Source organism: Euleptes europaea, chromosome 7 (assembly GCF_029931775.1).
Source record: "Euleptes europaea isolate rEulEur1 chromosome 7, rEulEur1.hap1, whole genome shotgun sequence".
Lineage (NCBI taxonomy): Eukaryota > Metazoa > Chordata > Lepidosauria > Squamata > Sphaerodactylidae > Euleptes > Euleptes europaea.
The window spans coordinates 82,266,206-82,333,866 of NC_079318.1; the positions used below are offsets into that span (position 1 = coordinate 82,266,206).

General features: G+C 46.8%; 8 protein-coding genes across 8 annotated transcripts in view; 3 read left to right on the forward strand and 5 right to left on the reverse strand.

The window, feature by feature from the left end:
- Positions 1 to 2,122: 2,122 nt before the first annotated feature.
- MRPL49 (mitochondrial ribosomal protein L49) lies at positions 2,123 to 5,618 on the reverse strand. The gene is made up of 4 exons (XM_056853439.1): positions 5,472 to 5,618; positions 3,890 to 4,055; positions 3,324 to 3,448; positions 2,123 to 2,288 (listed from the first exon to the last, which is right to left on the reverse strand). The coding sequence occupies exons 1-4, from the start codon at positions 5,616 to 5,618 to the stop codon at positions 2,142 to 2,144; spliced, it is 585 nt and encodes a 194-aa protein (XP_056709417.1). The 3' UTR covers positions 2,123 to 2,141.
- Positions 5,619 to 7,271: 1,653 nt separating this feature from the next.
- FAU (FAU ubiquitin like and ribosomal protein S30 fusion) lies at positions 7,272 to 12,430 on the forward strand. Its single transcript, XM_056852810.1, has 5 exons — positions 7,272 to 7,316; positions 9,673 to 9,755; positions 10,853 to 10,997; positions 11,409 to 11,464; positions 12,265 to 12,430. The coding sequence occupies exons 2-5, from the start codon at positions 9,681 to 9,683 to the stop codon at positions 12,388 to 12,390; spliced, it is 402 nt and encodes a 133-aa protein (XP_056708788.1). The 5' UTR covers positions 7,272 to 7,316; positions 9,673 to 9,680; the 3' UTR covers positions 12,391 to 12,430.
- Positions 12,431 to 16,497: 4,067 nt separating this feature from the next.
- ZNHIT2 (zinc finger HIT-type containing 2) lies at positions 16,498 to 18,392 on the forward strand. The gene is made up of 2 exons (XM_056852573.1): positions 16,498 to 17,040; positions 17,673 to 18,392. The coding sequence occupies exons 1-2, from the start codon at positions 16,498 to 16,500 to the stop codon at positions 18,390 to 18,392; spliced, it is 1,263 nt and encodes a 420-aa protein (XP_056708551.1).
- A 3,957-nt stretch (positions 18,393 to 22,349) lies between these two features.
- TM7SF2 (transmembrane 7 superfamily member 2) lies at positions 22,350 to 33,140 on the reverse strand. The gene is made up of 10 exons (XM_056852572.1): positions 33,041 to 33,140; positions 32,583 to 32,779; positions 31,208 to 31,262; positions 29,163 to 29,357; positions 27,855 to 27,958; positions 27,537 to 27,656; positions 25,867 to 26,035; positions 24,551 to 24,631; positions 24,039 to 24,161; positions 22,350 to 22,563 (listed from the first exon to the last, which is right to left on the reverse strand). Exons 1-10 carry the CDS (start codon positions 33,093 to 33,095, stop codon positions 22,403 to 22,405), a joined length of 1,260 nt encoding a protein of 419 aa, XP_056708550.1. The 5' UTR covers positions 33,096 to 33,140; the 3' UTR covers positions 22,350 to 22,402.
- Positions 33,141 to 35,453: 2,313 nt separating this feature from the next.
- LOC130480816 (toll-like receptor 5) lies at positions 35,454 to 39,979 on the reverse strand. Its single transcript, XM_056853440.1, has 3 exons — positions 39,874 to 39,979; positions 36,784 to 38,716; positions 35,454 to 35,571 (listed from the first exon to the last, which is right to left on the reverse strand). Exons 1-3 carry the CDS (start codon positions 39,977 to 39,979, stop codon positions 35,454 to 35,456), a joined length of 2,157 nt encoding a protein of 718 aa, XP_056709418.1.
- A 7,799-nt stretch (positions 39,980 to 47,778) lies between these two features.
- On the reverse strand, positions 47,779 to 57,503 carry VPS51 (VPS51 subunit of GARP complex). The gene is made up of 10 exons (XM_056852987.1): positions 57,296 to 57,503; positions 56,280 to 56,409; positions 55,471 to 55,617; positions 54,299 to 54,518; positions 53,132 to 53,885; positions 51,894 to 52,109; positions 50,949 to 51,167; positions 49,841 to 49,962; positions 48,969 to 49,056; positions 47,779 to 48,055 (listed from the first exon to the last, which is right to left on the reverse strand). Exons 1-10 carry the CDS (start codon positions 57,485 to 57,487, stop codon positions 47,795 to 47,797), a joined length of 2,349 nt encoding a protein of 782 aa, XP_056708965.1. The 5' UTR covers positions 57,488 to 57,503; the 3' UTR covers positions 47,779 to 47,794.
- Positions 57,504 to 59,302: 1,799 nt separating this feature from the next.
- On the forward strand, positions 59,303 to 63,954 carry TMEM262 (transmembrane protein 262). The gene is made up of 3 exons (XM_056853441.1): positions 59,303 to 59,476; positions 62,490 to 62,589; positions 63,875 to 63,954. Exons 1-3 carry the CDS (start codon positions 59,303 to 59,305, stop codon positions 63,952 to 63,954), a joined length of 354 nt encoding a protein of 117 aa, XP_056709419.1.
- Positions 63,955 to 65,643: 1,689 nt separating this feature from the next.
- The window catches only part of ZFPL1 (zinc finger protein like 1), a 6,305-nt gene continuing 4,287 nt past the window's right edge, over positions 65,644 to 67,661 (reverse strand). Inside the window, exons 6-8 of the mRNA XM_056853223.1 lie at positions 67,399 to 67,575; positions 66,763 to 66,892; positions 65,644 to 65,876 (exon numbers count right to left, since the gene is read on the reverse strand). Coding sequence (XP_056709201.1) covers positions 65,690 to 65,876; positions 66,763 to 66,892; positions 67,399 to 67,575 — 494 coding nt within the window. The 3' untranslated portion in view covers positions 65,644 to 65,689. The remainder of the gene's footprint in view (positions 65,877 to 66,762; positions 66,893 to 67,398; positions 67,576 to 67,661) is intronic.

Sequence of the window (67,661 nt, forward strand, 5' to 3'; positions counted from 1 at the left end):
CCTCAACCAGGACTGGAGCTTTTTCGGCTCTGGCGCCGGCCTGGTGGAACTCTGTCAACTGAGACCGGGGCCCTGTGGGACTTACCTCAGTTCCCACAGGGCTTGTAAAGCAGAGATGTTCCACCAGGCCTATGGTTGAGGGCAGTGATGGTTTCACCATGACTGGCCTCTCAGTGCCACCTGCCTATTTCCTGCATCCTCTGTATTGGTCAATCTCCACCTGGCTATGACGCCACCAGTACCAATATTAAAGGTGTCATTGGACTCTTCAGCTTAGTTCATCGAACTGTTAAGATGTATTATTGATTTTAATACTATTTATGTATTGTGTGATGTTGTATTATAACTGATGTAAGCCGCCCTGAGCCTGACCTTGGTTGGGAAATGGTGGGATAAAAAATAAATGAGAAAAGCACCCAAGTGCCACAGGCAATTCTGGACTGGTGGGATTACGCAATTCAAGATAATCTTATTTTCTTAGTTCGTAACCACTGATTGGTACACCCCAACTTTATAGCAAATACTGTTGACTGTCAAGTCAGCTCAGGCTTGACATTGGCCATGCAGAAGTCAACGCTGTCTAATGGAAGTGGATAACGGGCACAAAAGCGGGACTAGGATTGGCTGGGGGGCTCCAATTCTGACCCTGCATAGTTGCCATTCTGGGGCTATCAAGTCAGGTTATATCAAGTCAGGTTATATCTTTGCTTGAGACAACTGCTCGTTCCTGTAGCCTCTGCTGGCTGGAACTTTAGAAAACTTGCTGTCCTCTGTTGTTTTGTGTAGGGTGCCGGTCCAAACAGTGAGAACTGGGAGAGCACGGAAATGGGAGGCAGCAGAGGCGAACGGCAGCAAGCATCAGCGAGAAGCATTTTCCTACATTGCCGGATAAGGCGGACAAAACCCTGGGAAGAGCTTCGCTTGTTTAATTTCTGTATAGCTGCTCTTTGCAGCACAGTAGCAGGGCCAGCAATGAATGTGCCTGGAACCCTAAAAACAGCAAGGACACAAAATGCGACGAGTGCTGGCTTTCCCCCACCCCCCTCAGAGGATTTATGATTGTCAGACAAGGCAACCACACTTCTTGAATCCTGGTTCGCAGGTCCCTTTTAAATGAAGCGACGGCTGGGTTTCCCCCTCCCGTCAAAAATGAATAAAAAGTCTGGCTTGTGCATAGGAGGCAAAATTGGGGGAAGGAGAGAGAGGAGGATCCCTTGATTTGCTAAAGTTTGAGAACTGCAGGCTCTGTTGTTTGCTGCAGCCAAAACAAAGCTCTTTGTTGACCATGTTTCAGGGTGCTGTAGATTCAGTTAAGTCACATCTAGCTTTTGCCAGCTTTGCTGGGAAGCTGGCGGGCTGCTTCTTTGGTTCTAAGGCGGCAGATTCTTAAGTGGTACAGAAAGTCGGCATATAAAAGCCAACTCTTCTTCATATCTAAACAACCTCAGATCTGCTGTCACCAGATATCACAGGTATAAAGCACAAGTAATTGCCACTACACAAGGGCCCCCAGCATGTCAGATTCAGTATTATCCGGGAAGAGAGGGAAAGTGTCTGCTTGGGAGACGACCACCAGGAAGGCCTTTTTTCCCCTCATGCACTACTCACGTACCCTGACCTGGATGGCCCAGGCTATCTCAGAAGCTAAGCAGGGTCAGCCCTGGTTAGTATCTGGATGGGAGAGCACCAAAGAAGTCCAGGGTTGCTGTGCAGAGGAAGGCACTGGCAAACCACCTCTCAGTCTTCTTGCTATGAAACCCCCAAAAAGGGGTCGCCATAAGTCAGCTGCGATTTGACGGCACTTTACACACACACACACTAACGTAGCTTTAGTAAAGACCTCTAGGGCAGGTATTTCTAGACTATGCCGCTCACTGCAAGAGTGTTAGATTGAGGTGCTACACAAAAAGTAAGGCTACTTCTAATCCTCCCTTCCAAATTGTGACCTTCAATTTTGGTTCTATGTATTTTTATTTATGTTATTTTTTTTATATTGTAAGCTGCCTGGAGCTCCATAAGGAAGAAAGGCAGCTAATAAATGTTTTGAATAAGTGAAATGTTGCCATGTTCCTGTTATGCCATTACCGTTAACAGATCTTCGTAGAAGATAAACAAGAGGCCCTTCCCCAAGTCGGTTTTATTTAGAAACCTTTGTCCATCAGCCACTGCTTCAGTTCCTCGTCAAAATAACCCTTGATGCGAATGAAACAGGCAACTTCATTGACTTGAGTGGCTGGCGTCCTTCCAGAGAGCTCAGTGAGGAATTCCTTCACTTCCTTCTCAAGGGCCTGTGGGAGAGAAGGAAAAGAGGAGGTTAGAAACCCAGTTCACATGCTTTCCATTTAAAGATTCCCATCTCTTCTGAGCTGCAAGTACCAGGCAGGAACGATGCAGCCGTTTAGTAGTTCAAACCCTTTGCGAACACATTTTGCCCTGTCTACCAACTACCTACGTGGACCTGCTAATTTTCAACAATTCCGGATTGATGGGATTTCCACCTCAATTTCCCTCACACTCTGTCCTACTCACTGTTATTCTTTGTCCTGCAGTTCATATACAAAACCCATTTCTGCAATGCTGGACCAGCATGATAAGGAAATGGTTTGGAAACCTCAACTGGTCTAAAATGCAGCCACCAGGCTACTGTCAGGGATAGGTTACAGGAATCATATCACCCTGGTGCTGAAAGATCTGCACTGGTTACCCATCTGTTTCTGGGAACAATTCAAAGTGCTGGTTCTTACCTTTAAGACCCTAAATGGCTTGGGGTCAGCATAACTGAAGGACTGTCTTCCTCTCGTACTATCCAGCCCACCAGTTAAGAACTACCTCTCAAGCCCTGCATTCTGGGCCCCACATTCAGAGCTGAGGCAGGGGGTGACTAGAGACGGGGCATTTTCTGTGGTGGCATGTCATCTTAGGAATGCCCTCACCCTTTGAGGTTAGCCTGGTGCCTACTTTACTTTCTTTTAGGTACCAAGCTAAAACACATATTTTTACCCAGGCTTTTAATTAGGGTTTTATCAGTGTTTTTATGCTGCTTATGTCCAATGGTTGTGTTTTAATATAATAGTTTTTAACTGTAAGTTGCCCTGAGCAAGTGGCACAGAAATATTCTAAATAAAGAAGGAGCCAAGCAGAGGGGGTCCCATATACCAAGACTAGCATCACCTGGCATAGTGATAATACCCAATAAAGGCATCTGTTGCAAGAACTGGGCGAGTCTTGACAGGAGAATCCACTGCCTAGTAGTTAAAAGGCTGGGGGACTAAATACTCACCATCCTCTGACATCACAACACCAAGAGCATGACAAACACCTACCCAAATATCACCTTCAATCTTCCTGATAAGTGTCATCTTTCTGCAGGCGTGGGTCAGTTCTTTGTAGACAGGAATGTTGTGCATGCGAGACCGCCGTACAAAATAAGGAAGGGCAGGAGGGGGATCTGGCAAGAAAGCAGAGGAAACTGAAACATGGACAAAGCATTTCTGGCTCTACGGATTCATTCAAATGTTATAATGGAAGCAACAGGACTTGCGCTGAAAGTGGCAACCGTGCTAAAACCAAGCCGCTCTGGATCTGATCAGTGCCTACAGAGAACACCCGCAGGCTCCATACACTTTAGTTCGGTAAAGAAAAGGCAAGATGCAAACATGCTTAAATAAATCACCAACGTAAGAGCAGGTAGCTCTGCACAGAACAGCTGGCTACTCAGCCCAATTTCCAACTAGCCACTCTACTAACATCTTCAAAGTGTGTAGCTCATTTCAGCAACATCTGATGTTGTATCAAGGATGAGGAAGAAAGGTGGTTTGGATGCAGCCTATACAAGTCCATGTCATGCTTAGATTCTCAAGGTTTCCAACCAGTTTCCCACCATATTTACCTTGTGGAGGCCTCCACCCACATGGGGTGGGGTATGTGTCATGTTTGGGGGGTTCAGGTACTCTGGTGGGAGGTATAAGCCTCTCCACAAATCTGTATTCCTCGGTAGATTCGACAATCCCTGGATAATTTAACTCTGCAGGGTTGGGCTCAGCTGACTCCTGGTTCTGAAACACAAAGAGATGGCAGTCAACACACAATGTCTCCACTGAAAGCTACTTTTTTCCTCCATCTGGCTATTGAGAATGTTTGTTTGGCATGTGCTTCTCACATGTTACTGACAATGACAGAACAGCTGCTATCCATGCAGATGTCCCCAGGTTCAGTCCTTGGCATCTCCAGTTAAAAGGGTCAAATAGTACCTAATGTTAAAGATTTCTACCTGAGACCTTGCATAGCTACCAACAGTCCGAGCAGACAATACTGATATTGACAGTCTGACAATATAAGGAAGCTTCATGTGATTATGTTAACACCTAAGGCTGCCATCACAAAAATCTGTCACTGCCAGGATGGGAGTGTCTCATTTAAGCTACTGAGGACAAGATTTATTTATTATTAATTCAATGTTTAGCCCTCCCTCCCCGGCCAAAACCAGATCCAAGAACCATTGAAACTGTGGCCGTAATCCTGTTCCAAAAAGCCCTACCAATCTCTTTCAGCACAATAGTATACACATTTTCAAGGAATCCACAGAAAAGGGCTGCAAATGATGTCTGGGTAAACAGTTTTGGGACTAGGAGCATTAGAAGCAGTTTTGGAGAAGCAGTCGGGCATGCTCTGAGCTTCAAGGATTTGGTGGCGGCCGTTCATTCTGCCTTGGGAATAACGCTGCCTGTGTTGATTGTTGTGCTCACTCAATATGTACATTCATAAACAGGCAGGTTCTCACAAGGACCCAAGATTTCCTTTTTAAAGGTACTAATCCAGATTCAAATTCCTGCCGGACCAGGAAGCTTACTGGGTGACTTTGGGGCAGCTAGACTTGCCTTCCAGGGCTGTTGTAAGCATAAAACTGAGGGAAGGGGGAAACCAAACCCATTCCACCCCAAATTCATTGGAGGAAGGGGAGGATACAAAGAGAAAACAATATACCAGTAAGATTTAAATAATTCATTTAAAACATTTGTATACATCTTGTAAATGAAGTTCATCTCGTCAGATCTCAGAAGCGAAGCAGGGTCAGCCCTGGTTAGTATTTGGATGGGAGGCCTGACCAAGGAAGTCCAGGGTTGCTGTGCAGAGGAAGGCACTGGCCAAACCACCTCTGTTAGTCTCTTGCCATGAAAACCCCCCAAAGGGGTCGCCATAAGTCGGCTGCGACTTGACGGCACTTTACACACACACACAGTTCCCAATAAGTCTAGTATTCAGGTAGTAGTCAATAACACCCTCTCCATATTTTTTTTTTATTTTGCTGGCAGAATTATTTTAAGAGGCAAGATGGGAGAGGAAAGGGGAAAGACGCTGAAACCTACTGAATTTCTGCCTGCTGTACAGCTTCCATGCAAAGGAATTTCTGGACCTTAAAAAGCCAATGTTTCCCCTTTCTTTCTGAGCATCTGTTAAAACAGCCACGCTACGCCCATTCCCATGTAAGCCTCCGCCTCCATGAACGCCACAGTGACCCCTACCCGATGGGGGACTCCCAGAGACAGCAGCCGTTGCCTACGTCCTCCCAGCAACTGTACCCTCCGCAGCCCAACTCTCGCTAATGCTAGGGCCGCCATCTTCCCCCGGTCCTTCACGCGGTGGCCGCTGGGAATGAAAGGGGGGTGAGAATGAAGAGGCACCATAGAGATAGGAAAAAAACGAGAATAATACATTGTGTACACTTCCGGTAAAAACAGGAAGCTACCTCTGGCCATGATAAAAGTAGAATTGCGTCGCTCTGGGCATTAACATTTCTATGGTGAAAAGCTATAAACTAACTGTTTCTATCTTATGTATCAGAGGGTAGCCATGTTGCAGTAGAACAGTTAGATTCGAGTCCGATAGCACCTTAGAAACCAACAAATGTTCAGGATATAAGGTTTCCAGAACGTGTCTGACGAAGGGAGCTTTAGTAGAAAAGAGCAAGAGTCCAGTAGCGCCTTAAAGACTAACAAAAATATTTTCTGGCAGGGGATGAGCTTTCGTGAGCCACAGCTCACTTCTTCAGATACAGCTAGAAGTGAATCCATCTGTCTTTAAGTAGAGGAGAGTGAATTCAGACAAGCATTAGTATGTAAAGGGAGCTTTGGCTCTCGACAGCTTATACCCTGAAAATCTTGTTGGTCTCTAAGGTGCTATTGGACTCCAATCTAACTTTTCTATCTGCATTTCTGTATGTCTAATATTTATTATTATTATTATTATTATTATTATTATTATTATTATTATTAATTTGAATGACAATATAATTCATTCAAAATACACTTTTAAAGTTTAATTTTTTAAATGCCAATCAGGAGTGAGTTTCTGAGGGTAGCCGTGCTGGTTTTACAGCAGAACAGAACAGAAGAGTCCAGCAGCACCTTAAAGACTAACAAAATTTCTGGCAGGGTATGAGCTTTCGTGAGTCACAGATCGAACTGTCACTTACGAAAGCCCATACGTTGCCAAAAATGTTGTCAGTCTTTAAGGTGCTACTGGATATTCCCATGGTCTAAGGCCACTTCATATTGGGATAATTTGGAAAAAATGGATTTTACAGTACTAATTAATGAGTTATAGAAACTAGTTTTAATAACTTTATATTCTCGTGTTAATAAGTATAATAAATACTGTTTAGACACTTCTTCGGAAGTCGGGTGAAGGGTCACTTTCTAGGTGGGTGGAGGGGGAAGGGGTATCTTTTAGAATTTTATAATTTAGTAATCATGAATGTAATAAGGTATATAGATACCCTTCTGTATTTTGTATTTTTTTTGTATTTTTATGTTAATTTCATTGTATTTGTTTTTGTGTTGTGTTATAAAAAATAATAAAAAATTATATATAAAAAAAGGTGCTACTGGACTCTTGCTCTTTTCTACTGCTACAGACAGACTAATACAGTAGGCCAGTTAGATTCGAGTCCAGCAGCGCCTCAGAGACCAGACTTTTAAACTTTGGAGAGTCAAAGCTCCCTTCGTCAGACAGAGGAAGAACGGCGACCTCCGAGTCTGTAATCCCAGAAGTGACCACCCCTTCTGTCTTTTTCTACCTCTATGGGAAAGTTGGACGCGCGGATTGATGACGACACCAAGCCGACAATTTGTGTTCACGAGGGAGCGGAGGGGAAGGAAGTGTTAGCGTAATCGCCCACGAGGGCGCAGTAATCCCGCAGTGCGCCTGCGCGAACGAGGCCCCGCCCTCCCCCTGCCTTTCCTGCTCTCATCTGCGTGCGCGGAGGGGAGGCGGGTTCCTTTTCTCTCCGGCCTCCATCTTGGGACGGCGCGCGGCTGGTGAGGCTCGAGGGGCTGAGAAGAGGGTGGGTGAAGGGATTGGGACGACCCACTCGCTTGGTGAGAAGGAAGGAGTTTTCTTAGGAAGGGTTTTCTAACACTCGGGGCGGTTCCTCGGTGGAACAGGCTTCCTCAGGAGGTGGTAAGCTAACCTTCAATTAAGGCCTGGAGAGAGAAACTGCGGGTGTATATGCGGATGGCCAAATTTACAGATTCTTTACATGGTAAAGATATGGCAGAGTTCAAAAAAACTTGGCTGAAGGCCATCGCGTTTTGGGATGAACGGGCAAAAAAAGAGTTTCACAAGTAGAGTTAATGATTTATAGATAAAGTGTAATGTTGTTTATATAATAACAGTATAAGGTGATTTTAAATACTGTCAATACTTCTCCGGAAGTCCATTGGTGGTGGGATACACGTTTAAGGTGGGTGGTGGGTATTTGGGCACTGTTTATTCTATAATATTATAATAGATGATGTAAAACTGTAGTATAAGTGCTCCTTTTGTATTTTTTTGGTTTTTTTATGTGACTTATAATTATGTTTTTCTTATAAAAACTAATAAAATTTTTATATATATATATATATATATATATATATATATATATATATATATATATATATATATATATATATATATATATATGGAGGTGGTAAGCTCTTCTTCCCTGGAGGTTTTTAAGCAGAGGTTAGATGGCCATCTGTCAGCAATGCTGATTCTGTGACCTTAGGCAGATCATGAGAGGGAGGGCATCTTGGCCATCTTCTGTTCATGGAGTTGGGGTCACTGGGGGTGTGGGGGGGGAGGCAGTTGTGGATTTCCTGGATTGTGCAGGGGGTTGGACTAGATGACCCTGGTGGTCCCTTCCAACTCTATGATTCTAAGGAGGTCGGTTGGCGGGTTCTATTCCCAAACTTTATGGGGGGGAGGGGCACGGACCGAGAATAAGAGCGCCCCTGAGTTTGCACAGAGAGGGCCTAATGGATGAGGACTCCTGGGTTCTCTTTTGGATGGGGAAGGAGGATGAAGATGGAGGAGCTGGTGAGCCAGGAGGTCCGGAAGGAAAGGCATCGGAGGTTAAAAGCTAGAACTCCTGGCTTCTGGTTATTTTGGGGGAGGGGTTGGGGCGATCTGAGCTGGGCCCAAATGGACAGGGGTCTCTACCAGTTTGTTTATTTGTTTAATTCATGGGAAGGGAAGGACGAGGGCTAGGACTCCCAAGGGCCTATGAATTGGGACCAGGGAACCGCCAAGTCAAGTTTGGCCTGTAAGGTGCTTTGGAACACAGGCAGGACAATGCTGCTGCAGTCGTCTTGCTTGGGGGCTTCCTAGAGGCACCTGGTTGGCCACTGCGTGAACAGACTGCTGGATTTGATGGGCCTTGGTCTGATCCAGCGTGGCTTTTCTTATGTTTTTAAGTGAAACCTTTGGGATGAAAGGAAGAGGTTAGTGATTCAGAACTACTGGACTATGTGTTCTCCCGGGGTTTTGAGGCTTGTAGGGTTTTAAAGGGAAATCCAGTAAGAGTTTAGAAATATGAGTTCTGTTTCCAGGTAGTGGGGAGGACTCCTGTGCTCTTTAGTGGGTCAGTGGGAAAGATGGGAAGACTGAGTTACTTGGAGGGCGGTATTCCTGGTTTGGATTCTGCAAAAGTAATGAAAGAAAGGATTTATTTTTTTTAAGAGAAAGGTTAAGAATCCTTGGTCCTCTTAAGGAGGAGGGTCTGGCAGTGGATCTCTTAGAGTGAAAAACCATCATTTCCCTCCCTCTACACTACCCTAATATGCAGAATGGATCAGGCTGGATGAGGATCGCCCTGGTCCTTTGATGGCAATGAGTAATTGGAGAAAAGTAATCTTTGCATTTGGCAAGAACAGTGTCCAGGACAGACCTTATGGGCTGCACTCTGTTCTGTAGGGGAGGGGCCGTGGCTCAGTGGTAAGAGCATCTGCTTGGCATGCAGAAGGTCCCAGGTTCAATCCCCGGCATCTCTAGTTAAAGGGACAAGGCAAGTAGGTGATGTGAAAGACCTCTACCTGAGACCCTGGAGAGTCACTGCCCGTCTGAGCAGACAATACTGACTTCGATGGACCAAGGGTCTGATTCAGTATAAGGCAGCTTCATGTGTCATTAGGGGTTAAGGATATACAGGTGGTGGCTTTGCCAGATCCTGAACCAAGATAATGGTTCTTCAAATGATATCATTGCCAGCTTGAAGTTAATTGGGTGGGAGAAAGATCTCTCTCAGTTCTGTTTTGGTTGTGGGGGGAGTGCCAAATGCCCATCTTCTTCCCATGCATCAAGAACAAAAACTACCTATCGCATCCTAATCTCGCTGTTCTTTCCTTGGCACAGCTGGAACCATGCAGCTCTTCATTCATGCTCAGAATCTGCACACCCTTGAGGTGTCCGGGCAAGAAAAAGTTGCTCACCTAAAGGTAAGGAATTGCTCACCTGCCCTGTCATTCTCCCATCTGTCTCCCCCCACCATATTCTTTGTGCTTGAAGACTTATATCCTGCTTTTTAATCAAACCGTCATGGCAGCTTACAGCAAATTAAAAAATAAACTGCTCCAGATGCAGTGGTGGTGGTGGAAAAACTAAGAGATGGTGAGGTTAATTATCTCTTGGATTGTTGCTATCCTTAACGAGGCCTATAGTGAGCCCAGGGGAAGCATCTTTTCCAGACTGATGCCATGATGCCACTGGGGAGCCAGAAGCGACCACGGTCATTTTTGTGTGTTCCGCTTTCCACTTGCCTTCTCAGTGAATAAGGTTTTGAAGGTTTACCTTTGGGGACCAGATTTAGAGTTGGGAAATACCCCGCAAATGGAATTTGTGTGAGGCTTTGAAATTCTGTTGTTGTTTTTTCCTTTTGTCACCCCGTTACTAGCAGCTTGAGTCGCTGGGGACCGTAAGTTGTGAATCCCTATTCAGTCATTAAGATTGTTAGGCGATCTTGGACCAGTTGCTGACTCTGCTAACCTCTTCTTGCCTAGAATATCCCTCGTGAGGGTTAAAAGGAGATCTATGCTTGGGGTACAAATGTAATAGCTGAAACAGAGCCTTTCATCTGAGGAAAAACATGCTTGGGAAGAGGCAGTTTGGAACAAAGAAGTGGGCTGTGGGAATGGCTATCCTTTTCCCAGCTTACTGGTTTTCTGCTGCAGCTTTTCTCCGTTCCTGATTCCCCTTTTGTTTCCTAGTGGGAGCTTTAGATGGGTTTTTGCCCTTGTACATGCATCTGAAACCCAGGTGGGAATGCAGCAGAAAACTAGTGGACAAACACATCTCTCAGCTTTTCTTTGCTGCAGATGCTCAGTGTTTATTTGTTTTCTTTCCTGGAAGTGGCTGTTGAGGATTTTGTAGGTAATGTATAGGTCTAGAGGGCTATAAGGCAAGACCTGCTTAAAACTTTGCTAATTATCTTAATGGCCTTGTGGCTTAATGCTGCTACCCTGCTTTTTGCTGCTGCATTAATGAGTAGGCTGGTGCACTTTCTTGACCTTTCATGTTGAACTTCTTTTTGTCTTAGGCTCACATCGAGACCTTGGAGGGCATCGCACCTGAGGATCAGGTAGTTCTCTTGGGCGGGACTCCCTTGGAAGATGATGCCATCATTGGCCAGTGCGGTATCAGTGACCTCACAACTGTGGAGATTGCTGCACGCATGCTGGGTGGTAAGTGTGAAGTCTCAGGGGGATAGGGGAAAATCTTTCCATTGTCCAAATTGGGTGGGGCAGATGAAGAAATTGCAGATCCCCTATGGCTCAGGTGGACAAAGGTTTTCTTAGAGGATCAGAGCTGCAGATTTCCCTGGAGAATCTGGACAGTGTCCCTGTAAAAGGGTATGGTGGGCTTGAAAACAAAGGCTTTCTTTCCTTCCTTCCCTCCCTCCCCTCCCCACGTTCATTGGCATTGCTGGCAATCTGTCTCCTGTGAACCAGTTCAGTGTTTAACATTTGGGCCCAAATGACATTTCAGTGAGGACCAAAGTCTTCTGCTGCCAAATAATTTTGAAGGGGAGTTGCATTCTTGAGCGCATAAATAGTGGCCTTCATTGCCTTGCCTTGCCTTTCTCCTCTTCCCAGGCAAAGTCCACGGCTCCCTGGCTCGTGCTGGCAAAGTGAGAGGCCAGACCCCTAAGGTAAGCGATCAGATACGACTGAAATGAGCATGGTGGATTGGAGAGACGTATTTCTCCACTTCCTTCAGTCTGCTTTTGACAGACTGCTGCAGGTGGCCGACTGCCAAGCCTGATGGATTTCAAGGAACTGCTGCTGGTGGGAAGAGGCCGCCTACTTCTGCTCAGTTTTCCCCTTCCCTCGGCAAATGGAGTGATTGTTGCCTTCTGAGCAGCCAGGCAGTGGTTTTGCCTCCTCCCTACCGAGTAGGGCAAACTCCAGGAGGGTCCTTCCCTTCTGGCCTGGCTTGTCCTTTTGCTGGACATTGTGGAAAAGCACCAAAACTGGCTTCCTTCCTTTCATCTGGCTGGAAGTTGGTTTTCACAACTGGGAGCTTAACCTAGAATAGTCCGTTTCAGTCACCTTTCTTGGCATGATAATAATAAGAGTGCATCCTAGAATAATCATTGTTCACCCTGGCTCTAGATTTCAGAGGGGGTGTGATGACTCTGTGCATAAAGAACACTCAGTCTACACAGTTGGCAGAGCTGAGCCCTCTTGCCAGTTAAGCCCTAGAGATGCCTCACCTGTTTCTGACCAAGCTTCTTTGCTCAGACTGCTGTAGGACAGGCAGAAATCCGGCAATTGTAGCTTTTCCAGTCATGGGAATATGTACTGGCAGGGAAGGAAGCACTGGCGGATGGGTGGGGCAAAATCGTGGTTACTTGAACTGGTAAAATAGTTCTGGGTCAAGGCTTCAGTGAAAACAAGCTGTGGAAGGCACAGATTGTGCTTGATACCCGTTTGGTTTTTCTTCCCTAAGGTTGCCAAGCAAGAGAAGAAGAAAAAGAAGACTGGCCGTGCTAAGAGGCGCATGCAGTACAACCGCCGCTTCGTCAACGTTGTGCCAGGCTTTGGCAAGAAGAAGGGTCCCAATGCCAACTCCTAAATAGTACCCAGTTACTTAATAAATCTGATATTTGCTTGGACCACTCACCTGGTGTGGTTTCTCTTTGGGATGGGTGGGCTGTTGGCTTCCTCTTTGTTTATTGGTCATTGGTCTTCTGCCATCGGAACTCAGTGCTGTAGATAATCACAGCTGAATAGGATAGAGACCTGAGGTCCATTAGTCATGAACAGGAGACTCCTTCTGGATCAGATCAATGGGCTGTCTAATCCAGCCTCCTCTTCAGAGACCAACCAGATGCCCCCAGAAAGCCTAGAAGCAGGCAATGAACAATAGTCCATCCCTTATAGCCTGTCCCAGCATCCAGTATTGAAGGGTATAATCTCTGAACGTGGAGGTTCCCCTTGCACATACATAATTTGTTTGGATTTCTATGCTGTCAAACTCCAATGGGCAGAATCCCATTTTCAAGTCATTTCTTTACTGAATTCATGAGCAGGGAAGCAAGCAAAAAGGTGTTCAGCAGTCTTCATAACTCCTTAGTTATCAACCTTCCTTTTCAAAGGCTAAATTCTGCATGTTTGGATGGGAGGGGTTTACAGTTAGATTGAAGTCTTTAATGGCAGCATGTCTAAATCTTTCCAAACGATGTTAACTGTGTTTATGAAAATGAGCTGTTAAATGAAGTATTTAGAACAGGGAAGTTCTGTTGCCTTCCATCTTGTTACTCCAGAGCACTGTACAACAACTTCAGCATCTGTGGTGCTTCACTGAGTAAGCACAATGCAGGGAACTTGCAAAGAAGGAAGGGAAAGGTCACAAGGGCAAATGGTTATGACCAAAACTGCAATCATACTTGTCTCCCTGTAACATTTTTCCCTGGCATCTGCAATTGGGGGAGGGGGGAGAGGAGGTGAAGCATTGCCTCTAATGTGAAAACCATTGGTCTGGTGTACAGGAGCTAACCATGAACTCACTGGGCGTCCCTAAGCCAGACAAGCATACCAGCCTACCTCATGAGGTAGAGACTTCAACAGGGTAATGCATGCAGAGTCCTTTGAGTGCTGAAAGGCTTAAGTATTTTCTCTAAGCAAAATGGAATTTGTTACCTATATAGCAATGAGCAAAACCACTCTTGTTTCTCCTCAGTGGTTCCGAGGCTTGTGAAACAGCCTGCCAGAGGTGGAGGGAAAGGCCTCCGTACTATAATTTCACAGAATGCAAAACAAATGTGCAGGAGGAACTTTTTAAAGGGGTACATGTTAATATAATTGCTAGATTTGAGTCCAGCACCTTAGAGACCAACAGGATTTTTTGGGTAGAAGTTTTCAAGAGTCAAAGTTCCCTTCAGTTATCTCTAAGGTGGTATCTAAGGTTCTACTGGACTCAAATCTAGTTCTACATCAACACCCTCTGAAACTATGTTAATATAATGGAACAGCTCAGGAGGTCGATTCTGTAAGGAGCAGCATTGTAGCGTTCTATTGTATTGCAGCATTGTAGTGTTCTATGTATTGCTTTCCTTTTTTTATTACAATGTCCCTTACCTTTGTAACCCCCATGCTTCACTATGGTATACCTGTATGTATATGTGGAATTCTGACGCAGCATGGCGGGCGCAACAACAAAATGGCGGCCGCAAGAGGCGGAACAAGCCACGAAAAGATTGCCATTGCTTAACTTCAGTAACACAGTGTAGATTCTTGTGCTAAGGTGGCTGCTGCTGCAGATGCAGCATTTTTAAAAAGTCTGCTGATCAAATCTCCAATAGTCAATCTGAAATCCTGTTGGGCAAAAGCCTCTCTGGCCTCGCCCACTTCCTAAAAACACTTGGCAGGGGCCAGAAAAGGTACTGGTGGGTGCCATGGCACCAATGGGCACTGTGGTATGTCAGGTCAGTTTTCTGTCACATTGTTTCCCAGTTCTTTAATCCTGATCCTACTGCATTATTTATTGGAGGTCTTCATGTTTTGTACTCTTGACTTGCGCCTCAGTGAAAAAGGTGGCCATAAATCAGTGGTTCCTAAACCTTTCGGGACACCGCCCCCTTGGTTTCACAAACTCAACCCCAGCACCCTCTACCCACCTCTAGCGCCCCCCTGCTGCCCCCTTGCCTCTTAGTGCCCCCGTAGGTAATCCCACCGCCCCCCCAGGGGGTGGTACTGCTCACTTTGGGAACCACTGCATAAATGAATGGGAATGAGCATGGGTGGGGGGGAAGCATTGTGGTGTGTTCTGTCTCAAAAGCTTCCCCCACAACAAAGACCATTTATGCATGGGAGGTTTTGCCTTGGGTTTGCCGCTCTCCAGATGCACATTTCCCCCATCCATATTCTCAAAATTCAAAAATAAGCCCCCGTCCAGAGTTTTGAGAATTCGGATAGGGAAAACGTGCATCAAGAGAGCGGCAAATCCACTGCTGCAAGACTGGTTTATGCAGCAAAATGGAAGCTTTCGGAGATACCGGACAAGACGGACTGGATAAACAAAATACTGGAACTAGCAGAAATGGCTAAACTTACAGCATTAGTAAATCTAAAGGAGAACACAGAATTTGTGGGAGAATGGGAGGCATGGACAATATATTGTGAAAATGAATTAAAGTTGGGAAGGCTTAAAGGTTATATTTTGATCTAATTCAAACGAGAGAAGTAGAAATACTATTAAGGATATTGATTATGTTATAGCAGACTTCAGGAGTTAGATTTTCAAACACAAAGACTCAAAGCCAGCTCTAAAAGAATTAGATTTATTATTTCAAATAGCTATTTGAGTCTCCAGTCTCTGCCCTTCAGAGGCTTTTCAAGATGGAGATGGAGCACTGAACATAAGTGTGTTTAGACTTATATAACCTTTGTTTAGCTCATTATACATTATCTAAAATACGTCATGTATACATTATACTAATGGTTGGTTTACAACTTTTCTGCTAACTTATTGGTTGATTAATATGTAATTCATTTGTTCATTGGCTTACTAATAGACATTTCATTGGTAAATCATAAGACAGAATTTGATTGGTCAGATCAACTTGTGTATATAGTCCATTGTTAATGCACCCGGTATTTTATCTGGTAACAATTAAACTTTTACTCCCTTGCCAGAATGGTGCCCTCCTTGTTCATTCTAGCCCTAGTCAACCTTGAGCTTAACAAACAACACTGTCTGGCTTCAACTATAATCTTGTTTTGGCTTCTTCTACTGTCTGTTTCTAACTTCTAAATATATTTCTCCAGAGGCCCTCTGATTTTGGAGTTCAGTAATGCTTTCTTATTTATTTATTTTTATTGTTAGAGGCCTGTTGGTTTTCTAAAAGCCTGCTACTTCAATTAAGATTAAAAGAATTGTAATTCGATTGATATAAGAACTATATTATAATGAATTCGAATTTAAATGCAAAGGGGACAATTAAGTTATCAAATAGATAGAGGAGGGGAGAGGGGAAGTCAATGAAATGCTAGTACTAATTAGTTATTTGGTTAAGAAAAATAATGTTTATATCATATAACAATGTTATTGAATGATGCAAATCATTGTGACATTAAAAAAACAATAAAAAAATTAAAAAAAAGAGAGCGGCACATCATGGTCACACAGCCCAGATAAGGATATTGATTAAGATTAAAAGAATTATAATTAGATTGATATAAGAACTATATTCTAATGAATTCGAATTTAAATGCAAAGGGGCCAATTAAGTTATCAAATAGATAGAGGAGGGGAGAGGGGAAGTCAACGAAATGCTAGTACTAATTAGTTATTTGGTTAAGAAAAATAATGTTTATATCATATAACAATATTATTGAATGATGCAAATCATTGTGATATTAAAAAAACAATAAAAAAGTAAAATAAAAAGAGAGCGGCAAATCCAAGGCAAAACCTCCCGTGCCTAAACGGCCAAAGTGGCCGATAAACGGCCCATGCTTGTACCGCGTGGCGCTTCGCGACTCCACTTCCCTCTTAGGCGCCGACTCCCTCCACTTAGCACGTGATTGGCCGCTCGGCTCGGCAACAGCCGGCATTGGCCGGATGAAAACGAAGGCGAGACGGCGATGACCGCGCGCGCGCTTTCCGAGACGGAACTAGCCGACCATTGACGGAAACCCCCGAAGTCTCTCGGAGTTCGTCGGCCGCCTGTTCGGGACCATGGAAGCCGCCGCCGGTTCGAGCCGCGGTGCCGACCCTTGCTGCGGGCTGTGCCTGGCCCAGAGGGCGCCTTACACCTGCCCGCGCTGCCACCTGCGCTTTTGCTCCGTGCCTTGCTACCGCGGACACGGCTCCTGCGCCCAGGACTTCCAGCGCCGCGAGTGGCAGCTCCGGCTCCGGGGACAGCGGGAGGACCCGGCCTCCCAACGCCGCTTGAGGGAGGCCCTCCTCCGGCTGCGGGAGCTACGCGAGCCCGGGGACGCGGGCCTCCAGCTAGGCCTCGACCCCGCTTTGGAGCAGGCGGCGCTCGAAGAGCTGTGGGGGCAGCTGAGCCCGCAGCAAAGGAAGCGTTTCCAGCGGTTGCTGAGCAGCGGGGAGATCTCGGCTCTCTTGCCCCCTTGGCAGCCGTGGTGGGCGGGGCGCGGCCGTGGGGCAAGGCTGGTTCAGGAGCTGGGGGAGGCCCCTGGGGGCCCCGAGACCCTCCACGCCCCTTTGCAACAGCCGGGATCCTCCCAGCGCCCTGAAGCCGTGCAGCCACCCTTGGTGAGACCACGCTTGGCAGGCCGTGCACAGTCCTGGTCACCACCCCTAAAATTGGATATTGCAGAGCTTGAGAAGGTGCAGAAAAGAGCAGCCAAAACGACCAGGGGGGGCTAGAGCAACTGCCCTGTGAGCAGCGGTTAAGACGCTTAGGGCTGTTCCGCTTGGAAAGAAGGGGGCGGAGGGGAGACATGATAGAGGTCTATATAATGTATGCATGGTATGGAGAGAGTGGATAGGGAGACCATTTCTAGTTTCTATTATTTCTCATAATACTAGAACCCAGGGTCATCTGCTGAAGCTGGAGGGTGAGAGATTCAAAACTGATAAAAGGAAGTATTTACACAGCGCGTAGTTAAATTGTGGAACTCCCTGCCCCAGGATGCGGTGGTGGCTGCCAACTTGGAAGGCTTTAAGAGGGGAGTGGCCATGTTCATGGAGGAGAAGGGGTATTCATGGCTACTAGTTAAAATGGATATATTCTCTCCGTGATCAGAGGAGCATGCCAAATATATTAGGTGCATTGGAACACAGGCAGGATGATGCTGCTGCAGTCATTGTCTTGTTGGTGGGCTTCCTAGAGGCACACTTGGTCTGATCCAGCATGGCTTTTCTTATGTTCTTAACACCCCCAGACTCCGGTGCCTTTGCAAGAGATCTCCACCAGCACCCAAAGCCCTGCACAGCCGGTGGATGCTTCGACTGCAGTGCCTACGGTGCCCGGTGCCATCCCCCCCTTGAGCAGCTTGACCCGGTCGCCCGTCTCGCCCCTGGTTCGCTTCCAGTTGCCCAACGTGCTGTACGCCTACGCCTATTCCCTGGCGCTGTACAACGGCGACATGGAGGAGGCCCAGCTGCTCCCTGAATTTTGTGAAACGGTCCTGGACACCTCGGGGGCTCTGGGGGCCAAGCAGGGCTTCAGGTCCACGGCAGAGGCCCTCCAAGCGGCTCTGCAAGCCGTCACCTCAGGGCGGTACCCCGAGTGCCTGCTGGGGAACGCCGGGGTGATGGCAGCGGTGGCCCAGATCTTAATGGGAGAATGCCAAGCCAAGCAAAAGGGGTATTCCTTGGCTGCCCTTGCCCACCTTTCCCGGCTGCTGAGCAAAGGGAAGAGGCGGGTGCCCGCCGAGGATCAACCCAGGCTGTACACTGCCAAGAAAAAGTGTGAATTTCTTTTGTCCTGGGTGAATGATAATGAAGAGGAGTTAGCCCTCCTGGCCTTGGAGGTGCAGAGAGAATACAAAGCCCATCTGGATGCGGTCAAGGAGGTGGGAGCTGTCACCCAGGAGCTGGAGAAGATGTGGGGGGCCAAAGTGCCTCCCCCAAAAAAGACCTTGATAGAAGAATTGGATTGAAGGGGCTAGACTGGAGGACTTGGAACTGGTATGCCAGCTGGCCTTGAGTGGAAAGCAGGTTCTCCCTGCTGGAGACCAGATTAGGGTTTGAGTCGGAAACAAACTAAATGCCCTGTGCATCAGAGTAAATTCTGGATTAGTCATAAACGCAGATGTCCACGTGCAGTGGGATTAGCTGTCTCCCAGGGAAGAGAACACCTTGAAGCAGAGTGTGTCTGGGGTTTTAAGAGGTTGTAATAAAATGTCAGCTTGCTTGCCGTGCCGTCTGTTTTCGTTCCAGATTCCTTTTAATCCAGTTCAGCCACTCTGATTGTGAGAGATTAGTAAATGTATCAAGAGGTGATTTAAGTGGTGTTCAAATGATGAACTTGAGAAGATGCCTTAAAACCAGCCAAATAGCATTTGTTTGGTTCTTATAGGTTATCCGGGCTGTGTGACCGTGGTCTTGGTATTTTCTTTCCTGACGTTTTGCCAGCAGCTGCGGCAGGCATCTTCAGAGGAGTAACACTGAAGGACAGTGTCCTTCAGTGTAACTCCTCTGAAGATGCCTGCCGCAGCTGCTGGCGAAACGTCAGGAAAGAAAATACGAAGACCACGATCACACAGCCCTGATAACCTACAAGAACCGATGAACTCTGACCGTGAAAGCCTTCGACAGAATTTGTGTTTCTGATTGTTTTAAAAAAAGCCCCTGCTTTGTGGAGCTTTCAGTCTAAAGTGGCACTGTCAAACGAAAACCTTAGAACTGCCCGTTTCCCAAAAGAAGGCAAAAGGTGCTCCTGGGAAGCTTACACGCTGGGCGTCAGAGTAAAAGCCAAATCCTGTTGTTGGTTGCCAGCATCCAGGATTTGTAGGTAGGCTGCTTCTGACCATGGGGGTTCTATTCATAGCTTTCATTTTTTTTATCATTTGTGTCCACCATAAACTGTATTTAATTCTTTGTGGTCACTCAGTGAAGTTGGTTGGTAGTAGGTTCTGGAGATAAAAGGAAGTACTTCTTCATTTAAAGAGTAATTAACTTGTGAGATTCACTGCCACAGGATGTGGTGAGGGCTAGTATTTGGCTAGTAAAAGGAGATTAGACATGTTTCTGAAGAACAGGGTCCATCATGACTAAATGGTACCACCGTGTTCACAGACAATAACCTGAATTCCATTTTGTGTGGGGAACAGTAGAGACAGGCTTTGACCTCCATTCTGTCTTTGTGGGCTTTCTGGGGAGGGGGTATCTGGTTGGCCATAGTATGAAATGCGATGCTGGACTAGAGGGACCACAAGAATATTGTATTATATCCATAACGGCCCACCTGTCCCCGTTTAACATGGCGGGTCTCAGTTCTCAGGTCCTGTCTCTGATGAATCACTGTCCCTGTTTTTTGCCTTTTGGAGGTATCTTGTTAAATTTTCGTTAGTTGCCTGCCCCGATGGTCCCTCCTTGTGCTGGTATTCAGAGGCCCATTGCCTCTGTACAGGGAGGTTCCTTTCATTCGCCGTGGCTAGTAGCTAATGATGGACCTCTCTGTTCACAGCTGACTTATGGCGAACCCGTAGGGTTTTCAAGGCAAGAGACGTTCTGAGGTGGTTTGCCATTGCCTGCCTCTGGGGGCTGACAAAGTTATGAGAGAACTGTGACTAGCCCAAGGTCACCCAGCAGGCTTCATGTGGAGGAGTGGGGAATCAAACACGGTTCTCCAGATTGGAGTCTACCTCTCCGGCTTTGTGAGTCTGTCTAATCTCTAAAATCCATCTATGCTTGTGGCTGTCACTATGTCCACCTTTGGGCTTCTCTGTGGCATCCGACTGGCCCCTGTTGTAAACAGGACTCTATCCTAGGTTTGGTCTGATCTAGCATTTCTGCTCTTATGTTGTTAGATATATTTTGTTGGTTGCGTGGGATAACTCGATTTTTCTAGTTTGCTATTAACTAGAAGATCAGGGTCTTCTTTCTTTAGTATATTTTTATCCCTCCCTTCCTGACTAAAGCCGGGCTCAGGGTGGCTAACAACATAGAATTACTATTAAAATAATAAATATCATATACATAATTGAAACATTAAATTGTTATTACCTTTAAAATCAGCAGAGAGCACACTATTGCAGAGCAGATGGATAAAGAAACCAGAGTAAATTCTTTAGCAAGGTGTAATAATGAGCATGAGCAGTGATTCTTGTTGTGTGAAGAGGGGTGTTCTAAGTCTGTCCCTTATTTTTATCTGTGAAATGTTGGCGAGCTGCACATTTTCTTGCTTCACTGTCTCCCCCCCACAAAAAAAAATGTTATTGGAAGGTTTGCAAAAAATAGATCCCCACATCCAGTATAAGTTTAATAAATTCTTTATTCAAATAAATTACTCTTCCCTTCTTCGCCTTCAAAAAAATTCCCAAGCCTATTATTCCTAACCCAATCTGGCCCTCTTCAGTAAATAAGCAAACCCAATTTCATCCTCCAACCAGATCATATTTGAGTTAGTTTCAGCTCCGCCAAAAGACTGTTCTGCCATGAGTCCAAATATTATGTTGAGATTCTTCCCCCACCGGTCCTTCGGTATATTCTTTGGGCGCAGTGAGTTCTTACATGTGTAAGTAAGCCTCCACAAGGGGATTAAAATAAAATGGCATACATTTTCTGCAAATAAATTTTCTGGAAAACCTGGCAAATCAGTTTGAAAACAATATGTTTAAAAAATCCTTTTTTTCCTAATCAGGAAGGATTCAGAAGTTGCACAAGTGTCTTACTTGCCTTCTGAGAATAGCTAAGAAATGCAGTATGTTAAAAGCTCATTTAGTATAGGTGAAACTCATTTAGTATAGTTGCATTATCAAAATTGATACTCATTGGAAGCCAAAGTCCCCCATCATGAAGTCTAAACCAGCGCTCAACATCCAGATTTTTTAGTGATTTTCTTTTCGAGAACTTCCTTGACATACGTATTTGAAAAGCTGTTGGATGGTTTTACTTTCCTAACTTAGAGTCACAAGACTTTATGTGTCCTAGAAGAAGAAGAAGAAGAAGAGTTGGTTTTTATAACCCAATTTTCTCTATTTTTTAGGAGTCTCATAGCTTACAATCACTTTCCCTTCCTCTCCCCACAACAGACACCTTGTGAGATAGGTGGGGCTGAGAGAGTTCTAAGAGAACTGTGACTGGCCCAAGGTCACCCAGCAGGCTTCATGTGGAGGAGTGGGGAAACCAACCTAATTCGCCAGGCTTCAGTCTGCCACTCATGTGAAGGAGTGCGAAACCAAACCCGGTTCTCCAGATTAGAGTCCACTGCTCTTAACCACTACACCACGCTGGCTTTAATGGTAGTGCTCTGTCTTCTACACAGCTTGATTGGTATCTGCCTCAGAAACTGTGCATCCTAGGAAGTTTTACTTTCTTTTTTTTTAATTTTAAAAAAATTTCCTTCTGGTTTCAGAGCTTGCAAACATATCTTCTGAAGTCCTACATGATAGAAAAGGACTTGTCCTGTTCACAAGTTCTTCAATAGACTTCTTTGCCCTTGTCCTGGGGTTGCAGAAACAGACCCAATGATTTTAACAGACCCAATGATATAAAAACCAAACACATTTGCATTATTAATTCCAGTCGTTGAATTTGGTTCTTTGTACAGTTAGAATATTTTGTCTGCCTGCTCCTGTCCATAAGCATCTGTCAGTTAGATCTGTACATACTCAGGTTTGTTTTTTTTAAAAATGGTAATTTCCAGATGAAAGTAACCTCGCAGGTTCTGACAGGTAAAAAAGAGTGGATTTTTCCATGGGAGAAGTAAGCCATGTTGGCTACGAAGGCAATGGTCTTTCAGTCCCAGGAAACTGTAAACGCCCCGATATCTGGAAACAGACTGGCAGAGGTTGTACCTGGCTGATGTGGGAGCCTGTAAGGACAGTAGAACCCCTCTGTCTTAGCCATCCAGGCAGTTTGGGCGTGAGATTCCCCACCGCCATGCAGAAAAAAGCTGATGGATGTGTGTCAATGTGATGAGAGCAATAGCCAGCCAAGCAGTGACTCAGTAGAGGTAAGGGAAGATCCGGTAAGGGACTCGGCGGCAATACTCCTGCCAGGCCAGGCCGTACTTCCTCAGGCACTGGTGCTCATCCCTGGCTTCCCGGTGGACCAGAAGCACAGTAAAGTAGAGGATGTAGAAATAAGGCAGGATGTGGCCGATGCCTGAGAAAGAGAAAGGTGAACAGAGAGAAGAAGAAGAGTTGGTTTTTATATGCTGACTTTCTCCACCACTTAAGGAAGAATCAAACCGGTTTACAATCACCTTCCCTTTCCCTCCTTACAACAGACACTCTATGAGGTAGGTGGAGCTAAGAGCGCTCTAAGAGAGCTGTGACTAGCCCAAGGTCACTCAGCTGGCTTCATGTGTAGGAGTGGGGAAACCAACCCGTTTCACCAGATTAGCGTCCACCGCTCATGTGGAGGAGCGAGGAATGAAACCCAGTTCTCCAGATTAGAGTCTACTGCTCCAAACCACTGCTCTTAACCACTACACCATGCTGGAAGAACGGGTGGATCTCTACCATTGCCCCAATAGAGTTGTCCCAATTTAGTATACAGGGTGGGATATAAAATCTAATAAGGAAGGGAGAGGGTTCTAAGGATGAAATTCCTAGATACACAGAACGTTAAATTGCAACCCCTCAGAAGTACGTTTTATGAGCACTTATAGGAATTTTTAAAAAATACTCAGAACTATTAACAGTAGGTTGGATCCAGACTAAACTGGAAATTTCCACTGACTCCTGCTTCCTGCTGCAGACCCCCGTAATGACATTCCTGAGGGCCCCCTATTCCCAGGACCAGCATTTTTTTGATATCGGGGTTGCCATGGGAGGAGGAAGACAGGGAAGTTCCATTCTGCCACTGAAAAAGTTAGTCTGGATCCAACCCAGGACTCACAAGTTCCTCCCTCCTTTTTAGTTTTGCAAGCAAAGAGATTTGTGCGTTTGGCATGCGCACATCTTGTTCAAAGGCCAATTGGTGAGCTTCCATAACAATAGGATGTAGAAATGTGGCTAAAGCTAAGCGGTTCTGGGGAATAAATATATGTGGTTTGGATTGAAACAAGACATAGCAATCCATCCTAACCCATTTTATTTATTTATAAGGGCTAGTGTGATATAGCGGCTAGCTAGAGAGTTGGACTAGGATATGGGAGATCCAGGTTCAAATCCACTTTGCATGAAGGAGCCACTCAGTCTTTCCCCCAGTGATGAGAACGATGTAAGCTGCTTTGGGTCCCCTATTGGGGTGGGGCATAAATGAAGTAAATAAATAGATTTAGACATTTATACCCTGCTTTTGGTATAATTACTAATGGTGCAATCCTATGTAGAGTTACTCCAGTCTAAGCCCATTGAAATGAATGGGTTCAGACTGATTAACTCTCCTTAGGATTGCCCTATATAAGGAGACCTAGAGCAGCTTATGTTCTCCACCCCTCCATTTTATCCTCAGAACAACAGCCCTGCGAGGTAGGCTAGGCTGAGAGCATGTGAATGGCCCAAGGTCACCCAGCAAGCTTTCTATGGCACAGTAGAATTAGAACCTGGGTCTCTTAGATCCTAGTGTAACCATTACACCACACCGATTACCCTGATTTAGGAGCTTTCTAGAGCCTTCTGATTTCCACTTACCACAGGGCAGGGACCAAGCAAAAGCCATGATGAGGTCCCCCAAATAGTTGGGATGCCGCACAAACCCCCACCACCCTGACACCAGCAGGCGCCGCCCCGTGGCTGTGGGGATGGTTCTGAGTCCTGGGACAGAGAAAGGTATTGATAGTTAGCAAATTCTGCATGATGGCAGATCCAACAGCCCACCCCCCCCCCCGCCCTGACACAAAAGCAGGAGCACTCCAGGAGACACTTTAAAAAATCCTGAGAGAGCTCTAAGCTGTGACTAGCCCAAGGTCACCCAGCAGGCTTCATGTAGAGGAGCGGGGAATCAAACTCGGTTATCCAGATTACAGTCTGCTGCTCTTAAGCACTACACCACACTGGCTTTCTCATTCCTCTATTACATGCTATATATTAAAGTTTTATAAAACTGCATGAGAGTCAGACAAGTCATCTCTTGTGAAAGCATGCTGGGGTCTGTACTGCACCTGGCACACAATAAACAGAAACCAGCTGTCAGAGTTACAGACCAGCTACTTTGGGGTCAGTAGGATTCCGACGGAAAGTGTTCTTCTGGGAGTTGGCGCTGCGGAAGATAGTATAGCCAAGGCCTGTAGGGGGAGGAGAGGGGTAAATGTGATGAATGGCCAGAGGGAATGTGATCACAGAAGAGGAGGCTAAGTACCAGTAGCAGAAATAAATCCACATTTACCCAAAGTGAAGACTGATTTTTCCCCCCACAAGGGCCATCAAAAAAAAGGGGGGGCATCTTGCATTTTCACACAAGTTACAAGTATGTACAGAAATAAAAAAAAACTTTTTGTGTATACAAGCATACCTCGGAGGTATTGCAGGTTTGGTTCCAGGCTATCGCAATAAAGCAAATCACACACATTTTTTTGGTTTCCCAGTGCTTATAAAAGTTGTTTACACTATACTGTAGTCTTATTAAGTGTGCAATAGCATGTCTTAAAAAACAGTGTAATGTAATAATAATTAGAAGTTTGAAATACTGCGAGAATTACCAGAATGTGACACAGAGACATAAAGTGTCTGTTGGAAAAATGGCGCCTGGAAAAATGTTCCAACGCTGTTGGAAAAATGGCACCAATAGACTTGCTCAAAATGCAATATCTGTGAGGCGTGATAAAGCGAAGGGCAATAAAACAAGGTATGCCTGTAACTTGGGGAGAAGGAGTCATCTGAAATTCATGGTCCTCTTCCTTTCAGGTAAATATGATCCTATGCAAAGTATTTAAATATACTGAAGCCTGCATACTTCGGTCAGCCCACAAAATATTGCTTTTCATGGTGCATAATTTTAAATTTGTTTTAGTACCCAGCTCTTTCGGTAATCAATGCTGCTTCACACATTACAGAGTATGCAGGTTGGGTCCTGACATAACACATTCAGACATGAGTTGCAAGTTCTCCTTGATGCCCATGGTATCCTGTGCTTCCTTCCCTTGCTATTGCACTCACCCCTGAAACTGGTTTTCAGAGGTACACTGCCTCTGAGCATGGAGGTTCCATTCAGCCATCATGTCTAACACCCATTGACCAACCTGTCTTCCAATCAATCGATTGATTAAAACTTATGATTAGACAAAGAGGACTTGAATTGGGCAGCAGCCTTGTTTTCATCCTAATCAAGGTCAATGAACAACAGAACCTTGGAGCACATGGTCTATTGGTCAGAACCTTTTGATGGCGGCTACTGGCAAAGTTCCCAAAAAGAGACCCCCGGGGGAGGAGATTTATTCCCTTGCTTGGCTGCGCTCTTTGGCACTGTTATTTCTGGGGCTGAGCCCTTTCGATGACAGCCGTCTTGATAGTCCCAACTTACCATTTAGCAGGACGATGCCTCCAGCCATCGGCAGGCTAAGCTTCTGTGGATGAGTGACCAGGAAGTAGGACTGGAGACTGTACAGAAAGGGCACCCAAGCCAGGTCCCCAAAAACCAGCATGAAGCCAAAACCTTCGTGCACTATGTCCATGGTGGTGAGGACGGCCTCCTTGAGAAAGAAACAAGGTGTGTTGAGGACAACTGGAGTGGGGCTGTGGCTCAGTGATAAATCACTTGCTTTGTGTGTAGAGGGATGCATTTGCAGCCTAGTGAACATCCGCATCAATGCCTATGCATGAACACTGTGGACGCGTGCAGCCAACTATAGCACACACTGTAGCAGCAGAGGTATACTGGTTGGTATCTTGTAGTACAGTTATGTTTTACTAGGACGCATGTGCCCTGACCTGGATGGCCCAGGTTAGCCTGATCTCATCAGATCTCGGAACCAGGGTTAGCCCTGGTTAGTATTTGGATGGGGGACCACCAAGGAATACCAGGGTCACAACGCAGAGGCAGGCAATGGCAAACCATCTCTGAATGGCCTCTTGCCTTGGCAGCACTTTCCACCACCAGTATGTATGTACCAAAATCACCCTCTTGGCTTTTCAAAACAGTGCAGGAGAGGGTATTGCAGAATGAATGAATGCAGCAGGTGGCACACAGCCCTCAGCAGTGGTTACGCACGGCAGAGAGGGCTGTAAAAGTGATCCTTGGGATGACAGTTGGGTTGTCCCTTTCGTGTGCGAAATAGTTGGAGGGTAAGTAAGCGGTCTTCAGAATGGTGCCTCTGGAGGCAATGACTCAAGGAAGCAAGTCTAACTGCATGCCGAGGGGCAAAGGCAAGCCTCCTCGGGAACATTCCTTGCTCCCAATACCCGAAGGCAACATCTCTACTTGTGTTTCTCTCCACAGGGGAGGGGCTGTGGCTCAGTGGTAGAGCATCTGCTTGGCATGCAGAAGGTCCCAGGTTCAATCCCCGGCATCTCCAGTTAAAGGGACTAGGCACGAAGGTGGTGCGAAAAACCTCTGCCTGAGACCCTGGAGAGCCGCTGCCAGTCTGAGTAGACAATACTGACTTCAATGGACTGAGGGTCTGATTCAGTATAAGGCAGTGTCATGTGTTCTTGTGTACCTTACCATGCCCGATGCAGCCCACAGCAGCCACGAATTGAGGCCTTCCAGATCCTTCACATACACCCCTGCCCACCTAGCCTGCCTTTCTGGAGTCCTAGGCAGGCTGCAAACACAAGACATTTCTTAAGTTTCTGGGCAAGCCTCCCTACTTGGTGAATGGTGGGCTGTATTCACTTGATGGGTGACCAGTTGTGTGGACCTGCAAAACCCACTCACAGGTAACACAGCCTTGCAAAGCAGTGCATATTTTGTGTGCCCGTGATCAATGTTGAAATGCTGGTATCAGACATTCAGCATCCTGCAAATCTCAGCATTTGAACTGTGTTGTGAGACAAGTTTCTAGCACTCATAGAGCTAAAATACAGCCCTGTCTCCAATCCCTGGCTGCTCTGAAACCGATGAGAGCACAGTCTAGGACTTCAAACTCTTTGTTCTCACAAGGATTAGTGGGGAGATGGGGGGCAGAAATCACCGCAAAGGAACCCTCACCAAACTTTCAGGCCAGCATGGATCTCTCAACGTGTAGAACCTACCTCATTCCAAAGGGAATCCACTACATAGAGAAGCTGGAATCCATTGACAAGAATCATGGCCAAGGAAGGATTACCCCTCAGCTCCGTCTCCTTCACTAACATACCCATGTTGACCAGGGCCTGAGAGACAAGAGAAATGAGAAAAGCTTCAACCACAGGATGTTTGTAGGTCATTGCCCTGATCTGATCCAAAAGGATTCCTGGTCAAAGTCCTCAGGGCAGCCACATGGGGGACATGAGAACATGGCAACAGGTGAAACAGCCCTCAGTTATATAAGCCCTCCTGCTTTCTCTTCCCCCCGCGTCAAGCACACCTACCCAGCCAAGGAGACCTGGGCGCAGCTCACAGAAAAACTTAAGGTCAAAGGTACCGATGCGAGGGTTCAGCTCGTGGCCCATGAAGAAGTCATAAATGGGGTTTCCTGGGGAGGAGGAGGCAGAGGAAAATGTGATAAAGGGAACTATTCTCAAAAATGAGGTGGAGAACATTTCAGGCTCCTGGGAGACCCTGCCCGCAAAGTCTCCATGCGTTAGAATCAACAAGCACACACACACGCAGGAGGGTCCGTTGTGAAACCACAAACCTTTACCCTGACTGCAAGTTATGCCACCTTTTTAGGTAGCGTCACCCCGTGGAATGCTATGGAGTGGTTCCATGGGGCTCGCAAGCAAGGGCAGCATTCTGGCTTCGGTGGAGGAGCAGGATCCTGCCATGGAGGCGGCGCAGTGGTGCTGCCTCCAGCTGCAGCCTAACCCCCACCCCCACCCCAGGAATGGGCTATAAGTCAGGCTCAGAGCGGCTTTCAACCATTTAACAGTTAAAACAATCTTTGTGTTACAACAAAGTTATCAGCAACAATCAGATAAAACTGATTGCTCGAGACTGTTTATTGCTTAATAATAAAAGCTAAGTGAGGGGAGGCATGATAGCCATGTTTAAATATTTGAAGGGATGTCATGTTGATGAGGGAACTAGCTTGTTCTCTGTTGCTCCAGAGACAGAGTAATGGATTTAAACTAATAGAAAAGTGATTCCACCTAAATATTAGGAAGAACTTCCTGACAGTGAGGGCTGTTCGAGGTTGGAATGCACTGCCTCAGAGGGTGGTGGAGTCCCTGTCTTTGGAGGTCTTTAGGCAGAGGCTGGATGGCCATCTGTCGGGAGTGCTTTGATTGTGGGATCCTGCATGGTGGGGGGAGGGTTGGGGTCCCTGCGGATGTGTGTGGGGGAGGTAGTTGTTAATTTCCTGCATTGTGCAGGGGGTTGGACTAGATGACCCTGGTGGTCCCTTCCAACTCTATGATTCTATGATGCTATTTACCTCCATGCCATGCAAAGCTGCACCTGCTCATTTCACCACTTCAGGCCTCTATTAAAGGACAGGGACGTTATTTTCTCCAGGTTACTGGCAACCCTGAACTGTTGCAGGAATGTTCTTATGTGATTCCCACCCCCCCTTCCAAACCCTCTACAGCATGTTGGTGCATGTGTTCAGGCAAGTACTTACGCACAAATTGCCTACATTAGGAAGTCCAAAGGGCCTCCGTCTCCCTTTTTGGAGTTCCTGGTGGACACTTCTGTCCCTTTGAACTGACACGTGAGATGTCATGGAACGTAGAGCTCACCTGAATTCCCACCTGGAGCCAGCGCTGTCCCGGGAGCAAGTAGGGCTTTGACGTAGAGGAGGAAGCTGAGTCCAAAAGCAAGAACAGACGCAGCGAAGGCGAGTTGCAATAAGTGGTCATATATGTAACTGAGGCGCAGCCCTGCAACCATGCTGACCCCCAGCACCAACGCTGTGATCCACATGGCGTGGATCCCTGCTGAGGGAAAAAAGGGTTTAGGCAGAAGCAGAACCGGCTGCCCTGAGGCTGTCCCAGGCATAGATGCGAGCACACGAAGCTGCCTTCTGCTGCCGGTCCAAACAGACAAGAGTGATCTTTAATAGTCCAAGGGTCTGACTCAGAATAAGGCAGATTCTTCAACAGATTAAACAATTATATCTGTAGCAAAGTATAATAGTGGGGAGGGCTAGGCAGTGGTCCTTGTTATGATGATGAGAATGATAATGATAATGAGGAGAAGAAGAAGAAGAGTTGGTTTTTATATGCCGACTTTCTCTACTACTTAAGGAACAATCAAACCAGCTTACAATCACCTTCCCTTCCCCTCCCCACCACAGACACCCCATGAGGTAGGTGGGGCTGAGAGAGCTCTAAGAGAGCTGTGACTAGCCCAAGGCCACCCAGCTGGCTTCATGTGTTGGAGTCGGGAAACAAACCCAGTTCTCCAGAGTCCACCTCTCCAAACCACCCCTCTTAACCACCACACCACGCTGGCTCTCGTTACAAGCATGAAATGCTGGAGGGACCTCCTTAGGTGGGCCACATTTTCAGAGTGCTGGAGCACAAGGGACCTCAGTCTGATCCAGCATCCATGATCACAGGGGCACAGGAAAGCAATATTAACTGGACTAGAATCATAGAGTTGGAAGGGGCCATACAGGCCATCTAGTCCAACCCCCTGCTTAATGCAGGATCAGCCTAGAGCATCCCTAACAAGTGTTTGCCCAGCCTCTGCTTAAAGACTGCCCATGAAGGGGAGCTCACCACCTCCCTAGGTAGCTGATTCCACCATTGAACAATTCTTACTGTAAAAAATTTCCCCCCTAATATCCAGCCAGTACCTTTCCGCCCACAATTGAAACCCCTTATTGCGAGTCCTATCCTCTGCTGCCCACAGGAACAGCTCCCTGCCCTCCTCTAAGTGACAGCCCTTCAGATACCCAGCAATTATGTCCCCTGCCCCAACCTCCTCTTCTCCAGAGTAAACATTCCCACCTCCCTCAGCCTTTCCTCATAGGGCTTGGTCTCCTATTCCCTGCTTGTGAGAAGAAAATATCAAACATATCATTTTGGGGCATAAAAATTATATTTGCCTCCAGGTGACATATAGACAAACACAGTGCATCAAATATCATACAGTCGCTGAGCCCCCTCCTCAAGCTCTGCCTCAAATCTCCAGGAATTTCCCAAGCTGGAGCTGGTAGTGTCCCCGCCTTCAGAGATGAGGCAGGGAGCAACCAAAGACAGGGCTTTTTCAGTAGTGGCACCTCGCTTCTTGAATGCTCTTACCCTTGAGGTTCACCTAGTGCCTACGTGGTTTTCTTTTTAGGCACCAGGCCAAAACATCTCAGTTCAACCAAGCTTTTAATTAAGAAGTTGCTGTTTTGAAATAATTCAGTAGTGTGCTTTTAGTGTGAAACTGTTAAATTCATTTTAAGATGCTCAATGGCTGTTTTTTTTTTTTTTAACTTTGCAAAACAATGCTCTAGCGTCTAGCTGCTAGATATTGCTTCCCTCCATAACTGACCCCTCCTCCTTGGATCATACACAAGGTTGCCAGCTCTGGGTTGGAAAATACTTGGAGATGTTGTGGGTTGAGCCTGAGGAGGATGGGGTTTAGGGAGGGGAGGGACTTCCGTTGGGGTATAATGCCATACAGTTCACCTTCCAAAGCAGCCATTTTCTCCAGGTGAACTGATCTCTGTCACCTGGAGATCAGTTGTAATAGTAGGAGACCTCCAGCCACCGCCTGGAGGTTGGCCACCTTAATCATACAACTTGTCTCACAAGCTCCAGCCTCGCTTCCATTTTCCAGGGGTACCCACCATTCACACGGTACTGGAGCCGGCTCTTGTCTCGAAGAACAGTCCCTTCTGTGACCTGTTTGAAAATATACAAGATGAAGCAAGGAAAGCTTCATTAGTGGAAGATCCTTCTGGAGACACAAACCATGGCGATTGCTGTCGATGCTCTGTGCTTGCCTCGAGGGACTTGCTCACAGTGTTACACATACATTCATACACACATTCGGGTTGGGAGGAGTGTGCCAGTGACAGGCAGGGGCCAGCAACGTCTGGAGGAAAGGTCTGGAGGAAAGTCCTATGAGGAAAGGTTGGAGGAACTGGGTATGTTTAGCCTGAAGAGGAGAAGACTGAGAGGGGATATGATAACCATGTCCAAGTACTTGAAGGGCTGTCATATAGAGGAGGGTGCCGGGTTGTTTTCTGTTGCCCCAGAAGGTCGGACCAGAACCAATGGGTTAAAATTAAATCAAAAGAGTTTCCGCCTAGACATTAGGAAGGATTTTTTAACAGTTAGAGCAGTTCCTCAGTGGAACAGGCTTCCTCGGGAGGTGGTAAGCTGTCCTTCCCTGGAGGTTTTTAAGCAGAGGCTAGATGGCTATCTGTCAGCAATGCTGATTCTGTGACCTTAGGCAGATCATGAGGGAGGGCACCTTGGCCATCTTCTGGTCATTGGGTGTGTGTGGGGGGGAGGTAGTTTGGAATTTCCTGCATTGTGCAGGGGGTTGGACTTGATGACCCTGGTGGTCCCTTCCAACTCTATGATTCTACGTATTCACTGCAAGCCAGTTCCCCATGTCTGTAAAATGGGTTCTAGAAACTTATGTCTGCACCCGCCACCACTGTTGTTATTTTTTTTGTTTTTACTTTATGGATATCTTTTTTAAAAGTTTTCTTTCTTTGATTTTTTTTTTTAATATCCTGCAAAAAAACAAACGTCTGTAAAATGGAATGAAAAGTGGCTAGCATGATCAGAATGTCTTGGTTATTATATTGGGAGCTAAACTTTCCTCCGAAGAACTTAGCGCAAAGAGCCCTGCGAAGTAGGCCATGTTTTAAGTGACTTGCATCAAACACCCTTCCTAGGGTTGCCAACTTCCAGGTAGTAGCTGGAGATCTTCCTCTCTTACAACTGATCTCCAGCCGATAGAGATCTGCTCACCTGGAGAAAATGGCTGCTTTGGCAATTGGACTCTATGGCATTGAAGTCCCTCCCCTCCCCAAACTCCTCCCTCCTCAGACTCCGCCCCAAAAACCTCCTGTCAGTGGCAAAGAGGGACCTGGCAACTCTTCCCCCCTCCCCATTATCCTTCAAGCATCAACCAGGCCTCCTTCCAAAGCCAGGCAATGGAGTCTATACATTCCAGGCTAAGCAAAAGAAAGGCCTGGGTCTTCTTACCTTCCCCAAAGGTAGCATATACAGCAGAGCCTGCAGGCCTATCCAAGCCAAGACCAGGGCAAAGTCCTGGGGGTTCCACAGGGAGTGGGGTGTGGGCAAAGGCAAGGGGAAATTCAAGAGGCTGGCCTGCTCCGTCCTGCAAGTCAGTAGCAGGGCAAAGACGGTGGCAGGCATTAGGATGAGGAGGGAGGCAGCCCCTGCAACAAAAAAGATGGGGTGGTTAGAAAGGGGGAAGCTGTAGTGCCTTGGGAAGGGAAGCCAAGGGCCCAGCCCAGCACCCAGCTTTGTCAATGGGGAGGTAACAAGATAGATATCTGGGATGAAAAATTAAAAAGGTATTTTTGCTCCCTGCGACAGCCATATTTGGAGGGGTCAGAAAAACCCAGAGGACACCTGGGCTCCTTGTCTGTTTTGCCCCCCCCCCCCCGCTTCAGCCTACCCCAAGATTTCCTCCTTACCTAGAATGCCCCCAAATTCCAGTTCTTTGGTGCGGGGGATCTTGTGTCGATCCATTGTTCTCTTGACCAGGTGCCAAATCAGCTGTTGAGAGTGGGCAACGCCACCGGAGGCCCCCCTGTGCTCGTTTTAAGTCTCGACTTGCATATAATGGGGAGGTCTTATTCATGAGCCACGTGCCTGAGAAAAGAATCCATTTAGCCCAAGTTGTATTTTTTCTTCTTGGGGATCCAATTAAGCTCTCGTCATATGAATTAGTTACCCCTGGCTAAGGACCAGCTACTGTCTCATGCTTACAGTCGTGGAGAGGATTAGAACTCCCTCCCTGAATTTCATTCTGCCTTCTGACAGTGCCTTAAATGAGAGCTGGGTGGTGGTGGTAAATTAACTCTGGCGTTTTTCTTCTTTTAGAAATGAATCACCGGAAGAACATGCATGGAGCCCTTTTCTCTCTTGGTGATGAATAAACGCCAGCCGGCCAGCCGGCCTTCCTACACAACCGGGATTATTGGCTCATGGTTGGAATTCCAGAGCAGAGGATATAGCTTTCAAACTGCTGTGGAGTACTGTCTGATGTCTTTGTTTGAAATTAAAAATGGTAAGCATGCCCCTGAGCACATGCAGAGTGCTCCTACCTTCCTGCTGAGTTAAATACTACCTTCCAATTTCTTTCCTATTAAACCCTATAGGTCCCAAACTCAGCAAAAGCAGGTATTTGCTCACAGTAAATATCCCAGTGTAGTATGTATATATACATACATATATTGGTGCGTGTGTGTCACTGGCAACCAAGATCAAGATGATTCATGCCATCGTATTCCCTATTGCTATGTATGGATGTGAAAGCTGGACATTGAAGAAAGCTGATAGGAAGAAAGTAGATTCCTTTGAAATGTGGTGTTGGAGAAGACTAAAGAGTGTTACGGATACCACGGATTGCCAAAAAACAAATCAGTGGGTTACAGACCAAATCAAGCCTGAACTGACCCTAGAAGCTAAAATGACTAATCTGAGGCTGTCGTACTTTGGTCACATTATGAGAAGATTAGAGTCACTGGAAAAGACAATCATGCTAGGAAAAGTAGAAGGCAGCAAGAAAAGAGGAAGACCCAACAAGAGATGGATTGACTCTATAAAGGAAGCCACAGCCCTCAATTTGCAAGACCCAAGCAAGGCTGTTAATGATAGGACATTTTGGAGGACATTGATTCATAGAGTCGCCATGAGTTGGAAGCGACTTTAGGACACTTAACACACACACATACACTATGTATATATTTAAGTATCAGCAAATCCTAAGTATGCTTCCCTTCAGTGCTCACCTCCTTTAGGTAGCGAGTGTAGAAGCAGATTAACACCCCCACTGCTCTTCTCATAATAGGCTTTCACCAGTATCAAGTCCCCCCATTTCCAGGGTTTATCCCTGAAAGTCACTTAATACATGAATCGGCCTTATACTGAGTGAAATATAGGATAATCTAGCTCCATGTTCTCTACTCTGGCTGCAGTTTTCCAGGTTCCCAGGCAAAGAACGCCTCCCCTCTCAATATCTGAGACCCTCTAACTGAAGATACCAGGAACCGAACGAGGGACAACTTCTGTGTACTCAGCACGTACACTACCCCCAAGCCACAACCTCTCCCAAGGTGCATGACCACTGTGCCTCTGATCATGTTGCGAGAGCTCATTCTTGGAGTAAGGATCCCAGCCTCTCCACCCACTTCTGGCAAGCTTTTGGCAAAAGAAGCGCCACTGCCCATCTGCCCTCGAGGAGAGATCATGCCAATGCCTTGCCCGCACTGGATGTTTCCAAACCTATTAAATAAGTCTCAAAGACAGCCAGCATGGTGAGATCAGGAAGTAAACTTCAGCGTCTTCAGAACTTATTTGACTCACAATCCAAGTGCCGTCCTGGTGTGATTTTCATTCAGACTATCGCTTCCAGATCCTTCCCCCCGCCTGCCAAGCGGGGTTCTGGCACTTTCACGGTGTAGCATTTAAAACATGCGGGATCGGGATCTGCCTCGGCCCCAGTTCCCTGTCTCCAACAGTGGGTAGCCAAGAGCCCCGGCAGGGAAAGATGGAAACGGCCATACATCCCCTCTTGCTGTCTGACCCCAGCATCTCATACTTGGTGGGGGGTGGGATACCCTGCCCTGAAGTGCTGCAGTCCAACCCCTTCAAGCAGTCCCGGTCTTACCTGTCCGGACTGAAAAGGACTCAGGTAGGTTCCTGGCTGAGGACCCCAGATCTTGCTCACCTGTGCGTCAAGGTTGCAGCAAATCCCCCCCACCACGTCTTCCCATACTGTCCCTATCCGGCATTAGCCAATCGCATCCTAGGAGGAGAACGACATCTCAGGCTGGGGAACCTATCAGGGGCCGGGGGGAGTGTCCGGCTTGCTAGCAGCGCTGGTCAGTTCAGCTGCCCTGCCTTGGCAGGGTTCGTGATGAGCGGCGCGATCGGCAAGGGGAAGGCAGAAGGCGGCAGCTGCCCACGTCCCAGGGAGCCCGGGGGACTGATGCTGCGATGCCTTAAGGAGGCGGAGGACAAGCAGGCGTTTGAACCCGTGTAAAATACTGGAAAAGGCAGTCATGCTAGGAAAGTCACTGGAAAAGCAGGAGTCACTGGAAAAGGCAGTCATGCTAGGAAAGGTTGAGGGCAGCAGGAAAAGAGGAAGACCCAACAAGAGATGGGTTGGTTCTTGTAGGTGATCCGGGCTGGGTGACCGTGATTTGCCGCTCTCTTAAAAAAGAAAAGAAGAAAAAAAAAGAATATATTGTTGTTGTTTTTTAATATCACAATGATTTGCATCCTGCAATAACATTGTTCTATGATAGAAACATTATTTTTCTTAACCAAATAACTAATTAGTACTAGCAATACAGGAGAGCTGAACACTGCAGATCCTCTACCACTGAGCCACAGCCCCTCATAATATAGTCAGCCCCCCCTCCTTTTTTTCTTATTGCTTGTCTTTTATTTGACTGTGACCCTGTAGCCAGGTTAATCTCCTTTAAAGTTCTGTATGGGGATTAGGTTTAAAAAAGAAACACTACGAAATGTAGGCATTGCTTTGCAACATTTATAATATAATCACTAAAATGGTTTATATTATTGCCATTATTAAAAAGGAGGATGTCTTTAGTTAAAAGGCTTAACTGGTTTATTTATACATTTTATATCCTCTTTCTCTAACAACGACTCATGGTGTCTTTTACTGTTTTCGAAAGGATTCTTGAGCGGAATCACTGTAAAAGTGCAACATAATGTTATACAATTCATCAATCACAATCTCATCACAAGCAAAATAGAGCAAAGTAAAACTACAACAATTTTGCACTGTTATATACCATTTATTTACTTCATTTTCTTTGTCCGCCTTTCTCAATGAGACTCAAAGTGTATTACAACTAAAGAATAATAAAATACATACCACTGACACAGAATTCAAGAACACCGCGCTACAAACACAGTATAATACAGACAAACAAACCCAGAGTTGCAGGACTGGAGATCAATGAAGTGAAACATTATATAAAACCAATCATCATGTGAACAAAGCTGGATTACAAAAATTAGAAAACAAGGCAATAAATATAGCGTAAGATATACAATGAAGACTGACTTAAGTGGCTAATAGTGGTATAACCTTTGTATATGCAAGTTGTTGTATATTAAGACAGAGTATGAACTGAACGTTGTATGTGGAAGTAGTTACAACCAATAAGTACTGTCATTTTACCACGCATCACAGTGTTGATGGAGGAACCAGGACAAGGAGACCTGTGTGAAATAGGGAGTCGTAAGAATGCAAGGGATCCCTGCTGTCACAGATCTTTTCAGTGCCATGCTATTGGCCTGCAACCAGGCCTGCAAGTCGGCAAGCCCACAGTGGCACAACAAGGTCAATTCTTGCAGTTCCAAGGTCTGCAGCTGTACCAGTGGCTGGAATATGGATGGTGAGAGGGTCATCATAGGGTTCCCACGGAGGCTGAGGGTGCGCAAAGACTGCAGGCCAAGGAATACTACCTCTGGAAGTAAGGACAGGAGGTTCTCAGAGAGGTCCAGAGTCTGCAGAGACACTAGCCCCTGGAAGAGACCCTTAGGCAAGGTCTTGAGGCTGCTGGAACTGAGGTTCAGGGCCATCAACCTCTCCAAATGATGGAAGATGCCCACACACTTTCCTGCTTTCCAGACACCTGCCAGGTCGTTATGGGAAAGATCCAGTTCTTTGAGGTGAATGGGGCCTCCCTGGATCCTGAAGCATCTTGCCAAGTGGTTGCTTGAGAGATTCAGAAAAAGCAATGAGGGAATCTTCCCCAGCTGCTCCCAGAGCTGCCCCAGGTCACTCAGACGGTTGGAGGAGAAGTCAAGGTGTGTCAGGTTCTGGCTTAGACGCTCAATGCCCCAAGCGTCTCTGATCCTGTTCTGCCCTAGCATCAGACGCTGTAGAGATGGGAGTTTACCCTTCGGTACCTGTGAGAGAGCATTGTCCTGTAAGTCAAGGATTTGCAAGAAATCCAGCTCCACGAGGGCATCCTGTTGAACAGTTCCAATGTGGTTGGACTTCAGGATGAGATAGTGGAGAGGTGATGACCTCAGACTTTTCAGGGCCTTTGTGTACAGCTCCCCAAGAAGGTTGTTGGATAGATCAAGAACATGCAGTTGATTCAACTTGATGAAGGCCCCATCATGGATCTCGGTAATCTGATTGGACCTCAAAAGCAGGACGTGGAGATCTGGGAACGCTGAGAAGGCAGAGGGGACTAGTTCGTTCAAGAAACCATGGGACATGTCTAGAGAGAAGGTGCCACTATCACGTAGCCCAGAAAATGTCCTGGCCGAAATGTCCTTCAGGTTACGGAAACCAAATGAGCTTCCAATGGCCCCTGAGTGTTGCATCCTGAGGTTCTGGATCCATGTGCCACTTAAGCTTGTGAAAAACTGCTCAACTTGCATCACATTCCATGGATTGCCAGAGATGTCCAGAGTTCCCAGTGTGATGTTGTGGAAAGGGTTTGTACAAGTGTGGGGGTAACGTAAACGGTTAGAAGACAGGTCGAGCAAGGCAAGATGGCGCCCTTTGAGGTTTTGTAGGTCATCCCCACAAATCCTCTCAATTCTGTTGAGCTTCAGCTGCAGGAAGCTCAGCCTTCCAAGCTGTTGAAAGGTTGGATCAGGCCTCAGTTTCTGGATACGATTTCCAGTAAGATCCAGTCTCTTCAGGGACACCAAATCCTGGAAGTATCTTCTTTCTAACACCTTCTCATCAAAGCCATTAACATCCAAGAGTAACACCTCAAGTTTAGTCAGGCCTGCAAAAGCATCTGGGTGTAGTGTTACATTCCTGTTGCCTCCAAGGTCCAGGAATGTGATACTAGTCACATTCTGAAAGGCCCTCTCTCCAACAAAGAGGGATCCTCCCAGCTGCTTCCCAAAGGACAAAATCTGCAGGGAATCCATTTGGGGCAAGGTAGAATTCAAGATGGTGGAGAACCGGTTAAAATTCAGCAGGAGGACCTGAACAGAGAGGTCAACTTCAGGAACCGTACTGTGGCTTTGACCTTGGCAATTGGCTGCCAGCCAAAAATTCATCATGGTATGATGGCAGTGGCGTGAGGCATCTGTGGTGTAGCCCAAGACAGTCAGCGAAAGGATGGCCGTACAAAAGAGGACTGTAAATGAAAGATAAGGTTATTTATTCATTTGCCATTAATCATCTAGGTACACTAGTCCTATAAACGACAATTCCCAGAGTTCCCTTGATTGCTGGCATAGTTTAGCGTCTGTCACTGTAAGGGTGGAAGTCCTTAGTTCAAACTTTACCTTTACCATTAAGTCATTCTAGCGGTGTCATTCTAAGGATTTTTCCCGGGAGTAAATCCTATTGGGTAGGATTCTGGGAAGACCTGCTAGAGGAGGGCACTGTTACAGTGCCATCTTAAGCAGAGGGGCTGTGGCTCAGTGGTAGAGCATCTGCTTGGCATGCAGAAGGTCCCAGGTTCAATCCCCGGGATCTCCAGTTAAAGGGACTAGGCAAGTAGGTGATGTGAAAGACCTCTATTTGAGACCCTGGAGAGCTGCTGCTGGTCTGAGTAGACAATACTGACTTTGATGGATCTGATTCAGTAGAAGGCAGCTTACTGTGTACTCCCTTCTTTTTCCATTTACTTCAGTGGGAGTAGGAGTGTAGCATGATTTTGAGGCTCTGAGGAGGGCAAGGTTTGGGGAATGCACACTATTTGAATCTTTGAACAATGCAATAGTAACACAGAATGTATAAAAATGATGCATAGTGATAGATGCTGTAGTTAACAAATGTTAGTCTCTTGATATAACAAAAGCCCTCCTTGACATGTGAGAAGTGAATATCTTTATATATGCATTTGAGTGACTCCTGATGACGATGCGGGTCGAAACAGGGCGTTACCCAGACCCCTGTAGTTCTGTTTCTACATCATATTGGTTCATTCTTATGACCTGTAGTCTACTCAAAGAAGATCGTGCATCCTTAGGATACTAATCCTCGAGCGCGTTAAATGAGGACTTTGTCGTTCTGACTTACCTGTACTCTGGAGAATTTATAACACAAACGGGAAGTCGATTAATTTGTTTTGGATTTTTGTATGTTGCTGTGGATATTTTCCAATTGACTTACTAACTACTTGGAGGTTGGCAACCCTATATAAAGGGGAGGATGAAGGGACTCAGACAGTGATCCCTGGTAGAAAAATAGGCAGGCTAGGCGGGTCTTCTAGCTCTATTTGTGAAATGCTGGAGGGCAGGAAGCTCTCTTGCTCAGCTCCAGGCAGATGGCCCATTGGCCTCTCACCAGCTTGGTTGCTATGGCTGTGGCCAACCTTGGCCTTCACATTTGCCTGCCCTGAACTGTCCTGCTGTTTTTTGTTGCTGTGAAGTATCCTGAAGAGAAGGGTCATCGCACACCTTTAACCTTTTTTTTGTGTGTGTGACCACAAAAGTACATCAGGAGGAAACCTTTAACTCAACTGTCAGCTAGTTAGAGCCGAAGGGAACTGGAACACTATCAGGTCTCTAGAGAGGCGGCATATACTTTTGTGATATAAGAATAAATAAAGAAGCGAAACTACTCTTGCAGAGAGGCTGAATACCAGCACTTCTTAGAACAGCAAGCTGGCAGGGGCAATATATTGCAAGACCTGAAACCACTCTGTGAATACAAGCCAGTCCCTTGCCTCGCCTCAGACTGGACACAGAATTGTGGCATTATTGTGGCTTTGTGACCCTGTACTTGTGTGTGTATGTGTGTTAAGTGCCGTCAAGTCGCTTCCGACTCATGGCGACCCTATGAATGTAAGTCCTCCAAAATGTCCTGTCTTTGACAGCCTTGCTCAGATCTTGCAAATTGAAGGCTGTGGCTTCCTTTATTGAGTCAATCCATCTCTTGTTGGGTCTTCCTCTTTTCCTGCTGCCCTCAACTTTTCCTATCATGACGGTCTTTTCCAGTGACTCTTGTCATCTCATGACGTGACCAAAATACGACAGCCTGTTTAGTCATTTTAGCTTCTAGGGTCAGTTCAGGCTTGATTTGATCTATAACCCACTGATTTGTTTTGATCTATAACCCTGTACTTGTTTTGATCTATAACCCTGTACTTATAACCCACATAATACCAGGATATCATAATGGTAAAGAGAAACCAGGAGAGCTCAGGATGAAACCTCCTTCCAGCCATTACCTCCAAACAATATCAACTCCCGAGATCTATACGAGCCACCATCACAGTAGAAACAGCTGTGTTTGTTACAATTGGCCTTGAAAGTGCTTTCTCTCTCTCCCATTCTAGCAACCTCAAAGGGTTGCCAATTTTTCCCCTGGTGGGGCTCCTGTGCCTTTCAGAGAGAGATTTCCCAGCCCTGCTGTCAGGGATCATTTTATGTGTGGATGCTGGAGACCAAACCTGGAACCTTTTGCATGCCAAGCATAATCTGAACAACAGTGGTTGCCAACTGACCGGGGGGGGGGGGACCCAGACTGGCTTGCTCCTCTGCCACAAATAGCAATTTGATCTGCAGAAGTTAAATTTTACAAGGCGTGAAGATAAACACGAGCACCTACTTACAGCTTGCAGATCATGCTTCTGATAAAAGCATAGGAACAGGAGCTGGAAACAAATTGGCGCTCCTGTCTTCAACCAAATTATGAGCCATCCCCACCACAAAACAAGGAAAAGCCTTCCCCATCTCCATGCTGCTGGACCCAATTCCATTGCTCTTTTATTACTCACCTCTCTGAGCCCCCCAAAGCGGACTTCCCGGATGAAACCTCAGCATTGTGGTACCTGGGCAAAGCAAGTATCTCTCTCTTTGGTTTCAAGCTCCAACAGTCATTGTCCCATATAAACCCTACCGGAGCAAGGTGTTCTGCTTGTCTCAGGACGCTCCAGGATCTACGTCAACAGCACAGCATTGACTAAAAAAATTGTTTGGCAACTTGCATAATAGGGAAATGATAGGGAAGTTCCCCTGGGGCCTTTCTAGCCCATTACTGTTAGCATTTCTCCCCCCCCCCGCCCGCCAGCCCACATGGTGCCAACTCATAAGCAAGACTCCTGAGCTGTACTTCGGATTAGATACCTAACCAGATTCAGTTGCAGGCAGGGCTTCTGTGAGTGGACAGTGCAGCGGTTAAGAGACTCAGCTGTGAATTAAAGCGTCCCTGGTCCAAATCTTTTCTTCTATGAACTCACTCAATGGCCTTAAACTAGCCACTTTCCCTTAGCTGTAGCCCCCTATCTGCAATATGGGGAAATTGACCTACTTGCAGGGTTGTTGTAGGGATTATGATATTGTTATATATGGGAAGTGGTTTGGACACTGTCTGATTCCCCAGTCCTCCGCATGCAGCCTGCTGGGTGACCTTGAGCCAGTCAGTTCTCTCTGAACCCTCTCAGCCCCACCTTCCTCACAAGGTGTCTGTTGTGGGGAGAGGAAGGGAAGGTGGTTGTAAGCCGCTTTGAGACTCCTTAAAGCTAGATAAAAGGTGTGGTATAAAAAGCAACTCTTCTTCCCAGTTAAAGACAGCTGAAGGGTCTACTCTGTCCTCCACTTGGTGTTTCATTGATTCTGCAATAGTCCAACTTGCATGATTCAAAGCTAATGGATTGGATCCGACCAATTGGATCCGACCAGTTACACTAGCTTCTTTGCTGGTGAAAAAGGAAGGAGAGATTTTTATTTGACTACCGAATAGGCTATCCTGGGCGCCATGGGACCTGCATTTATACAAGCCATGTGGGGTGGGGGCTGTAGTGAGCCAGTGTGGTGTAGTGATTAGAAAGTCAGATGAGGATCTGGGAGACCCAGGATCGACTTCCCACTCTACCATGGAAGCTTGCTAGGGGACCTTGGGCCAATCAGACACTCGGCCTAACTTACCTTACAGGGTTGCTCTGAGAATAACGTGGAGGAGAAGAGAACTGTGAAAGTTGCTTTAAGCCCTTGTTGAGGAGAAAAGTGGGGTAAATTAAATAACTTAAATAGTAACGAGGGGAACTGGGTAAGAATGAGTGAAAAGCTGAAAGGATTCTTTTTAATTTTTTTATTTTTATACAAATTTCAATTATATATTTCTTATTCTGCATACAATGTTTGTATAACATACTTTTCTCATTCCCTCCCATCCCTCTCATCCCCCTCCCTAGCCCCACTCCTTCTCCTTGTAATTTTTAGTCTCTTGTCCCCAGCCACGGGCACAAAGTCTGTATCTTCCACTGAATGTCTTTTCTTCCTTCCACTGATATCCACTCTAAGTAGGTCTTCCATCTACTCCTGATTTCCCTGCTCTTGTCTTCCCATGAAGTCTTCTGGCGCATCATCTCGACGATATCCGACTGTATAAATTCAAACAGATAGTTGTGCCAGATTTCTATAGTCCATTTACTTTATCCTTCCAACCCAGAGCTATTACTGCTTTGCTTGCTAATAGCATAGCCTTGCGTATGAACAAAGCTGAAAGGAATCAACCAATTTTTTTTTCCTTTTAGGGTAAAGATATGCTGGGTGGGGAGTGACTTTCCTACAATCTGCTACCTAGAGTTCAAAATAAGCCTCACAAGCCTATCGAGTGGCCCCTCGCTGTGCCTTAACCATCGCACCTGTGTGGTTACATGCATGTGAATGACAGACAAGGGGTTGGAACCAGACTAAACTTTCCATAAGCGGAAAGGAATTCGGAGAGAACTGTGACCGGCCCAAGAGTCACCCAGCTGGCTTTATGCGGAGGAGTGGGGAATCGAACCCAGTTCTCCAGATTAGAGTCTGTCGCTCTTAACCATTACACCATGCTGGCTGTCGACCCAGTAGATACTTGTGACCTAGTAGATGCTTGTGTTGCTCAGGTGCCAGAAGGGGACAGCCTGACGGTTTCCTAGTCTTTTTAGTGGGATTTTCCCCCATTGGCCAAGCAGTCTGGCTTGCTTAAGACGGGAATCCCGGACCTACCTCCACCTCTCCCCTTGCCCAATGGGTTGTGGTGGTTCTCAAGGACAGAAGGCACCAGCTCCAGAAAGGACAGTTTGTTCCCACCACAAAAGGCACAGCGGGTGCTCCGTTTGTGACGTTGCCCAACCACTGATCTTTCACCAGCCTTGGCAGTGGCGCAATGTGCACAGCGAATTACATTATCCCGTGCCGGGGGGGTGGGGGTGGGGGTGGGGGTGCGGGAGAACACAAACCACTCTGGCCGGACAGCCAGTTTAGAGATTGTAATTGAGGAAAATAATTGAAGGAAGCAGACTATGGCGGGAGCCTGTCAAACTTCCAAATTTGGCTTGGTGCTTGGGGAAGGAAACCAGAAAAGGCCAGAAAAGAGAGGCCTCCATGGGCAGCATTCTCCACTGCAAGATCATCGCTACTTGTGAGGCTCCTATTTAATTTCACGGGGCGTGAAACAGGAACATTTCCTGATATGCTAGACCCACGTTTCTGCTAGTGTAGCATGCCACCAAAGGTAATTTCTACCCACCCCTTCAGTTTTTATGTGTCAGTTTGTCCACAGCCCAAAGCAAGGGTGTTCAATGGAAGGGGCTGGGGCTCAGTGGCAGAGCCTTTCTACTTGGCATGAAGAAAGTCCCAGGTTCAATCTCCAGGTAAAAGGATAAGTTAGTATGGTATGTGCAAGACTTCTACCTAAGACCCTGGAGAGCTGCTGCCAGTCTGAGTAGACAATACTGACTTTGATGGACCAAAAGTCTGATTCAGTATAAGGCAGCTTCATGAAAAGCTATGGCTGGTTTTAAAAGAAATGGGTGTGGCACAACATCTGATGGTTTGATGCCTGGAAAAGGCTACCGTTAGGACATAATATGGAGAAATAGAATGGTTTCCAATTGGCAAAAATGTCAGACAATGGTGTATTTGATCTTTCTGTCTGTTCAATCTATATGCAGAATACATCATAAGAAAAGCCTGATTAGATTAGATGAAGGTGGAAAAAAAACTGGTAGAAGGAACATTAACAATTTGAAATACTCAGATGTGTGTGTGTAAAGTGCTGTCAAGTCACAGCTGATTTATGGTGACCCCATAGGGTTTTCAAGGAAAGAGACTAACAGAGATGGTTTGCCATTGCCTGCCTCCGCATCACAACCCTGATATTCCTTGGAAGTCGCCCATCCAAATAAAAACCAGGGCTGGCCCTGCTTAGCTTCTGAGATCTGATGAAATCAGGCTAGCCTGGGGCTATCCAGGTCAGATGATACCACATTATCAGCAAAAAATAGTGAAGACTTGAAATGACTATTGATGAAGGTTAAAGCAGAAAGTGCCAAAGCAAGATTACAGCTGAACAAGAAGACAAAAGTAATGACTACTGAGGAATTACACAACTTTTAGGTTGACAATGAAGGAATTGTGTCATGTGTGTCATGAGGACTAAGAAACAGAATTTGTGCCTATTAGCTCAAGGAAGGGCTGAGAGGCAGTGGAGAAGGAGTAGAACCACACCTGACTAGAATACTGGAACAGTTAGTGGCTGTACCTCCTTCTCTGATGACTAGGGTGTTAAACAAGGACTCTTTGTGCTTAAACAGTATACCTTTAACCACATAGGGAATATCTCTTTTAGTGTGTGCCGAGGAAACAATTATTCCCATGTTAGCATTTTCCATTGGAATACTCTGACTCAGTTTATTTGGAATTTTCCCATGACAACATCGCTCTCCTGCCTTAAAGTACCTTCTTATTGCTTCGGGGAGGGGCTGTTGCTCAGCAGTAGAGCGTCTACTTTGCAAGCAGACATTCCCAGGTTCTATCCCTGGCATCTCCGGTTCAAAGGATCAGGTAGCAGGCAATGTGAAACACCTTAGCGTGACACCCAGGAGCATTGCCAGTCAGAGTACACAATACTGACCTTGATAGACCAATGGTCCGATTCGGCTTCATATGCTTGGATATTATTTCCTTCAGACATCCTCCTCCTCTTTGACCTCCAGTGGCACAGATGGTCATTCACTATGTTCCTTCCCCTCATTCCAATCCTGGAAAGGCAATAGCCTTGTTTATCAACCTGCCTTCTTGTCCTATAACTGGGGCCAAACTCTAATCCCACAGCACCGTACTGAGCTTTTGCATGCCCAGAACACTTACCGCGTGAGGGCCTGAGTGCGTATTGATATGTTATATGCCCATTTCTCTCCCCTTTTTGATTAATTTTGGGATCATTTTTTGCTTGGACACTTGCCTTGGGAATCACACTCTTGCTCTTACTGGCACAGATATTTAGCTGGCTGTGTGATCTCTCTCTCTCTCTCTACCTTGCAAGATTTGTGCCTCCCCTTGAATGGAATAACTGTCCATTTGATGCTTGGAGTGGCTGTCTTCTTTAGTATTATTGCAAAATATAATTTTGACTGGTTCTTGTAGGTTATCCGGGCTGTGTGAGCATTTTCTTTCCTGACGTTTCGCCAGCAGCTGTGGCAGGCATCTTCAGAGGAGTAACACTGAAGGACAGTGTCTGACTGCTTGAAAATACTAATTTCCTCATCCAGATATTTGCATTATTCCTTTCAAATGTTATTTCTGATTTTGCTCTGTGCAAGCTCTGCGTTCTTTCCACATTTGTAGAGGAATCTCTCTACTTTGTGAAAAGATCTCTTACTGCCACGCTCAGTGCCATTCCTTGAAGCCAGGTGTAGAACCCTAAGTCAGCAGCTCCTTTGGCATTTGAGTGAGAGACAGCAAAAGGAAGGTTTTCTTCGTTAGCTTCAGCTAAGGAAAGTGGGCCACATTCACACTGACATGTCTTAGGGACATATGTCTTTAGACCACACCTGGCAACATTACAATTGCTGTCTTGTTTCCTATCATTTAACAATTTTTTTCTTTCCATTAAAATCTGTCGGCGGCTCATAGCAACTCATCAAAATACAAAATAAAACAGAAAAAATTATCTATGATAAAAGGATAAAACAAATGTAAGCAGCAGCAAAGCATAAAAATACAATTGTGGAGACAAAAGATTACAGCAGGCGAGATCTAACTAGTTGCAAAAACTACTTCAACTAAAATTGAGGCAAAAAAGGAACATAAAAAATACAAGCAGCAATCAGTTTGGTGAGCAGTGCTCAATCAAATGTCTAGACAAACAACTGCATTTTTAACCTGCTGCTGAAAGCTTAAAAAGCTTGATGCTAATTAAATCACTGTGGGGATGAAATTCCAAAGCTAAGGTGCCACCACCAAGAAGGCCCTGTTTCTGAAGGTGGAACACATAAGGCAGTGCCTTTGTAGAAGATCTTAATTGTATGGCAGTTTGTTTAATTCGTTATTTAGGTTTTTAAAGGGTTCATAAGATTTTTTAGTTTATTTTAATTGAACTTCTAAAAATGTAATGTAAGACACTAACGTATCATACAAATGCACTTCTCAAAGGCATGGGATTAGCTGCACTTTCCAGTCAGATGCGAGCCTGGTCTTCAGTCCCGCAAAATATCATTATAAAATAAGATTGGCAGGCAATGCCTGGCAACCTGTGGGAGGGTTGCGCAGGGGGCAAAACCATAAGAGTTTCTGTCGATTCCTAGAACTACCTTTGTTACTTCCTATAAATAACTTCTGGTAAATGCACAAGACTGCATTAAAAAAAAAATTGTCCCATGGCCACTTGGAGCAGTGGCGAGCAACAGGACACGGGGGAGGGAGATCCCTTGCCCCCTGGAGTGGGGGCTTGTTAGCCTGATTTGAAAATCTGAATCACATCATAAGAACATAAGAAAAGCCATGCTGGATCAGACCAAGGCCCATCAAGTCCAGCAGTCTATTCACACAGTGGCCAACCAGGTGCCTCTAGGAAGCCCGCAAACAAGACAAGTGCAGCAGCATTATCCTGCTTGTGTTCCACAGCACCTAATATAATAGGCATGCTCCTCTGATCCTGGAGAGAATAGGTATGCATCATGACTGGTATCCATTTTAACTAGTAGCCATTCCATCAGAAGAAACAATGCAAAAAATTAAGCCAGTGTTTTTAACTGACATTTTTTAATTTTATCCAGTGTTCCAGATGCCTGGTTGCAGTGGAGATAAATGTGTGTATGGTCTGTGCTGAACACTGAAGACACAATGGGATTATTTCTTTCATCACACTTGAGCTGCTGGGTTTTGAGCTCTGGAAGCGAGATCCACAACTGCAGCAGGCTTTCAAGGCATTCCTCCCCTTCTCCTGCGCATGCCCAAGAGTACGGAGCACACGTGTACCCGATCTGGCACCCACACTATCCACGCTCACAGATGACTTCGATCACACTCTGTTCCATGGGCACAGGGTCGAGGCAGCGGTGGGCCGTGCTGCCCACAATCTCATCCAGCAAGAAGTGCACCAGGTTCTCATCAGAGACGAAGCGCCACAGGTAAAGCTGCAGGTAGTAACAGTCAACCTGGATCTGCTGCAGGCCGAAACGCCCGAAAGTGCGCAAACGGACGCACTCCAGGAACGTCTTCAGGCTGATCTTGATGATGCCGGTCAGCACGGAGACCTGGGTGGAGGACAGACAGACAGCAGACGTGAAATGTACGAGCTCATCTCTGAAACTCTGGACGTTTTCAAACGTAAAAAAAAGAGAGCCCTGTGGCACCTTAAAGAGTCAGTGTTATTTTGGCAGAGACTCTGATGGACCAAAGCCAGTTCATAAAATGCATGGATTGTCTCCTCAGTCAACAGCTAACACGCACATACACATACATGGCTACAGAGGATTCTAAAAGGCGTAAGATACAAGAGGTATTTTTATGTAAAACTAAAATCCATTCAAGGTAAGCACAGTAATCATTCACGACAGTGGTAACTGGTTAGTGTGGTGGTCCTCATAAGAACATAAGAAAAGCCATGCTGAATCAGACCAAGGCCCATCAAGTCCAACAATCTGTTCACACAGTGGCCAACCAGGTGCCTCTAGGAAGCCCACAAACAAGACGACTGCAGGAACATTATCCTGCCTGAGTTCCACAGCACCTAATATAACAGGCATGCTCCTCTGATCCTGGAGACCATGGGTATGCATCATGACTAGTATGAATTTTTACTAGTAGCCATGAATAGCCCTCTCCTCCATGAACATGTCCACTCCCCTCTTAAAACCTTCCACGTTGGCAGCCATCACCACTTTCTGGGGCAAGGAGTTCCACAGTTTAACTCAACCCATCAGTTCACATCTGTAGGTGGGTTGAGGAACCCTGTCTACTGGACTGCAAGTAAATAAATCTGTTATCTTTTCGGGACACTCCCACATCTGTTGGCCTCAGGTAGGGCCGGCCCTGCTCCTTCCTCTTTTAGCAGATGGGGCTTGTCTACAAGGGCATGAAGCGCTATCTATGAGTGTTTCGTTCCCTAATTGTACTAACTGAAAAAAAGATGAGCCTGAGGCAGATGTGCCTTGGCAGCATCCTTACCTTGTTGAACTCTGCGGGGCTGAAGATATCGATGCGCTCAGAGAACAGCTTCTGGATATTGCTCAGCAGGTTGGTATCCATGGGGGCACTTGGGGTGAGAACAGAAAGAATCAATTAATCTAAAAGTCATTCACCTGGTGGCTTAGAGAGAGCGAAGGATCACCTCCAAATGACCAACCACAGAAGCTCTTTGCAAACTGGGTATGTTTAGCCTGGAGAGAAGACTGAGGGGTGATATGATAGCCATCTTCAAGTACTTGAAGGGCTGTCATATAGAGGAGGGTGCCGAGTTGTTTTCTGTTGCCCCAGAAGGTCGGACCAGAACCAAAGGGTTGAAATTAAAACAAAAGAGTTTCCGTATACACATCAGGAAGAACTTTCTAACAGTTCCTTCCCTGGATTTAAGCCGAGGCCAGATGGCCATCTGTCAGCAATGCTTAGGCAGATCATGAGAGGGAGGGCTTCTTGGCCATCTTCTGGGCATGGAGTAGGGGTCACTGGGGGTGTGGAGGGGAGGTAGTTTTGATTTTCCTGCATTGGTTGGACTAGATGACCCTGGTGGTTCCTTTCAACTCTTTAATTCTATGAAACATATCGGCTCCAGTGTGGCAAGGCATGTGAACAATCATATTCTCTACATGCCTCCCTTCTGCCATACCTTAAAACAGATGAGGAGGGACAAGGAAAAGAAAACTCTGGTGTCTGCTCTTACACAGTGTTTTGGAATTAATTTAGATCAGGTAAAATGGCTAGATACGGAGGCAGATCTAGGAGGAAATAGCTGCAGGCCCCCATCTGAGCTGACAGGAGGGGTGCTCCTGGCATCCCACAGGCACAAGGAAGGTTACAGGCTTTCCACCTGCCTTGCTCACCTGGGCGTGTAGCTGGGTGCGTAACGGCTCTGCTGCCGGGAGCTGCTGTACACTGAAAAGGTCCTTTTGCTGGAGTCGCTGCTCTGCGCTTTACGCACACCTTCCTCATACAGAAGCCCGACCTGCAGTGGGAGGCAACATTTGGGAGAATGGGAGAGGGGACTCAACAGAAGGGAGATGGCTATGGCTCAGTGGTAGAGCATCTCTTGGCATGCAGAAGGTCCCAGGGTCTAGGCAAGTAGGTGATATGAAAGGCCTCTACCTGAGACCCTGGAGAGCCATAGCCATTCTGAGTAGACAATACTGACTTTTATGGACCCAGGGTCTGATTCAGTATAAAGCAGCTTCATGTGTTCATGTGACCAGCATCTCGTGGCGGCAGATCTCTGAAACACTTTATTCCGCAAGACATCAGTGGCTGAGCTCTTTGTGTTTTGTCTCTTTGCTGTTTTTATCAAATTTTATGAGTGTTTTTATTAACTGCTCTATGCTGCTTAGCTCTATTTTTTTATTTCTGGTGGCTCATGCTGCTCTTATCAGGAAAAGCGTGGGACCCCTTTTCCCTGGTGGTTGCACCTAAGAATGGAGATCCTATTCGGCACTGCCTGGGGGCGTGTAGGTAAGAGGCCACCAAATGTTGTGGGGGTCTCCAGGCAAAGAAAGCTTGCTTCCATGGGAGTCTAGAGACGGCCCTTCTCCACACCACAATGCTCACAGACTGTACACCTATGGCTCTGTATCTTGGCTTCACTTTGAATGGAATCAGATCTTTTTGAGTTGCTTACGCCCGAATGCCACTTCAGAGATTTTAAAGGGGCAAACCCGGCACATAACCACTTAGGGGAGGGGCTGAGGCTCAGTAGTAGAGAATCTGCTTGGCATGCAGAAGGTCTCAGGTTCAATTCCCTGCATCTCCAGTTAAAGGGACTAGGCAAGCAGGTGATGTGAAATACCTCTGCCTGAGACCCTGGTCTGAGTAGACAACACTGACACTGATGGACTAAGGGTTTGATTCAGTATATGGCAGCTTCATGTGTTCAGAATGATGATAAGCAAAACTACATGCCGTTGGGCCAGCAGTGAATGAATCCCAACCCCCTCCACTCACCTGCACATCGATAGAAGTGGCATCCTCCACCACGCGCTTCATGACGGCACGGACATTGCGCGGCTCAATGGTTGTGATCCAGTCACGGGTCTCCACACTCTTGCGCAGCATCTGTGAGATGATCAGGCCTTGCACCTTGACATAATGGTTCAGCAGCTTCTGGGCAGCTTCACGGGCTTCAGCACACAGCCCCGTCACCGGGGTCACAGGAGAATGGTCCTGGGGAGGGCGAGGGAGAAGTGCAAAAAAAAATCCCCAGTCATAAGTAATAAACATATGCACGTGCGCAGAACTTGCCATTACTGCAACGTCTTATCCCTTGTAAGCCACCTTCTGTGTTGCTTATGAAATACTTTGCCTTAGGCAGTCTGTTATTCGCATTGTTCTCTAATTCACTGGTTCCCTTATGCTGCCTGTCTGCATTGGTTTACATCCTGTAATCCCCTTTGAGCCTCAGTGATAAAGACAGACTATATAAACAGAGTAAATAAATATTGTCGAAGGCTTTCACGGTCAGAGTTCATCGGTTCTTGTAGATTATCCGGGCTGTGTGACTGTGGTCTTGGTATTTTCTTTCCTGACATTTCTTCGATGCCTGCCACAGATGCTGGCGAAACGTCGGGAAAGAAAATACCAAGACCACGGTCACACAGCCCGGATAACCTACAAGAACAGAGTAAATAAAATTCAATAGAAGAGCTTTGTGCCCGTGACACCCGCCCTCTAAGGTAGGCCAGTTCTGCTATGCCCATGTCACAAAATGGGCTGGGGGCAGATGAGGTGATGGTGAACAGTCAGAGAAAAGCTATAATTTATGTGATAATTTATGAGTCACGCCCTCCCTGTTCTGTGACCAGTTATCCCACATCCGTTTGCCATCCATTTGAAATTCTGAAAAGCAGCAGAGAAATTTAGTGAATAGATGGGGGGGTGGGTAGGGAATACCTGCACTAGGAACTGCTCATCGGTCAGTGTGAGGATGTAGCTGATAGTGGAGGTCTCGTAGTCCAGGCAGAGGCGGGAGAGGAGCAGTAGAAGAGCAGGGGGCGTAGACCCGCCCTTGTCCCCGGTGCTCTCGCAGAACTGTCGTGCCGTCTGGCAGATGGACTTGATGAAGCTGACAATGAGGCCTTCGCGGACACCCTGGCTGCAGAATTCCCCCTAGGAGCACCAGGAGGTGAAGGCAAGTAGGGGAAGTGAACAGAGAAAGCCTGAAAATCACTGGTTGGAAACTTGTTAATTGAGCAAAGGCTGTTAGGGGCCAAGAACAGAAGCTCGATCCACTCAAGGTCTTGTTCCCACCTGAGCCGAGTCATGAGCAAAGGCTGTTTAACCTCCGATCTACTGTGAACAGGGAAGACAGGCTCTAGCAGAATTCCTTCCTTATTATATACTGGAACACACATGAATATACTGAGGCACACCATTGGTCCATCAAGGTCAGCATTGTCTACTCAGACCGGCAACAGATCTCCAGGGTCTCAGGCAGGCGTCTTTCACGTCACCTACCAATTGATCCTTTTAACTGGAGATGCCGGGGACTAAACCTGGGACCTTTGGCATGAAAAGCAGAAGCTCTTCCACAGAGCCACAGCCCCTCCCCTCAACGTACTACGGTAGCCTCCTCCTTGCCTTGGCTCATACAAAGGAACAAGCAGGCAACAGACTTAGTGAGAGGCTCCCGGCAAAGTCGTTGGTTGCTGTTCACATTAAGGAGGAAGGCTTTAAAGAGTCCTTGGAATCCTGACTCATGACAAAGCAGATGAATCACAAAAAGGGTGTCCTAAGCATTGGGGGACCAGATAGGAATCCCCTGCAGGCAGATTGAGCCTTTGGACCTCCAGGTGCCTGTCTCTACTGTAAACTGAACAGGCAGTCCTTTGGGACATCTAGCTCTTCCTAAGCAAGGAGGCAGAGGTGGTTTCCATGAAGCATTTGTCCCCAAAATCACAGAACCCCATCCTAGTGGAGGTTTCCCACTGAGCCTTGGCCCCTCCCCTAAAAGGGGCAGCCCTTACCAGAGGCGGCCCTTTTCTGTAGGGGGAGGGTCAAAATGAAAGCCGCAGGGCGCGTATTTGTAATACGGATCTACGAATATTTAAATTTATCGTTACCTGTCCTGTATTCCTCTGGGCCACTGCAAACCAAAATGCGCTACAGGAAAACCCTTCTAAATGTTGTACCTTGAAATAAGGCTTGTTGGAGAAACTGATGTCCTTGGCAGTGAAGAGGTGAACGTAGGTGAGCACCGACTTAATCTGGTTCAGGATGGAAGCTGAGATGGTGCCGAGGAGTTCCGCCAGGTTGGGGCTGTCCTTGCCCATGAGACGCGGGGCCGCCAGTGACTGGCGCACATCTGTCAGGCAGTCCATGTAGAAGCTCTGCAGGGCCTGGAGGTACTGGCGGATGCGCTCCTTGGCTGCATGCACCACAATCTCCGTGCCTTCGGCCGCTGCCCGAGAGGCCGGCAAGAGCTTGGCCAAGGCCTGCAGGCGACGATGGAAGCGGTCCAGGGCTCGCACCAGCAGCGAGTTGTCCCCCACGCCCCTCTCCAGCTGGATGCGCCGCTCCACCAGGGCGAAGTAGCGCCCCATCAGGCCATCCACGAAGGCCACCAGCTTGTCGTGGGCCATGCGGGCGATCCCTCCGGCACCCTCCCGGTTGACAAACAGTTCCTGGTACGAGGCGATCACGAGGCACATGTTGCCGACAAAGCTGTTACACCCACGGTCGGTGAATTCAAGGATGTCAGTGGCCGGGCCCGAAATACCCAGGGGCTGCCCATCCCCCAGCTCGGCCTCCAGTGTCTGAAGTTCAGCTTCTAGGCGAGAGCGGGCATGAGAAAGGAATTCGTCACACAGCTCCTCAGCTGGCTCTCCCAGCTGCAGCAGAAGCTCCACGCATTCGGCCAAGTCCTTGGCACCGGAACTCCCATCCCTGAAGAGAAAGGAGGGACTCTTAGAGCCTATCTCCGCTACAGTGGCTTTAGTAGTTGCACCCTCTCCCTATGGCGCCCTGGAAACAGTAGTAAGGGTCTCTCACCAAACTACAATTCCCAAGATTCTTTGGGGGGGAGGAGTCCATCTTCCTGGTTCTAACCTTGTCCTGTCCCGGCAGATGATTCTTCAAGAAGAACATGGCAGCAGTAACTCTTCCTTGTTACTATCCCCAGGGATTGCCATTTAATGGCATACTAACTTCTGAACATGGAGTCTGCCTCCTGAGTTTCAGGTCTCTTGCTTTATTTCAAACCATAATAGCCCCCGCCCCCCGCCCCAACACAGCCCTGCCTATGCCTGTTGAGCACATGGGCTCCCTGCAATCGCTGATTCCTACTATCCATTGCCTACCTGAACTTCTCACGCAGCTTCTGAGCCAGGTCAGCCATGATCTTCTGGCAGTCATCCTGGATACCTCGGAAGGAGGGCATGTGTTGGTACTGGTGGAGGATGGAGCGAGCTTTGCTGTAGTAGCGAACCGCCTGCGCGTAGGCTTTGAGCTCCACACACTTAGTCAGGCGGGCAGGCAGCTCGAAAAGGAACTGCAGCTTGCGCAGGAGAGCGTGCACACCTGGTGGGAGAAGAGAGGAGGGTAGTCAGATCACAGCATATCCACGGCCAGCCCGTATAAGAATTCTCTCCTGCCTTTCAGTAACAAACAAGTTCTCGTGCACATGCGCCATTGGAATGAACAGGAAATGCACCAGATCTCTCGCACATCCTTTCATTCCAATGGGGCTTGAGCAGGAGAACGTCCCCCAGTGAATTGTGCCACATGGGTCCGATCTACATTTGCCCCCACCTGCCTATTCTCCGCTGCTCATAAATGAGGCTTTAGGTGGTCTCCCAACCAAGTTATTGTGTAAATGTCATGCCTGCATGGCGTCAGGAACACAACAGCTGTTGTGTCCTGAACATTCCACAAGGTCTTCGCAAAAACCACGGGATAACAGGGTGCAGATTCCCAAGGTTGGCTCCAGATTTGCAAGTCATGCTTCACAGCAAGCCAGTGTGTATGTGGCCATCTGTATGTGGCCATCTGTATGTGGCCATCAAAGAAAAGGCAAAACCAAACATGTATGAAAATAGAGAGCACTAATAAATAGATGGCTTGGAGCATGGTCAGTGCTGGAATGGGAGACTTTTCCAGAAAACCCCTATGTATGTATGCCTGCTATGAGTGCCATGATGGAAAGAAAGGTAAAATTGAAATGTAACGAATACTAATTGAAAGTATGTCCATCTGCCTAACCCAAGTAATTTATTCCGCTTGTAGAACTTTGGTTCTCTGGTCCTTTTTAAAGTCCCAGAAGCTGAACAGCTCCTCTGCTCAGACACCTGTTTGCAATGGTTTCTTTGCTCATGCAATGCCATGCTTCTTTGCCATACTAGATCCAGTCAACAGGCTTCTCTCCAGAGTCTTGGCCATTCCCGCCTCACCCCACAAGTCCTTCGTAGCAGATCCGAGGACCCCTGGTGCTTTCCTTCTCCATCAGCAGCCATCAATGAAACACTATTCCTACCTGACAGCTTGGTGATCTGCTCGTGCTGATCCTGTAAGGTGCTGCTGATGCTGGCGCTGAACTCGGTGATCACAGCCATGTTGGCCGCCAAGCAGTCCATCTCGTCTTCCATCTTCTTGAAGTCGTTTTTCATCTTCCGGATTGTGTCTGAACAGCGGGGGAATTCAGACAAAGCGGGAGGGACTCAGTCTCCCAATGGGCACATACTTCAGAACTGAAGGGCACCCTGTAGGTGGCCATGGGCCAGCTGAACACCTATGTGTATCTGGTCCCTGTCTTCTAAATGGGATTTGCTGTACCTGACTTTTTTCCAGAGCTGGTAGAAACCTAAATACAGCGACAGATGTAAAAGACTTTATAATAAACTTGATATAAACGTCTTACATGCTGTTATAAAATGTGGCAATGCCCACATGCTTACGAGGCTTTAAAGTGATCAGAGAAATTAATGGAGGAAAAGTCTACCAATAACTATTAGCCCTAATAGATAAACTAAACCTCCAGGTTCAGAGGCAGTGTACCACAAACCATCAGCTGCTGAGAGGCAAAACTGAAGGGTAAAACTGTTATCTTCAGGCTCTGTCTGTGGGCTTCATGGAAGAACCAGCTTGGCCGCTGGTGAAAACATGATACTGATGGACCTTGAGACCCACCCAACTGGACTCTTTTTATGCAAACTTAGGAGCAGTACGAATGGTAAATGGGGAAGAAAAACAGATAGATCTTCTTCAAGGTTTTTAAAGCAGCCGCCCCATTTCACCCCCCACCCCCCTGACAGAAGGGCTCAGGTGGCCGAGTCCCTTCAGTACCTGTGGCAGAGATGAACTTGTTATAATTCTCATAGACCAGCGTCTGCATATCGCTGTCCAGGGCTCGGATCTGCTTCACCATGTCAGTCTCGCAGTCCATCAACTGAGCCAGGGGGCACTCCTTCCGCAGCTGGTGCACAGAACAGAGGAGTAAGCAGCAGACCCCATTTAGCCCCACCTCCTGTGCTGTTAATTTCAAGGTCTCCGAGTTTCAGTGATCAAGCAAATGCTTATCTCATTAAAGGGTGTCAATTTGTGCATGTGGGGGGTGGGGGTGGGCAGATCTTTGCCCAAGTTCCTGAAGAGCCCTTGCTAGCGGCAGGAGACAACGAAAGACTAAAGGAGCAATCCTGAGCAGGTGAACTGAGAAGGGAGGCCCATTTTATTCAGTGGGGCTTACTCGTAGGAAAGAGTCCTTAGGACTGCAGCCTAAGTGGGCCAGTAGCTTGACTCACAATGTTCTGACCTTATATAATGTGATAGGGAGTCTTTTTATTCAGCTCAATAAACAGAGCACATGCTTTGCACGCATATATGTGTATATGTGTGTATGTATGTGTGTATATACACGCACACACATATATACACACACATACACACACATTTATATGAACATGAACAGAGTGCTGCTTCACTGTAAGGCAGTTTCATACATACATATACACACACACATGTGTGTGTGTGTATATGTATGTATGAAACTGCCTTACAGTGAAGCAGCACTCTGTTCATGTTCAGAGGCACAATTCTTTTTAAGATCATTTGCGGGGAGGGGACGAGCACTCTGGGTATGCCCAGAGGCATTCAGCTTCAAGCGTCTGCATTTTGATAGACAAGCGTTGGCAAAGGGGTCTGCAAAGAGAGCAAGTCTAGAAAAGCGGGAGCTTCGCTGAAGGGCGGTTGCCACGGAGACCTGTGTGTGTGTGTGTGTGTGTGTGTGTGTGTGTGTGTGTGTGTGTGTGTGTGTGTGTGTGTAGGAGGCTTATGGGTAAGGGGTGGAGTCCTGAAACCATCACCTTAGTGAGGAAGACTTCCGGGTCGAAGTGGGGCCCGTTGATGTCTGTGGGGCCCCCGAGCTCCCCTCTGGCCGGGCCCGCCAAGGTTTCTCCAGCTGAGTCCGGGAGCCCGTAGTAGAGCTTCAGCATCCCGCGGGGCCTGCGCTTCCCGCCCGGCGGCTCAGGGCCGCTCTCGGCCGGCGGAGCAGCCATTAGACTGGCCGACCCCTCAACCACCTCCAGTCCGCGTAGGAAAAACAATACTGGGATGTAGGAAGGGCACGGCGCCGAATATCACTTCCGGGAACAATAAAGTTTTGTTTTAAAAAAAATCCTCGCTGTCAGAATTCACTTCCGGGAACAATAAAGTTTTGTTTTTTAAAAAATAAAACCTCGCTGTCAGAATTCACTTCCGGGAACAATAAAGTTTTGTTTTTAAAAAAAAAATCCTCGCTGTCAGAATTCACTTCCGGGAACAATAAAGTGTTGTTGAAACCCGTTCCGTCTCTATGGAAACCAACTTCATAGGCTCCCCCTGCTTTATTAAAACCCGATTAAAGACTGGAGAGAGAAATTATGGATGTATATGCGGCTGGCCAAACTTACAGATTTGTTACATGGTAAAGACATGGAACAGTTTAAAAAAACATGGTCTAGGGCCGCCGCATATTGGGATAAATTGGCGAAGATGAATTTTACAAGTATAGTTAATGAATTATAGATGTCTTTTTTTAACACATGGAGATAATAATAGTAATTTTAAACATTGTCAAAGCACTTCTCCGGAAGTCCAGAGGTGGTGGGAACACTGGGTGGTGGTGGTAATGGAGCACTGTATTTTGCAATTTTATATTATATAATTGTAATTATGATGGCTTTATAAGTGCTCTTCCTTGTATTTTTATATTTTGTATGTTTTCTTTTTTTATGTTTTGATTTAAGCATATTATAATTTTTCTTCTTTTTTAAATTATTATAAAAAATAATACAAATTTATATTAAAAAAAAAAAACTTCCGGGAACTATATTTCTCTAGCAACCTTCCACTGATTCCACTCCCTTGCCCCATCCATTCACTTCCAGCAAAGCAACGCTAAAATGCTAGCTAGCGTTCTTCTTCCTAGTTGTTTTCCATACGCAGAGAATGTATTTGCAAAGATAAGCTTTCACTTGCGTAAGCCTTCACCAGGCACGTTGTAGCCCCGTGTTTGGCTTAAACCATGGTCTAGGCTGGTTTGTGGGAACAAATAAACCTTTGGTGGAAAGATTTAACAACTCATAACGTTTTTGCATCTTAAGTTCTCAGTGGAAAGCTTGGTGGAGGGTAGAAAATCCTTTCTATCAACCTTAAATGTATTTAGCTCCAAGTCATGCAAGCTCGTGCCACAATAAATGTGTACATTTTAAGGCTTTATTTTGACAGCAGCCGACTCACACAACTACCCTTCTGGAATTTATAATTCAGTAGTTTTAATTAAGAAAGGTGTTGGTTTGCCTTTTTTTTATAGAGAGAAAATTAAGAAAATACCCTCTTCTGCTTAGTTTCCATGGAACAGGTTGCTCTTAGGCATTCCTGAAATGACCTGGAGATGGCAAGCAGAGTAACTACAGTGATAGCTGCAAGCAAAGCATTCCTTATATACTGTGTTCTTCCAGCTTTTCATTTACTTTAGGAAAGAGTTAATGTAAGCATGTAATCCCACCCTAAGGTTGCCAACTCTGATTTGGAAACCCCTGGAAATTTGGGGGTGATACCTGGGGAGGAATTTCAGCAGGGACGTGATTCAGTAAAGTGTACCCTCTGAAGCTGCCATTTCCCCCAGAGGAACTGGTCTCTGTAGTGTGGAGATCAGTTGTAATTCCAGAACCCCAGGCCCTTCCTGGAGGATGGTGACCCCACCCCCACCCTTCTATAACCCTTGGATCTTTATGACCTCATGAACCCAGGATCCAGTTTACAAGCTGGCACCTCCTGCTTCTTAGCTTTCTCAGGTTCAAGTGACTTCTGGCTACAGGAGGGAACAGAGGATGAGCTGGAAGGATCCATTTATAACTGTTACCTTCCCTAGCAAAGTCGTCCTCACCATTGCCTCCATCCTTCTATTCTTCATCCACACAGGCATCATCATCGGAGACCTGTATCACTTCCTTGGATCCCAAAGGGTGGATCTAATGAGTTTCCATTATACCATAACACTGTTGGTAAACTTAATCCTCCTTTGCCTAAATTACAGAAGCTGGTGTGGAAGATGTTCTTTATGGATTGTGGCCATGGAAATTGACAATCCCTGGGTGGGACAGAAGCCAAACTAAGGACTGGGCTAGGTGAAACTATAAATCACTTTATAAGGATTAAACAATTAAATAATTAACTTCAGAATTGCATAGAATATGGAGAGAGCCTTGACCATCAAAACTTACGCCCTGGATATCTCATTGGTCGCTAAAATGCTACTGGACTAGGGTTACCTACCTCCAGGTAGGCTAAATATCCTAACTCTCCTAAAGTCACCAGATGTGGACAGTCATCTTATTATTGATGCTCCATTAGGTAGTCACGCAGCCAGCCCTGATATGCAATTGGACCTAGACTGTTCTTGAATGTACAAATAAAAGCAGTAACCAAGGCTGCATTTTACTGCTTCCATCTGATTCAGTAACTGCAGCTTTATCTTCAGAGACAGTGGCTGTTACCGCACTAGGTATTCCCAGTGATGTATTAAGAGTTTGAAAACGTTATAAAAAATACTGTTCACACTTCCTATGTATTCCCACCGATGTATTAAGAGTCTGAAACTGTTATAAAAAATACTGTTCGCACTTTGTTTGGCCCCTTTAGCTGTGAAGACGTTTTCCAACCATTTTTAGCCGTAGTATCCAAAAACCCTTTTAAAGCGATGTTTTTTTATAACGTTTCCAAACTCTTGAAACATCGCTGGGAATACCTAGTGCGGTAACAGCCAGTATTTGTCAACGCCAGGTTTTGGTTTTTTTACTGCATTCTGGGGCTACATTTATACAGTGTTCAGAAAGTGCAGTTGGGTGTGAAATATATTAGCTGGTGAAGTAGGGTAGCCAACCTCCAAGTAATATTAGGAATTGCTTCCTCAGTAGGGTTGCCAACCACCAGGTACTAGCTGGAGATCTCCCACTATTACAACTGATCTCCAGGCAACAGAGAGAAGTTCCCCTGGAGAAAATGGCTGCTTTGGCAATTGGACACTATGGCAATGAAGTCCTATCCAAACCCCCACCTTCCTCAGGCTCCACCCCTAAAATCTCCAGGTAGTTTCCATCCTGGAGCTGGCAACCCTACAGTGAAGGAAGGATGCCATGCAAATATAATTCTTCTGGGATTACAACTGATTTCCAGGCGCCAAATAAATGGCTACATTGAAGGTGGATTGTATGGCATATGGTTGAGGGCAGTAACGGTATGTTGTTTGGCTGGCCACCCTGCCCCTCTACCCTTTTCCATCTTCCTTCCTACCTTTTCCTTCCCTCTTCTGTTCCTCCTCCATACTCACTGTTGGTGTCTTCCAGGCTTAGACCGGTTGGGCCTTGGAGGTAACTGGCCTTCTGATTAACACCTTGGCAAACCTCGGCAAGGACATAGGAGCTGGCTATTGAGACAGGGTGCTATCTTTGTTAAATTGGGGTTTTAAGTTTTTATTGTATGCTTTAAATGCTGTCATATTTATGTATTTTCTTCTTATTGCAAATTGAGCCTGGCAGTGGTGGGGAGGGCGGGGTATACATTTAATAAATAAATAAAATTATAGCCTGCTGAGATCCTCTCCCTAAACTCTGCTTTCCTCAGGCTCTGCTCCCAAAATTTCCAGGTATTTCCCAACCCGGAGCTCACAACCCTATACGGGACTGAAATCTTGCTCATAAAATTTAGTATGTATCAATTACATTGTGCTTTCCATTATTTAACATGTTTTGTCTTGTAACCCTTACAAAAACTCTGTAAAGTAGGTCAGTTTTCACGCACAAATTGCACACTTGTGAAGTACTAAAAGAATGCCTTGTGTAAGACTAGCTACCTAGTGAGTCTCTGGCAGAGACAGGTTTGAACCAGAGATGTCTTGGCCTGTGGCTCCCTCTTTTAGCAGCTGTACTAAACCAGCTTGATATAGTTTGAAATGTTCTCCAGTATCCACTAACTAAGCAAGAAGAACGGTTAAGGCAGACAGCTTCTGTGTGTGTGTTAAGTGCCGTCAAGTCGCTTCCGACTCATGGCAACCCTATGAATCAATTTTCTCCAAAATGTCCTATCTTTGACAGCCTTTCTCAGGTCTTGCAAACTGAGGGCTGTAGCTTCCTTTATTGAGTCAGTCCATCTCTTGTTGGGTCTTCCTCTTTTCCTGCTGCCCTCAACTTTTCCTAGCATGACGGTCTTTTCCAGTGACTCTTGCCTTCTCATAATGTGACCAGCTTCTACCCACTGACAAAACCAGGATTCTAAACAGTATGAAACCAGGAGGGTGGCTGTTGTTCAAGATAATTCAAAAGCAGAAGATGGAAGAGATATCTTGGAAGTTTAGTGTAGAACTGGAAAAAGCCTAGCAGGGTAGATAAGGGCTGAATTACAAAAGGTGAGGATCAGACCTCCCACAGTACAATATCTTAAAAGCAGATCTAGAAGATAGGAAATTGGACAGGGGTCAAAGTGCTGGGAAGCACACACCCCGCCCCCACACCAGCCTGTGCACAACCCAGTGACCAGCCTCCTGAACAAACTGTGGTGGTGGTGAGGGGAACAGAGGAACATGTGTACCTCCAGGGTAGGGTTGCCAACTACCCTACTCCAAAGGTATGGGGGGGGGGGGCTAGTAGCAGCTTGGGGTGATTTCTAGTGGCAAACCAGCCTGGTTGAAAGGGTTATCCCCGTTACATAGGCCTCATCCAAAACAGCTCCCCTAGTTGCTCTTTAATGTACCGTGCAAGTTTTATTATTCAAGAGAAAGATAAACCCTGGTAAATCTCTCAAGACCAGAAAAGACATAGAATCAGAGTTGGACAGGCCCATACAGGCCATCTAGTCCAATGCCCTGCTCAATGCAGAATGAGCCTAAAGTGTTCGTCCAGCCAGTGAGGGGGAGCTCACCACCTCCCTCGGCAGCCGATTCCACCGCTAAACTACTCTTACTGTAAAAAAAATTAATCCTAATATCCTGCTGATTTTTACATTGCTTTTTTTGTTCTGCAGTTCTCACAAGTGGTCAGCTTTTACTGGGCTCTGCTCGCAACCGTCTACACCCTGCAAGCAGAAGACAGTGTGCTGATGTTCTTTGCTCTCACGTCTTTTGGTGAGGACTTGCAACTTAAGATTGGGGTGAGATGGGAGGTTTGACAATCAAACAAGAAACGGGGTAGATCCAGGGTAGAGATTATGAGAGAGCCGTCAGCTAGTGTAGTTAGGAAATGGCAAGCAGCAAGAACTCAAGTCCCATTCTCACTGGACAGGCTCCACTGCTTATTTGGTGGGAATGCCCAGTTCCACTCAAAGAGAAAAAACAAGCTCTGATATACCACTGGAGAGGCTGAGATCTGCCTAGGGTAGGAAGATGCTTTCCCCTTTTAGCCTTCTTGAGCCTCTGAAGGTCTACGGCTCTAATGCTACTCCTGAAACCATAAAATCCTCCCTTCTGCCTTCCCCCCCTAAAAGTCCCTTTCCCTAAAGGGACTTTTCACAGCAGTTATTCATATTTCTAGGATGCCCTCCAGCTAAGCTGTTAAAATGACACAGATAAATACTGTAGGCACAGCAACTCAAAGCAGTAGGAAGGGGGAAGAAAAGGAAGGAATTGCTGAGGGCAGCCTCTTTAACATTTTGGTTAATCCAGCTTCTGGAGAAGATGTTTTCAAACACTGCTTGGGAGTAAGGAAAAACTCCCAATGCATTTCTCCTCAGTGTATGTGTGTGGAGGGAGAAACAATTTCTCAGACCTTGGACAGACAGTCCCATCTCTTCTTTGCCTTATATTTTCATTTCATGGAGCATAGGGTTGCCTACTTCCAGGTGAGGCCTGGAGATCTCTTGGAATTATAACTGGCTTCTAGATGTCAGAAATAACCTTCCCTAGAGAAAGGGCTGCTTTGGAGGTGCCCATTATGGAATTATACCCCACTGAGGTCCCTCCCGTCCCCTCCCCAAATCCTGCCATCCCCCAAATCTCCAGGAATTTCCCAACCTGGAGTTGGCAACTCTAATGGAGTGGCATGTAAGAAACCCATCAGGATAGGGTGGAGGAAATGCAAAACCTCTTCTCTGTTCACTGAAGTTGAACACACACCCCTTTCTCATTAGTAGTTCAATGTACAGCAACACCGGGGGCTGCATGACGATGAGCCAGACCACTGGTCCAGTATCATTTAGCTGGTAGCAGCTCTCCAAGGTCTTTTGCACCCCTCCCAAGATCTTTCAGCAGGAGACTCCAGAGATTCAGCTGGGGTATCTTGGATGCAAAGCAGGTACTCTACCACAGAACCTCCCCAAATTTCCCAACCAGTACAGAAGAAAGCTAGGATTTAGGAACTTTGTCCTGCTGCTAGGAACATACAACATAACCAATCTCATCCCCTTCTGTCTAGCCCTGAACTTTGCAGTCTTCATTGTCCGTTTTATCATGGAGTATCTCACCATTGCCTACAGGGAAGAGCACTACGACTAGAGAATCGCAAGAAAGAGGAGCAAGCCATTTCCCCAGGATCCGGGACACGCCGCTCCAATTTCCCTTTGGGGAAGAGAAGCGACTAAAGGAGCTCAGATTTAGCCAACAGTGTTTAATAGAATTGCAACATACAAGTCTATTGTTTTAGCGTCTTACACGGTCTTGTATTTCCACCAGGCCCTCCACAAACCATACGAATCAAGGCAGTAAATAAAGCCACACGGCCTTTTAGTGCTGTTTTGCAACAGCAGCATTAGAACAAAGGAATAACCCAGTACCTGGTGCCGGAGCTCACAGGACACCTCATTCATACACTCCGCTGCTGTCCATGGAGCAGCGCCTGCCATTTTAAGAGCAGGGTCATGGGGAACACAGTCGCTAGCTGTCCTGCTCTGGAGCCACCACATGTGGCTGGCGATGGCGGGGAGACAGGGCGGAAGCCTAGAACAGAGAGATCTGGCAGCCCGGCTACTGATTTCAGTGCACAAAAGTAACTTAAAAACATGAACTCCTTAACCTCCCAGGGAACTGCAACCCAAGAAGAAAAAAATTGCTAACCCCAAACTTTTCTTTACCAGCTCTGTAGAGATGTAGCCATCTCAGCCATGAATCCTGTACCATGATCCCAATAACCAGCCCCCTGAATCCTACTAAAGGGTCCACTGAGGCAGATATGTGACTTAAGCCCAACCAGGACAAACGTTTCACTGGGGCCAGTAATGCAGCAGAATAGTGTGAGAGCTATGAGAGCAAGGCTCTGCTTCCTCCACCCACATATTATGGTGGTTGGGGGGGGGGGGAAATCCCCATGGCTAGATGCTCCTCTAAGCTGCAGAGGCCCTGCAGATGGGCAAACTGAAGGAGGCTAATGGGAAGGCAGCCTGTTTCCTTTGGAACACTGCCACATTGAAAAGAGACACTCAGGAATGATGCTAGTCCAACAGCGCCAGTCTATCAGTTGTAAGCACCCTCATGCACTCTCCAGCCGAGCCCTGCAGATTTGAGAAGGCATTCCTGGCACACAGGTGGCTTGCTGAATATCAGTCCAACTTGATGGAGGAGGAGGAAGATGACCAACACCATGAGACCAAAATGCATCAAGCACTACTGCAGGCCTGAGAAAGTGGGCTTGGGGGTGAGGGAGGGGTGATACAACCCTAGCCTTCCATTATAAATCTTAAACACTATGTCAGGAAAAAGCAAACAAACCTCTCAGCCCCCACTACAGCTGAGGAGAGAACACAGGCAAGTGACAAGGGATACACCCTGAATGACCTTCCCTGCAACAGGCGTAGGCCTGGGTGAGTACAGAAGGAAGGGGTTCCAGCAAGTGGCAGCTTGGAAAACCAGATCCGGAACTTCCTTTTTCCTCTACAGCATCAGGGCGACCTGCCAAGCAGACGCTGCCCCCTGCTGGAAGTCCATCTTCTGGACCTCCTCTACTGCCCATTTGACTTGTAGACCGGTATCCTTGCAGGCTCCAAAAATTCAGGGTCCCAATCTCTGGAGCCACAGTTTGAAGAACAGGAGAGAAAGAGGAGGACTTGCCCTTCGCCCAGGGCATCTTCCTCTACACTTCCAGGGTGGAGCGTGCCCTGCTGTGCTCTTCCAGGGAGGGAGGTTCATCTGGCTGCAGCAGTTTTCCAGCGGGCCATCCCCAGTTCAGTCCCCCTCAAGCAGCCAGAGGTCTGGAGCAGGGAAGGGCGCACAGCAGGGATGGTGAAGGTTGCCCTGCTCACTGCTGCCCGACCCGGATGTGTGGGTTGAACATGGGGTCCAGATTGGGGTCATTGTCAGCTGAGGCCCGGCCCAGCTTCATCATGATGATGATGAGGGTGAGGAAGCCGATCCCTCCGATCAGGAGTAGGATGATGAACCTCTGCATCAAGGACCGTGGCTGCTTCCTGGAGCTGAAGCGGTTCCTGCGGGAAGAAGGAATAGAATAATAGAATTGGAAGGGGCCACACAGGTCATCCAGTCCAACCCCCTGCTCAATGCAGGATCAGCCTAGAGCATCCCTGACAAGTGTTGATCCAGCCTCCGCTTAAAGACTGCCAGTGAATAAAAACAATCATTGGCACCCTCTCTCAACATGGCAACACCTTCAGCACAGAAAAAGCTGAAGCCAGGAGGCTGGCTTGTGAGTTCCTGTTGAACATTGGTTGAGCTGCTGTGAGGTCACAGAATGGCCAACTGTCCAGCCAAGAAGAATGACAGGAAGAGAACACTAAGAAACAGTACAGGCAAAGGAATTAAATCCAAAAGAAAAAGCAGCAATTGAATGTCACGTATGGAACCAGACTGCCAAGGTTCATGTAATACCAGTTATTTAACACAGAAAGTAGTTTTAATATTGAATTGGGGCAATGGCATCAAACCCGGTTCTCCAGATTATAGTCCACTGCTCCAAACCACTCCTCTTAACCACTACTCCACGCTAGCTCTCTCACAGTTGGATCTTAAGGGGACAACTTTGTCCTGACTCAGTTTTCTGCCCCTTCACACTGATTTATACTTCCTTTCCCTCCTTTCCTTCAGACCCCTGCTACTGTCTGCACCTCTCCTCTCAGCCCCTCTAACAGCAGTTGGGGCCGAGGCACTCCAGGGTCAGCCACGTTTCCAGAACCCATCATAATCACTTGGGCAACATATGGCATAATTTATTCCAACACTGGATGTACCTGGTACAGCATAAGGAAAAGATGAATAAAGGCGAGTGGGAAACAGTTTCCTAGCCTGAGACACAGCGAAGAGAAGCCTTTGCCATCTCCCCACCCTGAGAGTTGGCCCCGGTTCCTCTGCACTCACTTAAGCAGCTGGGCCAGCCAGCCGAGAGCTGGACGCCGGCGGTACTTGTCTTCATCGAAGTCTATGCGAGCGTCGGAGGCTCTGCTGCCCCCGCCTTCTCGGGTGTCATAAACTTTCCGTGGCGAGGAAGCTGCAAGGAAGAGAATGGACTGTGGAGCAAAAAGTAGGAGTTGAAAAAAGCCCCCCCCCCGATGTATAATGAATGTCCAGCTCAATATGTCAAGCAGCAAACCGCCCTTTCTTCTCAACCATAATAATCCAAAGTCTGAACTCTTTTATAGCAAAGGCAGTCAGGAAAGAGAACTTTCATCCTTTACAAAAAAAATGGGAGGGGGCCTAATCCAGCTTCCAGAGAGCACAAGTTTCTACCGGTGTCACAAGTCTCACCAGGTTATGTTGTCTGTTCCCGCCCCCCGCCCCCCAAAGTAACCATGATCTAGTTGTCCCCGTACATTAGCAAAATCTAGCCCTGTCCCCAATTTTAAAGGAACAGAGGCCTTCCTTTGGCTCTGCAAGAAAGGACCTTCCACTCTCCGTGAGGCCACCCAGAATGTTTTGCAACTTTGCCGGCTTGGAGGTGGCTGCAGGCCATTCAAGGCAGAATACCAAGAAGGGAGGTCCCACCCAGGGGCATACCTGCATTCATGGTGACCAATTCCCCACTCAAGGTGTTCATGCTGATGACCGTGTGCTGCTCCTGCAGGCCCCCGTTATTCAGGCCTTGCTGCGGCTGGGAGGCAGGGAGGGCGGCGCTGGGGCTGTAGGCGAAGGCTGACTGGGAGCTCTGCTGGCTAGCCTCCTCTGAGCTGAGGACTGGAGTTGGAGAGGGAAAGGATGAGTACAGACCTGGCTGGGGCTTGGTTTGTTTGTTTTCCTAAAGCATTAATGCCTCCTCATAA

Bases quoted from the DNA above. Each gene is read 5' to 3' on its own strand.
- MRPL49 (XM_056853439.1), bottom strand. From the start codon at position 5,618: ATGGCGGCCCTAGCATTAGCGAGAGTTGGGCTGCGGAGGGTACAGTTG. The intron at 4,056-5,471 runs GTAGCGTGGCTG...TTTGTGTTTCAG, and splicing joins AGGCTTACATGGGAATGGGC to AACCAGGAGTCAGCTGAGCC. The intron at 2,289-3,323 runs GTAGGTGTTTGT...TCTCTCCCACAG, and splicing joins AGATTGAAGGTGATATTTGG to GCCCTTGAGAAGGAAGTGAA.
- FAU (XM_056852810.1), top strand. From the start codon at position 9,681: ATGCAGCTCTTCATTCATGCTCAGAATCTGCACACCCTTGAGGTGTCC. The intron at 9,756-10,852 runs GTAAGGAATTGC...TTTTTGTCTTAG, and splicing joins AAAAAGTTGCTCACCTAAAG to GCTCACATCGAGACCTTGGA. The intron at 11,465-12,264 runs GTAAGCGATCAG...TTCTTCCCTAAG, and splicing joins TGAGAGGCCAGACCCCTAAG to GTTGCCAAGCAAGAGAAGAA.
- ZNHIT2 (XM_056852573.1), top strand. From the start codon at position 16,498: ATGGAAGCCGCCGCCGGTTCGAGCCGCGGTGCCGACCCTTGCTGCGGG. The intron at 17,041-17,672 runs GTGAGACCACGC...TAACACCCCCAG, and splicing joins AAGCCGTGCAGCCACCCTTG to ACTCCGGTGCCTTTGCAAGA.
- TM7SF2 (XM_056852572.1), bottom strand. From the start codon at position 33,095: ATGGATCGACACAAGATCCCCCGCACCAAAGAACTGGAATTTGGGGGC. The intron at 31,263-32,582 runs GTAAGAAGACCC...ATTTTCAAACAG, and splicing joins ATATGCTACCTTTGGGGAAG to GTCACAGAAGGGACTGTTCT. The intron at 22,564-24,038 runs GTAAGTGGAAAT...TCTCTTTCTCAG, and splicing joins TGCTTGGTCCCTGCCCTGTG to GCATCGGCCACATCCTGCCT.
- LOC130480816 (XM_056853440.1), bottom strand. From the start codon at position 39,979: ATGACCCTTCTCTTCAGGATACTTCACAGCAACAAAAAACAGCAGGAC. The intron at 38,717-39,873 runs GTGAGAGGCCAA...TTTCATTTACAG, and splicing joins CAGCCATAGCAACCAAGCTG to TCCTCTTTTGTACGGCCATC. The intron at 35,572-36,783 runs GTAAAATGACAG...CGCCTCCTTAAG, and splicing joins CATCAACACTGTGATGCGTG to GCATCGCAGCATCAGTCCCC.
- VPS51 (XM_056852987.1), bottom strand. From the start codon at position 57,487: ATGGCTGCTCCGCCGGCCGAGAGCGGCCCTGAGCCGCCGGGCGGGAAG. The intron at 53,886-54,298 runs GTAGGCAATGGA...CTTTCTCTTCAG, and splicing joins AAGCTGCGTGAGAAGTTCAG to GGATGGGAGTTCCGGTGCCA. The intron at 51,168-51,893 runs GTATTCCCTACC...CGCCCTCCCCAG, and splicing joins ATGAGCAGTTCCTAGTGCAG to GACCATTCTCCTGTGACCCC.
- TMEM262 (XM_056853441.1), top strand. From the start codon at position 59,303: ATGAGCTGGAAGGATCCATTTATAACTGTTACCTTCCCTAGCAAAGTC. The intron at 59,477-62,489 runs GTAAACTTAATC...TTTGTTCTGCAG, and splicing joins ATTATACCATAACACTGTTG to TTCTCACAAGTGGTCAGCTT. The intron at 62,590-63,874 runs GTGAGGACTTGC...CCTTCTGTCTAG, and splicing joins CTTTGCTCTCACGTCTTTTG to CCCTGAACTTTGCAGTCTTC.